This window comes from Oncorhynchus masou, chromosome 12 (assembly GCF_036934945.1).
Source record: "Oncorhynchus masou masou isolate Uvic2021 chromosome 12, UVic_Omas_1.1, whole genome shotgun sequence".
Lineage (NCBI taxonomy): Eukaryota > Metazoa > Chordata > Actinopteri > Salmoniformes > Salmonidae > Oncorhynchus > Oncorhynchus masou.
In genome coordinates, this window is record NC_088223.1 from 44809056 (window position 1) to 44881144 (window position 72089).

Below are 72089 nucleotides of genomic sequence, written 5' to 3' on the forward strand. Positions count from 1 at the left end.
TGTATTGTCACAGCCATGTATATCCCCCCTCTCAAGCTGATACCACAACGCCCCTCAAGGAAATTCACTCGACTTTGTTTCACTGGAAACCATATATCCGGAGGCTGCATTTATTGTAGCTGGGGATTTTAACAAAGCAAATTTGAGAGCAAGGCTACCTAAATTCTATCAGCATATTGATTGTAGTACTCGTGCTGGAAAAACTCCGGGATGCCCTACAATGCCCTCCCCCGCCCTCCTTTCGGCAAATCTGACCATGGCTCTATTTTGCTCCTCCCTTCCCACTATAGGCAGAAACTTAAACAGGACATACCCGTGATGAGGATTATTCAACGCTGGTCTGACCAATCGGAATCCACGCTTCAAGATTGTTTGATCACGAGGACTGGGACTTCTGTCATCATGAAGTGCTTTGAAAGACTAGTCAAGGATCATATCTCCTCCACCTTACCTGTCACCCTACACCCACTTCAATTTGCGTACCGCCCCAATAGGTCCACAGACAATGAAATCGCCATGACACTGCACACTGCCCTATCCCACCTGGACAAGAGGAATACGTATGTAAGAATGCTGTTCATTGACTATAACTCAGCATTCAACACCATAGTACACTCCAAGCTCAACATTAAGCTTGAGGCCCTGGGTCTCAACCCCGTCCTTTACAATTGGGTCTTGGACTTCCTGACGGGCCGCCCCCCAGGTGGTGAAGGTAGGAAACAACATCTCCACTTCGCTGATCCTCAACACTGGGGCCCCACCTTCCCATACTCCCTGTTCACCCATGACTGCGTGACCGTGCACACCACCAGGTCAATCATCAAGTTTGCAGACGACACAACAGTAGTGGGCTTGATTACCAACAATGACGATACAGCCTATAGGGAGGAGGTAAGGGAACTCGGAGTGTGGTGCCAGGAAAATAACATCTTACTCAACGTCAACAACATAAAGGAGATGATCGTGGACTTCAGGAAACAGCAGAGGGAGCACCCCTCTATCCACATCGACGGGGCAGTAGTGGAGAAGGTGGGAAGTTAAGTTCCTCGGCTTACACATCACGGACAAACTGAAATGGTCCACCCACAGAGAGAGTGTACTGAACCCAGGGAGGCTGAAGAAATGTGGCTTGTCACCCGAATCCCTCACAAACTTTTACAGATGTACAATAGACAGATGCACCATTGGGCTGCATCACAACCTGGTGCGGCAACTACACCGCCCACAACCGCAGGGCTCTCCAGAGGGTGGGGCAGTCTGCACAGCGCATCACTGGGGGCAAACTACATGCCCTCCAGGACATCTACAACCACAATGTCACAGGAAGGCCAAAAAGATCACAAAGGACTGCCTGTTCACCCTGCTACCATCCAGAAGGCGAGGTCAGTACAGGTGCATCAAAGCTGGGAGCTGCTTTTCAGTCTTTATCTCAAGGCCATCAGACTGTTATTAAACAGCCATCACTAAGACAGTGAGGATGCTGCCTACATACAGACTTGAAATCATTGGCCACTTTAATAAATGGATCACTAGTCACTAGTCACTTCCAGGTAGAGGGTTCTACCTGGAACCCAATAGGGTTCTCATATGGGGACAGCGTCACTAAATTGTCAGCAAGATTGCTAGCCAGCTGAGGCTGGCTGAGAACCAACTAACCATAGCCGATTTATTCACATTCATCGTTGCTACCAACACACAAACAGAGAATGAGTTAGCTAGCTATATCGATAATTCTATTTTTAGTAACAGAATGTTTTCCAGACAAGGGTGGAATAGATGACTACCAAATTGAGATACCAAATAAGAGTAACATTTGCTAGCTTACTTTAGCTAACGTCAGTCAAATATAGAACGAACAAACAAACATGTTTACTCTGCTGAAGGTAGCTACCAGTCTAGCAGTGACTACCATGGCATAAGCCAAATTTATTGACAGTGTGTATACCAAAAGATAGCCATATGATTTAGCTGATGGCTTTCAGAGTTCAATACAGGACTGTAACGTTAACTATCTCGCTAACTTATCCAGCTAGGCTAGCAAGCTTGCTAATGTTAGATTACCTCTAATTGAGAATCATCCGTTTTGTAGTGAAAGAAAAAAATCACTTCTCAGCTGTCATTGAAATGGATTCTTGATCAGTTCAGCCTGAAAATCCCTCTGATAATCTTTGGTCACTGCATTATTCTTGATAGCCTCAAGCCACTTGCAGAGTCAGGGTGAATCTCTGGTCGATAGAACGGTAAAAGTTATAACATTTTCGCTCTTGTTTTGTAATTAGCACAGAACACTTCAGATTCATCGCCAAACCCCTTGGCTCCAGGTCATCTATAAGTCTCTGCTAGGTAAAGCCCCGCCTTATCTCAGCTCACTGGTCACTATAGCAGCACCCACCCGTAGCACACACTCCAGCAAATATATTTCACTGGTAACCCCCAAAGCCAATTCCTACTTTGGCTGCCTTTCCTTCCAGTTCCCTGTTGCCAATGACTGCAAAAATCACTGAAGCTGGAGACTCATATCTCCCTCACTAACTTTAAGCATCAGCTGTCAGAGCATCTTACAGATCATTGCACCTGTACATAGCCCACCTGTAAATAGCCAATCCGAAAACCTCATCCCCATATTGTTATTTATTTATTTTTTGCTCCTTTGCACCCCAGTATCTCTACTTGCACATTCATCTTCTGCACATCTATTACTCATCTATTACAGTGTTTAATTGCTAAATTGTAATTACTTTGACACTACGGCCTATTTATTGTCTTACCTCCCTAATCTTGCCTCATTTGCACACACTGTATGTAGAATTTTCTATTGTGTTGTTGACTGTACGTTTGTTTCTTCCATGTGTAACTCTGTGTTGTTGTTTGTGTCGCACTGCTTTGCTTTATCTTGGCCAGGTTGCAGTTGTAAATGAGAACTTGTTCTCAATTGGCCTACATGGTTAAATAAAGGTGAAAGAAAAGAAAAAAGAAAAAACACATGGGCATGATGACAAACATTAGTGAAAAACAAACGTTTTCAAAATAATCTTGCCTACAGAATTTCTGAGATTACTGTTGGTCGTTCAAAGGAAATAACGCCGTTACTCAAGTTTGTGGGAACGCCCCCTCTACCTAACGAGCAGTATCAGCATTTGCTAAGAATGCGAGACTTTGTGGTTCACTATGAGCAGAAGAAAACACAGGGAGAAGAAACTTCCTGATTCTAAAGTTGAAATGAAAATGTGCGAGTTCTAGCTTGTGGTTTGGATAATTGTGATGTTTATGATAAAAACGTAATGTTGTTAATATAGCAATAACTATATGCCGTGTGTCACGACTTCCACCGAAGTCGGTCACTCTCCTTGTTCGGGCGGCGTTCGGTGGTCAACGTCACCTGCTTTCTAGCCATAGCCGATCCACTTTTAATTTTCCATTTGTTTTGTCTTTGTTTTCTACACACCTGGTTTCTATTCCCCAATTACATGTTTATTATTTAACCCTCTGTTTCCCCCATGTTTGTGTGCGTGTTTGTATATAATGTTCAGGTCGTTACTTGTTGGCTGGTATTGTTTGCCGGGTTCGTTATTTATGCCCGTTATTTACGAGTGACCGGTATTTCACTCACCTTTTAGTATTTGTTTTATACTGGTGCTGTTCGTGGAATAAATTACCTTGTACACTCATCTCTGCTCTCCTGCGCCTGATTCCATGCACCAGTTACCCACAGCCTGACACGGTGGCAGATCCAGCAGGAAAATTATTTTGCAGCAACAGGAAATGTGAATTATTATGTGGACAATAATAAATGGACATTTTTTAGGGTTGATACATTTTTCATAAGGGAAAAATCTAAGTGCACATTAAAAACTTCAGAAGCCTTTTTAAAACTTAAATATACTGCAAGTTTAAAAGTTCCTGCATTGAAGGAAAGTTCTGCAACAGGGTGATAAAATAAATTTCTTACATCTGTACTTGTTCAAGTCATTTTTTCATTGTTGTCGGCCATGGGACTGGACAAAGAATCAAACAGGGACGGTTTTAGTCCCAGAGGCTTCCTGTGTATGGCCGTCGTCAGCTCTCTGCATCCCAAATGGTACCCTACTCCCTATTTATTTCACTACTTCTGGTCATAAGTAGCAAACTAAATAGTGAACATTGTGCCATTTGGGATGCAAACATTGTCAACTGCCCGCAAGGCATTCACATTGCAGTAGGTCATGCGAAACATCTAGGTCACTAGTTCTGATATGAAGTGGGTCAGGCCTTGGGCTTCTCCAAGTGTGTGTTATTAAGTGCTCTCATCGTTTTGATTGATATGATAGACAAAAGACTGTCCGACTATTTTCCAAGTCTGAGGAAGCTTGTTGCTCTGACTACGTTCAAACAGAGTCATCCAGTTGCTCAATCCCAGCATTTTCTGATTTACCAATGGGACGGCTATTGATATCTATTTCAATTGTGCTATTTAAGCAAACAGCCTGAAACCTTTTTCATTAACAATTTAGAATATGGAGCAACAATGTCTTATTAGATTACCATTATGTACTGGAAGCTTGTGTGTCACCCCTCCCCCCCCCCCGGCCTAGACCATCTTTATTGAACAGTTTAATATCAAGACTGTTATTACATTACATTTTCATGTTGATGATTCAGGAGAAACCATTATTCTCACCTTGATCCCTCCCTGTGTCATCACGTCTGGGATTCCATGAACTGGTGGTTACAGTGTATCTCTGTGGGGTCTGTGTCTCTCTCGTCTCTCTTCTCTTTATCTGTCTGCATGGCTCATAACCTCAGACAGTATCTGGACCATGTCCAAGACATCTGTGTGCTGTATCTTTCATTAAGTTACACAAATAACCCAAGGTAGAACACCGGGGCGGGCCTGCCCAACTGATTGCCTGACTAACTGCAACAAGCCCAGTGTGCGCTCGCTTTCTCTCTCCCACTCCATCTTTGATTTGATTTCATTAAATATTATGAGTAACAAGCCTCCTTGTCGTAACGAGTCAGGCGGAGCAGAGTTGATTAGCATTGTTTTCCAACATGAGTGGGACATCAGCAGAACATATCCCAGGAAGGAACTGTCTCTATTCTGGTGATTGCTCTTTCCATTGTACCAAAATGAGAGGCATAGAGAATGGATGGATCATATGTATTATATGGTAGTCATTTGTCTGTTTCATAGATTCAATACAGTGAGATATCATGGGTTTTCTCATTATTTTTGCAACATCCTATCGTCATTGTATTAGAATTTTTTTCACATTTCATTTAATCTAATTGAAATATTATCTCTGTTGCAACAGCACACAGCATACAGTAGACTGGACAGTATGTCTGTGTATGTAGTGCCAATCAAGTTCTGTCTCAGCAAATGCAAAAGGATTATCCCAATTCTCAGGGTTCTTTGACTCGTTCATCTGCCAAATGTCTTTGACCTAGAGAAAGAGGGCAATAAACCATGTGTATTTAGACGTCAACAGCAGCTCAAACTGTTCATGTCTTTTTGAAGTCATGTACAATGTGTGTCTTGGGTTAAATATTCAGTGTCATCGTGTTTTGATCCAGGGAACTCAACCCTATGGCGGGACTCAAAGGGCTTGATGAAAGATTGTTTCTCAGGTGCGTCTGTTCAGAGGACCAAGGAACAGGACACTGTCAAACACACGCCTACATCTCACCTTTCCCTTTGTGGGAACACTTTTACACGTGACATGAAATCAAGCTCTTTCAGGAGTGTTTACAAACCACACACCCATGATATCAATTGATTGAATTCCTTTACTCTGGATATCACCTTTTTCTCACCCACACAGTAACAGCCACCTGTAGGCGAAAACAAACCCTCACCAAAATAATAGCAACAGTGCAACTGAGTTTGCAAAAGATGCATTATAAGATTTGTTCTTCTGTTTCGTGTCCAATATAATAGCAACAGTGCAGCTTGTAGTTTGCAAATGCCTTGTGTTTGGGAAAAAGGGATTTGCCCTTTTGGTCCAAAATCAGGGCACCAACTTCAGATTGATAGTAGTGGTTTCTTTGCAAAAGTCAGGTTAGAGGTTAGGTTTATGAGTGTGTCCACTCCGGACTGGACTGAGGGTTTTCTGGTTGGCCTGCGGCCCCTGATAAATAGAAATACAAAATAAGAATAAAAAAATAAGAATAAAAATAAAAATTACAATGGCAATGAGCGGGTGCAAGTCACTGATGGACAGAGATTGATAGTAGTGGTTTCTTTGCAAAGGTCAGGTTAGAGGTTAGGTTTATGAGTGTGTCCACTCCGGACTGGACTGAGGGTTTTCTGGCTGGCCTGCTCCCCTGATAAATATAAATACAAAATAAGAATAAAAAAATAAGAATAAAAAAAAAAATTACAATGGCAATGAGCGGGTGCAAGTCACTGATGGACAGAGTCACTGTCCAAGCTCTTGGAAAACCCCCATTGACAGATAAGTACAGTGTGTAATCTCCGGGAGAGTGTTTTTCCATTGATTTCACTAGTGCTAGCTCTTTCCATACGGGCTGTTGCATTTTTTTGTATATTCTTTGTAATGTCAATATAGTTTTAAGCGGTCTGATACCCACTTATGTTCCGGGGGTCACAGGGCAACTGAGTGGGAAAAAAAAGAAGAAAAAAGACAGTAAATGCATTCTGGGAAATATTTGAATTGATATGTCATCCATGTAAATGCATGTTTTCCATGGGGTTGATCATTTGAAACATATTGATCTCTTTTCTAAGAAAGCACCATCTGAAATGTCAACCCCATTTGAATGTATTGATATGACAACAGAGAGGTAGGTGGTTTGCGGTTCGAGCTTCACTGTGACCTCTGTGTCCATGTTGTACAGATACAGAATAAACACCACAATTATGTCTACAGTGATTCTGTTATTTAGATAAGTTGGTTTTCCTGGTGTCTTTTCTGTTGGTATCTCAGCGAGCTGTTTAGTTTTAGCATTTTGTCATGTGGTCAGCACTCACACGAGAAGCATGTTGGACAAAGAACGAGAAGTCACTCCGAAAATCTGAACATAAACGTTTTTGGGGGGAAGTGAATAGACTGAGAATGAATGAAAATGTCTATGTTGGTCTGTTTGTGTCTGTGTGAATGTATGTGTCTATCCATTTCTAGGAAGCAATCTTAACTCCGGCATTTGCGTGTGTGTGTGTGTGTGTGTGTGTGTGTGTGTGTGTGTGTGTGTGTGTGTGTGTGTGTATTTGTATTGGGAGAGACCTGGGACTGGCCCGAAAAGTCTGGACAGACAGACGACCGATAGACTCACAGACATGCCAAGACCAGACCGGGGGAAAGGGAGTGGGAGGCCGAGAAAACGAGGGTGGAGAAGAAAAGGAAAGATAGAGAAAATGAGTGGTGTAGAGAGAAAGGGAAGGGAAGGAGAGCGAGACAGGGCCCCTGACCTGACCACACTGACACACTCTGGTCTCTCTCTCCTTGCCAGCTGTGCACTGTGGTTAGGTCTGAGAGGACACACTCACACACACATATACTTATCTATGCATGTTACAGATGAGGACATACTTGGCCTGTGTGTGTGTGCTTGTGTGTGTGTGACCATATCCGCATATGTGCAAGCATAAAACAGGTTGCTAATGAGAACAAATAAGTAAGCGTTGTATATTTGTTTTCATCACAGCGTGTGTTTGTCTATGACCATGAATTTTACACAGACATACACAAACATGTATGTCCATGTGTAGTTGCATTTAAACATCTACAGCTCATGTGAGCTCATTTCAATGTGTTAAACTTGCTGTGCTGTCTGAGTGGGACAGGATATCAATGGCCGTTTCCTGAACACCCATATTAACGTATTAAATAGTATGAGTAAAAATAATGTTTTATAGTAAGTGACATTTTTAAATAGTACTCCGCATTCGTAATCTAATGCATGATTGTGTTGACTCCCGTCATTCCTTCATTTTGATACAGCTCGTCAATTCACCTGATTATCAGTTGAGTCGGAAAAGACAAGTAAATTCTACTAGATCAAATGCTAAAATTAGTATGCAGTTTAAGTATGTATTACGCTAGTATGGATATTTGGACATGGCCAGTGTGTAGAATGTCCCCACACGGCACTCCATCATCCCTGGTGCTCCTTCTCCACGTGTGACATGTCTGTGAGCCATTAGTGCGAAGTAATTACAATATAGCAATTAAACACTGGAATAGTAGATGTGCAGAAGATGAATGTGCAAGTAGAGATACTGGGGTGCAAAGGAGCAAGATAAATAAATCTATAAATAAATTCAGTATGGGGATGAGGTAGTTGGATGGGCTATGTACAGGTGCAGTGATCTGTGAGCTGCTCAGACAACTGGTGCTTAAAGCTAGTGAGGGAGATATGAGTCTCCAGCTTCATTGATTTTTGCAGTTAGTTCCAGTCATTGGCAGCAGAGAACGGCCAAAGGGGGAATTGGCTTTGGGGGTGACCAGTGAGTTATACCTGCTGGAGCGCGTGCAACGAGTGGGTGTTGCTATGGTGACCAGTGAGCTGAGATAAGGCGGGGCTTTACCTACAAGCAGAAACTTGTAGATGACCTGGAGCCAGTGGGTATGGCGATGAGTATGAAGCAAGGGTCAGCCTACACAGGTAGGGTCAGAGTACAGGTCGCAGTGGTGGGTAGTATATGGGGCTTTGGTGACAAAACAGATGGCACTGTGATAGACTGCATCCAATTTGTTGAGTAGAGTGTTGGAGGCTATTTTGTAAATGACATAGAAACCTTGCTGCTAACAGGCAGTGTGGGCACCCTGTGATTTCAGAACGGAGCTTTGCTTACTGCTTTCCAGGGGTTATTTTTACCGTGTGTGGAGTTCCATTCAACTGGGAGCGAGCTGCAGGAAACGCAAATGGTCAAGGAGTCAAGGAAATGTACTGTACATAGGTGTTTGTGTGGGATGGTGTGTGTGTGTGTGTGTGTGTGTGTGTGTGTGTGTGTGTGTGTGTGTGTGTGTGTGTGTGTGTGTGTGTGTGTGTGTGTGTGTGTGTGTGTACGACTATGTGTGTTTGGGTGTATGACTGTGTATAAGTGTGGGTGGGCATTTACATGTGCACAATGGTGTCTCTTTTTATGCAAAGGCAACTGTCTATTTGTTGTGTTTGTCTCTCCATTTCTAGGAAACAGGCTTTCCTTGGCACACAAAGCAGCCCGCAATCTGTATAACCTTCACAACCTCCACCCACCACCAGCACCACCTCCATCCTGAAAGAGAGGCACAACACTGGGATTCAATACTCCACAATCTGGGGGAGCGAGCATGCCAACATCCGTGAGATTAGGTTTGGGCACAGAACCTCTCTCTCTCTCTCTCTCTCTGTCTCTCTGTCTCTCTGTCTCTCTGTCTCTCTCTCTGTCTCTCTGTCTCTGTCTCTCACACACGTATAGTACCAGTCAAAAGTTTGGACACACCCACTCATTCAAGGATTTTTCTTTACTTTTTTCCATTTTTGACATTGTAGAATAATAGTGAAGACATCAAAACTATGAAATAACACATATGGAATCATGTAGTAAACAAAAAAGTGTTAAACAAATGTAAATATATTGTATATTTGAGATTCTTCAAAGTAGCCACCCTTTGCTTTAATGACAGCTTTGCACACACATTCTTTCAACCAGCTTCACCTGGAATGCTTTTCCAACAGTCTTGAAGGAGATCCCACATATGCTGAGCACTTGTTTGCTGCTATTCCTTCACTCTGCGGTCACACTCATCCCAAACCATCTCAATTGGGTTGAGGTCGGGTAATTGTGGAGACCAAAGGACAGATTTCCACCGGTCTAATGTCCATTGCTTGTGTTTCTTGGCCCACCTTTATTTAACCAGGTAGGCTAGTTGAGAACAAGTTCTCATTTGTAACTGCGACCTGGCCAAGATAAAGCAAAGTAGTGTGACACAGACAACAACACAGAGTTACACATGAAGTAAACAATAAACAAGCCAATAACACAATAAGCAAATCAATGACACAGTAGAAAAAAGATAGTCTATATACAGTGTGTGCAAAATGCATGAGGAGGGAGGCAATAAATAGGCCATAGGAGCGAATAGTTACAATTTAGCAGATTGACACTGGAGTGATAAATGAGCAGATGATGATGTGCAAGTAGAGATATTGGTGTGCAAAAGAGCAGAAAAGTAAATAAAAACAGTATGGGGATGAGGTAGGTAGATTGGGTGGGCTATTTACAGATGGACTATATACAGCTGCAGCGATCGGTTAGCTGCTCAGATAGTCTATGTTTAAAGTTGGTGAGGGAAAAAAAGTCTCCAACCAGTGATTTTTGCAATTTGTTCAGGTCACTGGCAGCAGAGAACTGGAAGGAAAGGCGGCCGAATGAGGTGTTGGCTTTGGGGATGATTAGTGAGGATGATCTGGGAGGATGATATGGGGATGATCAGTATACCTGCTGGAACGTGTGCTACGGGTGGGTGTTATCGTGACCAGTGAACTGAGATAAGGCGGAGCTTTACCTAGCATAGACTTATAGATGAGCTGGAGCCAGTGGGTCTGCCGATGAATATGTAGCGAGGGCCAGCCGACTAGAGCATACATGTCGCAGTAGTGGGTGGTATAAGGTGATTTGGTAACAAAACGGATGGCACTGTGTTAGACTGCATCCAGTTTGCTGAGTAGAGTGTTGGAAGCTATTTTGTAGATGACATCGCCGAAGTCGAGGATCGGTAGGGTAGTCAGTTTTACTAGGGTATGTTTGGCGGCATGAGTGAAGGAGGTTTTGTTGCGAAATAGAAAGCTGATTCTAAGATTTGATTTTTGATTGGAGATGTTTAATATCAGTCTGGAAGGAGAGTTTACAGTCTAGCCAGACACCTAGGTATTTATAGTTGTCCACATATCCTAGGTCGGAACCGTCCAGGGTGGTGATGCTAGTCGGGCGGGCGGGTGCAGGCAGCGAGTCGTTGAAAAGCATGCATTTGGTTTAACTCTCGTTTAAGAGCCGTTGGAGGCCACGGAAGGAGTGTTGTATGGCATTGAAGCTCATTTGGAGGTTAGTTAGCACAGTGTCCAAGGTAGGGCCAGAAGTATACCGAATGGTGTCGTCTGCGTAGAGGTGGATCAGGGAAGAGCAACAGCATTGATATGTACAGAGAAAAGAGTAGGCCCGAGAATTGAACCCTGTGGTACCGCCATAGAGACTGTCAGAGGTCCGGACAACATATGCCCTCCGATTTGACGCACTGAACTCTGTCTGTAAGTAGTTGGTGAAAACCAATGCTATTGAGTCTGCCGATAAGAATCAATCAATCAAGTCTCTTCTTATTATTGGTGTCCTTTAGTAGAGGTTTCTTTGCAGAAATTCAACCATGAAGGCATGATTCACGCAGCCTCCTCTGAACAGTTGATGTTGGGATGTGTCTGTTACTTGAACTCTGTGAAGCATTTATGGGTGTTCCTTTCCTGTGGCGGTCCTTATGAAAGTCAGTTTCATCATAGTGCTTGATGTATTTTGTGACTGCACTTGAAGAAACTTTCAAAGTTCTTGACATTCCAGATTGACTGACCTTCATGTCTTAAAGTAATGATGGACTGTTGTTTCTCTTTGCTTATTTGAGCTGTTGTCACGTTCTGACCTTTATTTCCTTTGTTTTGTCATTATTTACTATGGTCAGGGCGTGAGTTGGGGTGGGCAGTCTATGTTTGTTTTTCTATGATTTGGGTATTTCTATGTTTCGGCCTAGTATGGTTCTCAATCAGAGGCAGGTGTCATTAGTTATCTCTGATTGAGAATCATACTTAGGTAGCCTGGGTTTCACTATGTGTTTGTGGGTGATTGTTCCTGTCTCTGTGTTTGTTTTCACCTGTTTACATTTTCTCACGTTTATTGTTTTGTTAGTTGGTTCATGTGTAGAGTTTTTATAAATTAAACATGAATAGAAACCACGCTGCATTTTGGTCCGCCTCTCCTTCAAGTCAAGAAAACCGTTACAGAATCACCCACCACAACAGGCAGCGGCAGCAGGAGCAGCGAAAGGAGGAATGGACATGGGAAGACGTTTTGGACGGCAAGGGTTGTTACACTTGGGAGGAAATACTGGCTGGAAGAGATCGCCTCCCATGGGAACAAGTGGAGGCACTTAGGAGAGCAGAGGCAGCCGGAGAGAGGAGCCGGCGATACGAGGGAACACTCTTGACAAGGAAGCCCGGGAGTCAGCCCCAAAAATGTATTGGGGGGGGCTCACAGGGAGTATGGCGACGCCAGGTAGGAGACCTACGCCAACTTCCTGTGCTTACCGGGGGGCTAGAGAGACCGGGCAGGCACAGTGTTATGCTGTGGTGCGCAAGGTGTCTCCAGTGCGGGTGCATAGCCCGGTGCGGTACATACCAGCTCCGCGTATCGGCCGGGCTAGAGTGAGCATCGAGCCAAGTGCCATGAAGCCGGCTCTACGCATCTGGTCCACAGTGCGTCTCCTTGGGCCGGCTTATATGGCACCAGCCTTGCGCACGATGTCCCCGGTTCGCCTGCATAGCCCAGTGCGGGCTATTCCACCTCGCCGCACTGGCAGGGCGACCGGGAGCATTCAACCGGGTACGGTTGGGCAGGCTCGGTGCTCAAGAGCTCCAGTGCACCTGCACGGTCCGGTCTATCCAGTACCACCTCCACACACCAGCCCTCCGGTGGCAGCTCCCCGCACCAGGCTTCCTGTGCGTGTCCTCGGCCCAGTACCACCAGTGCCAGCACCACGCATCAGGCCTACAGTGCGCCTCGCCTGTCCAGCGCTGCCAGAGCCTTCCTCCTCTCCAGCACTGCCGGAATCTCCCGCCTGTTCAACGCTGCCGGAGCCTTCCTCCTCTACAGCGCTGCCGGAGTCTCCCGCCTGTCCAGCGCTGCCGGAGCCTTCCTCCTCTACAGCGCTGCCGGAGTCTCCCGCCTGTCCAGCGCTGCCGGAGCCTTCCTCCTCTACAGCGCTGCCGGAGTCTCCCGCCTGTTCGGCGCTGCCAGAGCCTTCCTCTCCAGCGTTGCCGGAGCTTCCCGTCTGACCAGTGCCATCAGAGTCGCCAGTCTGCAAGGAGCCGCCAGTCAGCCAGGGGCCGCCAGTGCCGCCAGTCAGCCAGGGGCCGCCAGTCAGCCAGGGGCCGCCAGTCAGCCAGGGGCCGCCAGTGCCGCCAGGGGCCGCCAGTGCCGCCAGTCAGCCAGGGGCCGCCAGTGCCGCCAGTCAGCCAGGGGCCGCCAGTGCCGCCAGTCAGCCAGGGGCCGCCAGTTCCGCCAATCAGCCAGGGGCCGCCAGTGCCACCAGTCAGCCCAGAGCTGCCAGAGCCCCTCAGCCCAGAGCTGCCAGAGCCCCTCAGCCCAGAGGCGCCAGAGCCCCTCAGTCCAGAGCTTCCGCCCCTCTGTCCAGAGCTTCCGCCCCTCTGTCCAGAGCTTCCGCCCCTCTGTCCAGAGCTTCCGCCCCTCTGTCCAGAGCTTCCGCCCCTCTGTCCAGAGCTTCCGCCCCTCTGTCCCGAGCTTCCGCCACTCTGTCCCGAGCTTCCGCCCCTCTGTCCCGAGCCTGAGTTTTTATAAATTAAACATGAATAGAAACCACGCTGCATTTTGGTCCGCCTCTCCTTCAAATCAAGAAAACCGTTACAGCTGTTCTTGCCATAATATTGACTTGGTCTTTTACCAAATTGGGCTATCTTCTGTATACCACCCCTACGTTGTCACAACACAACTGATTGGCTCAATGCGTATTAAGGAAAGAAATTCCACAAATTAACTTTCAAGGCATACCTGTTAATTGAAATGCATTTCAGGTGATTACCTCATGAAGCTGTTTGTGAGAATGCCAAGAGTGTGAAAAGCTGTCATCAAGGCAAAGGGTGGCTACTTTGAAGAATCTCAAATATGAAACATATTTTGATTAGTTTAACACTTTTTTGGTTACTACATGATTCCATATGTGTTATTTCATAGTGTTGATGTCTTCACTATTATTCTGCAATGTAGAAAACAGTAAAAAATAGAAAAACCCTTGAATGAGTAGGTGTGTCCAAACTTTTGACCGGTACTGTACACACAAGAAAGACTATCATTCATACACACACACACACACAGACACACACACACCCCGTACAAGCATACCCAAATCTGTGTGGCTATGGACATGGGGACTTCCCACACAAACACATGACATCTTAATTCAGCAGGCCCCGACGAGGCGAGGCAGTACCCTGGGGAGGGAAAAACAGACAGAATGGAAAACTGCAGAACTTTGGCTGAGGTCTGCCCTGGAGAAAAAGCCAAAATATGTGCCTTAATCACTGTCCTTACATTGCCCTCTGGGAAGACGTGACATTCTCCAGTGAGATTCAGATAGAAGAGAGAAGCAGGGACATGAACATTTACATACACAGTACCACCATCAAACACACATGAATGAATGAAATCAATATACACACATGCCTAATCAATTATTCATACATACAAATCTATCCTGGTATGCATGCACTTTACGAAAATAACACACAAGCGCACACACACTGAGGCACTGCGTGCCACCATAAATTACAGTCAACCCATCTGGGAGCATTAAGAATCTGTTAATGAATAGGGTGCTGAACAGCCACCACAAGTGGAGCGAAGGGGGAGGAAGAGAGGAGGAGGGAGGAGGGGGAGAAGAAGGTGGGGAGGGGTGAGTAGCATCTGGGATGCAGATACACTGTATGTATAGCAATGTACGAGAGGTTGTGGTAACAATGTACTTCTGGGGGAGGAGAAGATTCAAAATAACTGTGTCATAACTAGTGCTCAATGACCCATTTGAGCACAGACTGTCTTTGTTGTGCAATGTCAGCTCACATGGAGGCTGCATTCTGTTGTATTCTTTGAAAGAACACTTTCTGTGTAAGGTTGAATATGTGAGCTTTTAAAGGTTGATTATATCCATGTAACATTACTTTTACATATTGGAAGACCAGGGCCCATATTCACAAAGCATCTTAGAATAGATTTAGGATCAGATTCTCCCTGTTCATATGATTATATTAATTATTATTATTATTATCTACAATGCTAAACTGATGCTTAACCAGTACTCCTACTCTGAAACACTTTATGAATACAGGCCGAGGAGGAATAGATCAATGCTGACCCCATAACCATGTGGCCTACTGAGTGAGATTACAGGAAAAAAAGATGTGTCCAATACCAGGCAGCAGAGGGAATGACAGTACCTTATCTGAGGAGGTGTTGGAGGGAGTGCGGCAACAGAAGAGCCAGTTATCTTCAGTGACCTTTTAATACCCTCTATCACTCACAATGCGCTCAAAGTGGACACATGGGCATCGCAGAGCAGAAGTGTGCCTGGGTGGGGGGGACAAAGGTTGCCACCTGTATGCTAATGAAAATAAGGGCCCCTCCGAGAGAGGGAGGAAGCAGCAGTGCAGGGGTGAAGAAGAAGTGTGCCACTCTTTAGGAGTGTGAAGGGGCCATAAACTGGGTGATAGAGCAATAAATGGATTTTCCCCTCTTTTTAAAGTAAAATGCGCCAGAAACAAGAAATGCGAAGTGTGCCACTTCTTTACGAGGGATGGAGGGGTGCTGTGAAATCCATTTTCTCCCTCCTTAGGATTGTGAGGGAAAGAAACAATGGAGCCAGTGTGGAATAGGTGGAGAAATGGTGGAGAGCAGAGCAGAGGAAGAAAAGGCAGTAAAATTAATTTCCAATCTTTCGGTTAAGTAATGAGAAGGGGGGGGGGGACTGGTGGAGTGTGCCATGTCAAATAAGAGGGAGGGGGGCTGAGTGGGTGGGAGGTGAAGTGACTGATAGGCGCCCGGAGCTGTACAATTAATTTTCTATTCCATTCGTTTAAGTAATGAGGAAGAAGGAGAATGGTGGAGTGTGTCGCTTTGCATATGAGCCCTTGTCAATAATAGGGATACGAAGGGAGAGGGGCAATACAATTAATTTCCTCGCTCATTCCTTTTCCTTATTTTCTTAAGAGGAGGAAAGAGGGAGTAGTGGAGTGTGCAGTGGCAGAGGGGGTGATGGAGGTAGATATGTACAGTCGTGGCCAAAGGTTTTGAGAATGACACAAATATCGATGTTTTGAGCCACAATATCTATGTTTTGTTCCCCGAGCCACTTAGTTATCACTTTTGCCTTATTGCAAGATGCTCCATCATGCTGGAAAATGTATTGTTCGTCACCAAACTGTTCCTGGATGGTTGGGAGAAGTTGCTCTTGGAGGATGCGTTGGTACCATTCTTTATTCATGGCTGTGTTCTTAGGCAAAATTGTGAGTGAGCCCACTCCCTTGGCTGATAAGCAACCCCACACATGAATGGTCTCAGGATGCTTTACTGTTGGCATGACACAGAACTGATGGTAGTGCTCACCTTGTCTTCTCCGGACAAGATTTTTTCCGGATGCTACAAACAATCAGAAATGGGATTCATCAGAGAAAATTACTTTACCCCAGTCCTCAGCAGTCCAAACCCTGTACCTTTTGCAGAATATCAGTCTGTCCCTGGTGTTTTTCCTGGAGAGAATTGGCTTCTTTGCTGCCCTTCTTGACACCAGGCCATCCTCCAAAAGTCTTCCCTCACTGTGTGTAGATGCACTCACACCTGCCTGCTGCCATTCCCGAGCAAGTCCTGTACTGGTGATGCCCCGATCCCGCAGCTGAATCAACTTTAGGAGATGCTCCTGGCGCTTGCTGGACTTTCTTGGGCGCCCTGAAGCCTTCTTCACAACAATTGAACCACTCTCTTTGAAGTTCTTGATGATCCGACAAATGGTTGATTTAGGTGCAATCTTACTGGCAGCAATATCCTTGCCTGTGAAGCCCTTTTTGTGCAAAGCAATGATGACGGTACGTGTTTCCTTGCAGGTAACCAGGGTTGACAGAGGAAGAACAATGATTCCAAGCACCACCCTCCTTTTGAAGTTTCCAGTCTGTTATTCAAACTCAATCAGCAGGACAGAGTGATCTCCAGCCTTGTCCTCGTCAACACTGTGTTAACGAGAGAATCACTGACATGATGTCAGCTGGTCCTTTAATGGCAGGGCTGAAATGCAGTGGAAATGTTTTTTGGAGGATTCAGTTCATTTGCATGGGAAAGAGGGACTAATCGCAATTCATCTGATCACTCTTCATAACATTCTGGAGTATATGCAAATTGCCATCATATAAACTGAGGCAACATACTTTGTGGAAATTCATATTTGTGTCATTCTCAACACTTTTGGCCATGACTGTATATGGGTAAGGTGACTGGGCATCAGGATATAAGATAAACAGAGTAGCAGCAGCTTGTATGTGAGTGGGTGTGCGTGTGTGTAGAGTGAGTGAGTGAGTGAGTGAGTGAGTGAGTGAGTGAGTGAGTGAGTGAGTGAGTGAGTGAGTGAGTGAGTGAGTGAGTGAGTGAGTGAGTGAGTGAGTGAGTGAGTGAGTGAGTGAGTGAGTGAGTGAGTGGGGCAGTGGTGGAAAAAGTACTCAATTGTCATACTTCAGTAAAGGTAAAGATACCTTAATAGAAAATTACTCAAGTAAAAGTGAGTCACCCAGTAAAATACTACTTGAGTTAAAGCCTAAAAGTATTTGGTTTTAAATATACTTAAGTATCAAAAGTAAATAGAATTGCTAGAATGTACTTAAGTTTTAAAAGTAAAAGTATAAATCATTTCAAATTCCTTATATTAAGCAAACACTTAGACATAATTTACAAACAAAACATTTGTTTTTAGTGAGGTAGTAGGGATGACCAGGGAATTGGACCATTTTCCTGTCAAAATGTAATGAGCACTTTTGGGTGTCAGGGAAAATGTATGGAGTAAAAAGTACATTATTTTCTTTAGGAAGGAAGCGAAGTAAAAGTAGCCATAAATATAAACAGTAAAGTACAGATACCCCCTCAAAACAACGTATAAAATATTTTTACTAAAGTACTTTACACCACTGGTGCAAGGCCCTGTGAGTATGCACAGAGAAAGTGCAAAGATAAAGACACAAGGTAAACTGGACCAGACACATGCTGTACAGTATACTCATAAACAAACACGTGTCCTTAAATAGACTAACACATGCTATCGTTCTTTACACTTTTATTTACCGGTTGTACACTCTAAGAAAAAATGTTTCAAAAACGGTTCTTCGGCTGTCCCCATAGGAGAAACATTTTTGGTTCCAGGTAAAACCCTTTTGGGTTCCATGTAGAATCTTCTGTGGAAAGGGTTCTACATGGAACCCAAAATGGTTCTACTTGGAACCAAAAGGTTTCTTCCTGGAACCAGAAAGGGTTCTTCAAAGGATTCTCCTATGGGAACAGCCGAAGAACCCTTTTAGGTTCGAGATAGCACCTTTTTTTCGAAGAGTATATATTCCAAACTTTTCGATGCCACAATTACACAGAGTATCTATTTCCATTCATATTTCAATCTCAACTTGAAGGCTTTAATCAGTAGGCTTATATCATATCATTCCTAATTGATGGCTGTTTACTCTGAATTCTCTGTTATGCAGCACAATAAGCTGCAAGTTGCAACTTTTCGTAGTTGGAGCATGACTTCACATCACATCTGTCAGAGGAAGTGAACAACAATGTCATGGAATTGGAATGTAAATATTCTCTCTTGTTAGCACCGGTGTCAGTCACTGTCCCCATCAATATGACAGGCTGGATCGCTCTGTTCCGGAAGTGACAGAGACCATAGTCTCTTCTCTCCCATAGGGTTCTGAGAGGATGTCAATGTCACGCAGGTCTGGGTGCTTTGGACAGATCACTTTTCTATTGGGAAGAGAGCTGCTGTGGCTTATGTTTCAACAATTTTAGGAGGTAATGTGCGATTGCAGGGCTGGGACTGGTCCTAAATGGCACCCTATTCCCTATGGCCTATCGGCCATTTTCAAGCATTGTGGTGGTTTCGTTGACTATGTACTTTTGCATATGTGTAATGCGGTAATGTGTAATGTGTTATCATTTGGTTTTCCTTACACTCTGGTTGGGATGTAATGGTGTAATTGTGTTGTTGGCAACAGTGTAGTGCTGTAATTTGGTGGGCAGGTTGTTTGAGTTGGGCTTCTGCACTCAGAGTTTGTTGTTTTGTTGTGTCAGGGAAATGCAGGGGGATTGTTAACAAGGCTTCTGGGTGGTCTCTTGTTCCTGCTTGTATCTCTTGGACATGCAGAAACGTCTTGTCACTGCAATGGCGTTAAGAGTCCCTTTTCGTGAACATTTTAATTCCTCCTTCTCCCTCTCTTTCTTCTCTCTCTCTTTTATCGCTATAGTATCGTCTCTACATGCACAGAAAACCTTCTCATACATTTGAAGTAGCTATTGAGGACTACCGGCAGTATGCTCTGGGCAATTTATTCTCTCTTTCTTCCTCCTTACTTTCTTGCTTTGTTTACTTGTGTTTGTGTCTCCCTCTTTTCGACAGTCCTTTCACTTCCTTTATCTGTTTACAGTCTATTTGTGTCACAAACTCTCTCTCTCACTCCGTACCTTTCTGTCTCTTGGTATCCCTCCCTCAATCCGTCTCTCTTCGTCACTCCTTTTTGCATCTTTTCTTTCGGCTTCTCAACCTGCTCCATCTCTTGACCCTGACTCTTCCTCACCCACTTTCTCTCTAAATATCTGTATCTGTGTTCTCTGTCAGAGAACCGTCTGGTTATCTAACACTGTGATTGCATTTTGCCTCATTCCTCCTCCTCTCCTCTTCCTCTCCTCCATTCTCTTTTGTTCCTCTGCCCGGTTTGATTCTGTGCTCTTAAGCCTGAGAGCACACCGAGTGCTGAGCTCACCGTGAGACCTCTGACTGAGATGTGTTGTCTTAATACAGTAGGTTTACCTGAACACAACACTCCGCTGGCAGCACACTGATCATTTACTTCCAATCATTATAATGAACCACCACGCTCATCCCACCCACTCACAATTGACCAGGTTATTTACAACTTAACTGTGGCAATAGTATATAGGTGCTCAGTCACTGATTAATTACTAAGGCTATATTGCATGACTTGCTGCCACTAATCATTTACCACTTGTTTACTTTCTGCTGACTTACACGGAACCCAAACCGGCTTAAAATATCAAAACAAACTCTGAACAAATGACATTAATTTGTGGACAGATCGAAAAGCATTAAACATGTATGGCAATTTAGCTAGTTAGCTTGCACTTGCTAGCTAATTTGTCCTATTTAGCTAGCTTGCTGTTGCAAGCTAATTTGTCCTGGGATATAAACATTCAGTTGTTATTTTACCTGAAATGCACAAGGTCTTCTACTCCGACAATTAATCAACTAAATTGTTTCTAGTCATCTCTCCTCCTTCCAGACTTTCTCATCTTTCAACTTGTATGGTGATTGGCATCTACACTTTCATAGTATTACCACGACAACCGGCAAAACAGTTCGTCTTTCAATCACCCACATGGGTATAAGCAATGAGATGGCACGTGGGTACCTGCTTCTATAAACCAATGAGGAGATGGGAGAGGCAGGACTTGCAGCACAATCTGCATCAGAAATAGGAATGACTTCTATTTTAGCCCTTGGCAACGCAGACGCTCGTTGGCGCACGCGAGCAGTTTGGGTGCAATAATTGAGTTACATATATTCCTAAATTTATTTCACAACGCGAGCGGTGTAGTCAGGGTATTAGCCTTGATGCTAGAACAAGGGCAAACATAGCAGGAACAAACTTGTTCCCATTGATACAGAGGCAGGACTTGCAGCACAATCTGCATCAGAAATAGGAATGACTTCTATTTTAGCCCTTGGCAACGCAGACGCTCGTTGGCGCACGCGAGCAGTTTGGGTGCAATAATTGAGTTACATATATTCCTAAATTTATTTCACAACGCGAGCGGTGTAGTCAGGGTATTAGCCTTGATGCTAGAACAAGGGCAAACATAGCAGGAACAAACTTGTTCCCATTGATACATATTGTCTATGCTGGTCCTCTCTAACCCCATTCTGTTTGTGAAGGTACAGATCTATATTTAAAACAAAAATAAGCTGACTTGTAGATTCTAAATTCCAAACACTTCCTTTTCTGGAAGCAAGAAAGTGAACTCAAGATACAGATAAATCCAGGATAAGCAATGGGAAACATTGCCCTACTGTTACTCTAACTACCCATTAGAGTAACAACAGGGCAGTCATAGAAATATAATCTTGTCGTTGTGTTTCTATGCTAGCAGCAGCATCCCAGGGAGGCCCATAATAGGACATCCACTGGACACACTGGACTGTGTGCCGCTCACACCTTCACTCCTTTCTATTATATTAATGCCATTGTTTAATGGCAGAGCCATAACATTCCAGGCTAAAAACCATTGTTATTCACAGTACAGGGAGGGAGGCAGCAAGCCGGTAACATCCCCAGAATGAGACACAAAACCCCAAGGCACTGTAGACCTCACCTTCTAACTTCATTCATTGCATTCTGCCCGATGTGCCATGGTGGCAGTAGTGCCTTGGGGTCGGAGACCGAGCAATTGCCGTACCAGGCAGTGATGCAACCAGTGATGCAGTGATGCTCTCGATGTTGCAGCTGTAGAACCTTTTTAGGATCTCAGGACCCATGCCAAATCTTTTTAGTTTCCTGAGGGGGAATAGGCTTTGTCGTGCCCTATTCACGACTGTCTTGGTGTGTCTGGACCATTCTAGTTTGATGGTGATGTGGACACCAAGGTACTTGAAGCTCTTAACCTGCTCCACTACAGCCCCGTCGATGAGAATGGGGGCGTGCTCAGTCCTCCTTTTCCTGTAGTCCACAATAATCTCCTTAGTCTTGGTTACGTTGAGGGATAGGTTGTTATTCTGGCACCTCCCTATAGGCTATCTCATCGTTGTCAGTGATCAGGTGTTGTGTCGTCTGCAAACTTAATGATGGTTTTGGAGTCATGCCAGGCCATGCAGTTATGGGTGAACAGGGAGTACAGAAGGGGACTGAGCACGCACCCCTGGGGGGCTCCAGTGTTGAGGATCAGCGTGGCAGATGTGTTGCTACCTACCCTCACCACCTGGGGGCGGCCCGTCAGGAGTCAATCACCACCTTCCGGAGACACCTGAAACCCCACCTCTTCAAGGAATACCTAGGATAGGATAAAGTAATCCTTCTCACCCCCCCTTAAATGATTTAGATGCACTATTGTAAAGTGGCTGTTCCACTGGATGTCAGAAGGTGAATTCACCAATTTGTAAGTCGCTCTGGATAAGAGCGTCTGCTAAATGACTTAAATGTAAATGTAAATGTAAAAGTCCAGGATCCAGTTGCAGAGGGAGGTGTTTAGCCCCAGGATCTTCAGCTTAGTGATGAGCTTTGAGGGTACTATGGTGTTGAACGCTGAGCTGTAGTCAATGAATAGCATTCTCACATACAGTGGGACAAGTATTTGATACACTGCCGATTTTGCAGGTTTTCCTACTTACAAAGCATGTAGAGATCTGTAATTTTTATCATAGGTACACTTCAACTGTGAGAGACGGAATCTAAAACAAAAATCCAGAAAATCACATTGTATGATTTTTAAGTAATTAATTAGAATTTTATTGCATGACATAAGTATTTGATCACCTACCAACCAGTAAGAATTCCGGCTCTCACAGACCTGTTAGTTTTTCTTTAAGAAGCCCTCCTGTTCTCCACTCATTACCTGTATTAACTGCACCTGTTTGAACTTGTTACCTGTATAAAATACACCTGTCCACACACTCAATCAAACAGACTCCAACCTCTCCACAATGGCCAAGACCTGAGAGCGCTGTAAGGACATCAGGGATAAAATTGTAGACCTACACAATGCTGGGATGGGCTACAGGGCAATAGGTAAGCAGCTTGGTGAGAAGGCAACAACTGTTGGCACAAATATTAGAAAATGGAAGAAGTTCAAGATGACGGTCAATCATCCTCGGTCTGGGGCAACATGCAAGATCTCACCTCATGGGACATCAATGATCATGAGGAAGGTGAGGGATCAGCCCAGAACTACATGGCAGGACCTGGTCAATGACCCGAAGAGAGCTGGGACCACAGTCTCAAAGAAAACCATTAGTAACACACTACGCCGTCATGGAATAAAATCCTGCAGCGCACGCAAGGTCCCCCTGCTCAAACCAGCGCATGCCCAGGCTCGTCTGAAGTTTGCCAATGACCATCTTGATGATCCAGAGGAGGAATGGGAGAAGGTCATGTGGTCTGATGAGACAAAAATAGAGCTTTTTGGTCTAAACTCCACTAGCCGTGTTTGGAGTAAGAAGAAGGATGAGTACAACCCCAAGAACACCATCCCAACCGTGAAGAATGGAGGTGGAAACATCATTCTTGGGGATGCTTTTCTGCAAAGGGGACAGTACGACTGCACCGTATTGAGGGGAGAATGGATGGGGCCATGTATCACGAGATCTTGGCCAACAACCTCCTTCCCTCAGTAAGAGCATTGAAGATGGGTCGTGGCTGGGTCTTCCAGCATGACAACAACCCGAAACACACAGCCAGGGCAACTAAGGAGTTGCTCCGTAGGAAGCATCTCAAAGTCCTGGAGTGGCCTAGCCAGTCTCCAGACCTGAACCCAATAGAACATCTTTTGAGGGAGCTGAAAGTCCGTATTGCCCAGCGACAGCCCCGAAACCTGAAGGTCTGTATGGAGGAGTGGGCCAAAATCCCTGCTGCAGTCTGTGCAAACCTGTTCAAGAACTACAGGAAACAGATGATCTCTGTAATTGCAAATAAAGGTTTCTGTACCAAATATTAAATTCAGCTTTTCTGATGTATCAAATACTTATGTCATGCAATAAAATGCAAACTAATTACTTAGAAATCATACAATGTGATTTACAGACCACTACATGCTTTATAAAGTAGGAAAACCTGCAAAATCGGCAGTGTATCAAATACTTGTTCTCCCCACTGTAAGTGTTCCTTTTGTACAGGTGGGAAAGGGCAGTGTGGAGTGCAATAGAGATTGCATCATATGTGGATCTGTTTGGGAGGTATTCAAATTAGAGTGGGTCTATGGCTTCTGGGATAATGGTGTTGATGTGAACCATTACCAGTCTTTCAAAGCACTTCATGGCTACGGACATGAGTGCTACGGGTCTGTCATCATTTAGGCCTTTGTGTTCTAGGGCACAGGGACTATGGTGGTCTGCTTGAAGCATGTTGGTATTACAGACTCAATCAGGGACATGTTGAAAATGTCAGTGAAGACACCTGCCAGTTGGTCAGCAAATGCCCGGAGCACACATCCTGGTAATCCGTCTGGCCCCGCAGCCTTGTGTATGTTGACCTGTTTAAAGGTCTTATTCACGGCGGGTACGGAGAGCGTGATCACACAGTCGTCCGGAACAGCTGATGCTCTCATGCATGCCTCAGTGTTGCTTGCCTCGAAGCGTGCATAGAAGTGATTTAGCTCGTCTGGTCGGCTCGTGTCACTGGGCAGCTCGTGGCTGTGCTTCCCTTTGTAGTCTGTAATAGTTTGCAAGCCCTGCCACATAAGACGAGTGTCGGAGCCGGTGTAGTATGATTTAATCTTAGCCCTGTATTGACGCTTTGCCTGTTTGATGGTTCATTGCAGGGCATAGCAGGATTTCTTGTAAGCTTCCGGGTTAGAGTCCCGCACCTTGAAAGCGGCAGCTCCACCCTTTAGCTCAGTGCGAATGTTGTCTGTAATCCATGGCTTCTGGTTGGGGTATGTACGTACAGTCACTCTGGGGACGATGTCCTCAATGCACTTATTGATAAAGCCAGTGACTGATGTGGTGTACTCCTCAATGCCATCGGAAGAATCCCGAAACATGTTCCAGTCTGACCACTTTTTTATAGACTGAGTCCCTGGTGCTTCCTGCTTTCATTTTTGCTTGTAAGCAATCAGGAGGATAGAGTTGTGGTCGGATTTGCCAAATGAAGGGTGAGGGAGAGCTTTGTACACATCTCTGTGTGTGGAGTACAGGTGATCTATATTTTTCTTTCCTCTGGTTGCACGTTTAACATGTTGATAGAAATTTGGTAAAACTGATTTAAGTTTCCCTGCATTAAAGTCTCTGACCACTAGGAGCGACGCCTCTGGGTGAGTGGTTTCCTGTTTGCTTATTTCCTTATACAGCTGGCTGAATGCAGTCTTAGTGCCAGCATCTGTCTGTGGTGGTAAATAAACAGCCATGAAAAGTATAGCTGAAAACTCTAGGCAAGTAGTGTGGCCTGCAATTTATCACAATATACTCTACTTTAGGTGTGCAAAATCTAGAGACTTCCTTAGAATTCGTGCACCAGCTGTTGTTTACAAATATGCACAGACTGCCTCCCCTCGTCTTACCGGAGTGTGCTGTTCTATCTTGCTGGTGCAACATATATCCCGCTAGCTGAATATCCATGTCGTCATTCTGCCACGTTTCCGTGAAACATAGGATATTACAGTTTTTGGTGTCCCGTTAGTAGGATATTTGTGATCGTACCTTGTCTAATTTATTGTCCAATGATTGCACGTTGGCGAGTAATATTGACGGTAATGACAGCTTTCCTACTCGCCTTCTGCGGGCCCTCACGAGGCATCCGGCTCTGTGTCCTCTGTATCTGCATCTCTTCCTCTTGCAAATAACGGGGATGTCGGCCCTGTGGGGTGCTTGGAGAATGTCTTGTGCGTCCTGCTTGTTGAAGAAAAAATCTTTGTGATCACTGTCCTGATATCCAGCAGCTTTTTTTGCCGTAAGATACGGTTGCAGAAACATTATGTACAAAACAATTTACAAATAACGTGAACAAAACCCACATAATAGCATAATTGGTTGCACAATTGGTTGGGCGCTTGTAAAACTGCTGCCATTTCTTCCGGTTCCATGTCAAATACTGCAACGGTAAATGCTCCCTAGTTAAATGTTATGTCTATGGGCCTATGTCATGTTGGCAATGTCACCAGACCTACACAAAACCAATCACTGAAATTGAGGAATGAGATTTTATTTTATTTAACCAGGCAAGTCCGTTAAGAGCTAATTCTTATTTACAATGACCCGGCCGATGCTGGGCCAATTGTGCGTCGGACTCCAAATCACGGCCGGATGTGATACAACCTGGATTCAAACCACCACTGAGATGCAGTGCCTTAGACTGCTGCGGCACTCGGGAATCAAGAATATAATGTTTTTTACATCCCAAATGGCACTCTATTCCCTATATAGTGCACTACTTTTGACCAGCGCACTTTGTAGGGAATCTGGTGTCATTTGGGAAGTAAAATAGCCTAAAGGTCTGTTAATTAACTGACCACTATAAAGTGGTTGTCGTGGAAAGCTATTATACAACTTACTTACTTCCTTCAGATTGGGTCGTTTGATTCTGTTATTCGTGTTATTTCTTAATTGATATATCTATCTTTCTGCGAATAAGTCTGGAAAAAGAAATCGTCAATAGAATAGGTCCTAATACTTCTTAGAAATTCCCCTCCTCGTCCTGTACCCCAGAGGGCGTGCATCCCGCATCTGACAAACAAAATGCGGAGAAGGGGGGAGCGGCGAGGCGCTATGTCCTCCCATTGGTTCTCATTCATTATGAGGCGTGTTTAACGATAGTAGGCGTTCCACAAAACTAGAAACCAAGCAAATTGTTGTTCATTCATTACGGACTGTGCTTGACTGAAACAGGCTCGTCTTATTTTGCCGAGTGCTTCGTATTTTTGATTTCTGTTTAGAGGCTGTTGCGTGCATAAGTACATTTGTTGAGTAAATAACCTACTCGAACGCATAGATATTTTCCTACATTTGTTTTGACTGCAAGACTCGCCGGTTTTCCTCTGAACGCAACCTCTCCACTCAAATAATGGATTTGGTCTGGAGCCTGTGCTTCGTTGGGAGTCTCGGCGCTTGGTTTGCTTCTGCAGAAAGACACAGTATATATTGGAATAACACAAACAGCAAGTAAGTTAAACTATTTGTGATCGCTTACGTGTTTGTTTTTTTGTTGTCATTCTATTTCATTACTGTTCATTTGTAAAAAGATTTGCAATTCAGATTCGCAAGTGCAACAAAGTAATACCATGTATCAGAAGCTGTGATTGTGACTTGCATGATTTGCTGACTAGAATTGTCGGCAAACTAGTCAATGCTCAATAATGCTACAGTAACTCTTTATCTGTGCATATCAATGACTATGCAATAGCTTTCCCTTCAATTACCACATGAATGTGATTGTTAGGGTATTTTAAATAGATTATGTTGTTGTAGCCTACTACTTTAATTGGTTTACATTCTGAGTCTACTGAATATGCAGCTGGCCACTGTTGTCATGATAATGCAAGGCAGTTACAGTATCTTCTTGTTCACTGGCTTCACTACTGCCTGAGGGGAAACTTTTTTTAAAATCTGTAATTCCTTGTATAACCTGGTCAATTTATCTGTCACAATCTCTCTGTCTACCTTTTCGGTGAATTGGTAGTTACACATAGTTATACCATAAATCTGATTTATTGATAGGCTACCATCTAAATTACCCCACTTTCAAGGACATATGGCATGGATTGGGTGTTGCATTATTATTAGCACCACTGTTAGCAACCGAGTTTAAGGTTGTGCAATATCTATTTAATAATAATAAAATGTCCTATTTTAAAAGACCCAACCACACTAACAGTAAATGTAATTCCACATTCCATTTGTATCAACAGATATCATTTTTTTTTTAAATGGGTTTGCCTATCTTTACCCAAGGCTTTATAACAGTCAACCAGAGACGTGACCGTGGTAGTAAATATCTGTTGCAAACCCATCCCCACTGATGGCGTTGATATCTCCATCTTACATTTTCATTACGCGTGTCTCTGTCCACTAAATCACTGGATATATATGATGGGCTGACTGGACAGGACAGGAAGACATATGAGGGTTCATATTTCAGATGGAAATATGAGGAATAATGGTCAATGACAGAGATGGAGGATGTAACTTGAAGCCTGCCTAGTAGGTCATATTGCGGGAGTGCGATGGATAGCTTGGGAATTGGAGCCCAAATTGTTGGGGTTTGGAGCCCACTCTGAATAAGTGGAGATCAATTAGAGTTATGGTGGTTGGGTTGGGGTGAAAAGTTGGGAGGGTGAGACTGAAACACACACACTCACTCACTCATACACTGAAACACTCTGGCACAAACTCACTCAATCACACACAAACAAACAAGACAAACAGCCATTCAATCACAGCAGGGCATACACTCTCACTTGAATGCAAACACATTTTTAAAAACCTATTTAACATGTCCTGTCTTGTAGACACACACATACATATATATTCAAATTCACACAGTACTAAACTCAGTTCAGTTTCTTGCTGCGATCCCTAGAGATTTCCCATAAAGCCATGCCACTGCAGTCATTGTTCTCAGAAACACATCCATTTCATAATCTTAGAGAATTAAGTTACGAGTCCCAGATGTGAGCATGCTACGTCAATGCAGTGACAACAATGATCATAATTTCTGAAAATAAATGCATAATCCCCACGCTTGCTATTTTTACTGGATATCTGCACTAAATCTCTCCCTCTGGCTGCACTTAATCCCACACTCGCAGAAATAAAGGAGAGTTCGGGAGAGATGTTTTTTTTTTCATTTATTCTCATTTTCTTGGTTTTCTCTAAATCTGTTTTCCCCCCTCAAACTCAATGCTTGATAAACCTACTGTTGTTTTGTTCATGGCTCTCTCTGTCCTTTTTGGGTCGACGCCCTCCCCATCTCCCCCAGTTTGTGTGGCAGATCAATCAATGGTCTTGATTAGAAAGCTATAGCTAATCTACTTGACAACAGACTAATCATTTTGGTCAGTTAGGTGGTAACGATTTACCCTGTCTGCTTCCCTACGGAATAAACAGTGTGTGTGTGTCAGTTACAGATGCCCTACTATGCATTGGTGTGTACTATGTTTGTGCCTTGGGGCATGTTGACGCTGCCTGTGAGCGAGCTGCCGCTGTGTTTCAGTCCAACAGAGATCTGTTTCTGGCTGGGTTGTTATGTGTGTGCGCCCGGGGCTCTGAAGTGCGACCAATTTTGTTGGTTGCGACAAAATTATTTTGCTGTGGGACCAGGAATTTTATTTTAGGAGCACCGTGTGACTATAAAAACAAAATCTCCCAGATATCAATTGTTGTAATGATAAGGCTTCCCTGTACCGTTGCTTCCGAGTGCCCTAGAGAAACAAGCGAGTGCAGATTTGTTAGGGTCATGGTTGTACCATAACTACAACGAAAAGGCTTTGCTTTCAGACAAACCAGGTCAAAAGATCTGACCCATATTACCAGCGCCACATTTTTATCTTCCTATACCGGAACGTTGTGGGTAGTTCTAAAACAGATTGTGCGTCGTTAAACATTAGTTTACACTTTTTCAGCCATGTTACCTCATTGGCTGGCTAGCTAACAACCTGGTAACTTTACCACTATATCTAAACATTTGGGGCCACAGAAAGAAAGGAAAAGTGATAGCTTCTTCAGAAAATCAATGAGCATGGTGATGCATGAATGACAGTCATCACAAACCTGACTTTTTTTTTAAAGAGACCGTGTACACTTTTAAATGTAATGCATCTAAATAAGAAATGTGTGCTTTTACACAATGTAGGATCCTAATGTTCCACAACTTTCATATCAACATTTGAGCTTTTATAATAAACTAATGTATTTACAGTGTTACATATTTGTTTCTAGGGTGCAACGTAGGCTCAATATAGGCTGTATTTCAATCAATTAATAATTTTTTGGCGGTTCTCCTAACATTCTCTAATTTAGAGCTGTGTGCCTACATGTGTCAATCTGCAAGCTTGCATCATAGGTTAAGAAGGGCTTTATCATTCACACTGGTTCCCAGAAGTTGATCTATCAGTATGCTTTGCTCAGTGTATGTGTGTGTCCGTACGTACGTGTCTGTGTGAAAGGTGGGTCCAATTAAAGCACCAGCTCCTAAATCACTGACTTGTTCGCTCACACAAACATGAACCCAAACGTTTACCCTCACACACTGCTGGGCAACGGGCACACTGCACTGCATTGCTGTGATTTTGATATTAACATTCATAACCCAAAAGTAAAGTAATACTGTAGCCTACTCATTCAGCTTGCTCTTTCTCTCTCTTTTACCCATTATTTTTTTCCTGACAGAGCATGAGTAAACCTCCCTCCTCCTCCCCGTACCTGTTTCTTCCTCTCTCCATCGCCCCCTCACTCATTTTGGCTCTGTTCCTTGTTTCAAGCTGGTTGTGGCAGAAAGTTCAATATTAACGTGTTCCTCACTCCTTACTTTGATTTTTTTTTTCTATTTTATTTGCCTCTTTTCCATCTTAATGGCTTTTTTTATTATCACATAATTCCAACCATCCCTTTTTCTCGCTGCACATTTTATCTTTTTGGGGGTTTAATCTTCTTCACTAATGTATAGCATTATTTTTTTTTTTTTTTACCTCAATAAGCTTTGTGATATTTTCACTCAACAGGCTTATCGTTCTATAGTGTATTTCATCAAAATAAGTGACCTTTACGGTGCATTTGCCTCAAATTAGTGATTTTTTTTTAATGGTAAGTTTCACCCATATAAGTGATTTTTGCAAGTTTTATCCAGCCAATTTGGAGGTTTTTATAGTGCTTCCTATACAAATTGGGGGTATTCTATTCACGGAGTGCCACAGAAGATAATAGTAACTGGTGTGACTGATTGGGGGTCAGAGTGCACACGGTGATGAAGTGCCATTGCCTCTATCAGTCTGTCAGTCATTCTGTCACTGAGGTGGCCTTTGAATGCTGTCTGCCGCTCAGGCCTCCCCTCTTCACATGGGTTTGGAAATGCCTCGGAGAGATTTATTCTTCCTCATGTCTCTGGTTCTCTCTCTGCTCCCTCTCCACCTTTTATCTCATCTTAACATGCTGCCCCCAGTCCATTATTTCCTCACCTCCTAGTCTCCCTCTCTAAAGGGAGGAAGGAGAAAAGAATGGTAAGAGGTGTGGATTTAAAAAAAAAATGGCTCCCTTAGCCATTCGTCACTAGGCACTTTGCCATCTTTTTCTCTTTCTACCGGCTTTACCTTTCCCTCAAGCAAAACCCTACCCACCTCTCCTTCCAGCCGCCATGGGTTATTCAATGAACTCAAGCAATTTCGACCCCTCTTTCAGTTGTTGGCTCACTCTGTATGCTTTTCTCTTCTTGTTTTTTTCACGAGGCAGTGGAAGTGGTCGAACCAGTCTGAGAACTCTGCTCTGCCACTGAAAGGAGTAAAATTGAGAATAACAAAGGTGTGTGTGTAGAGAGGGTTGGATAGCCACGTCTTCTGGTATAAGTAGGCGGTGTGTGAGAAGGGATTTCTACATTGCTTAGACAATCTAAATTGTATCTCCCTCATCTCCTATTTTCTGCAAAAAGGGGCAGTTTTTCCTCTTCTCGCTAATCTCATATTATTCCTTTCTTTTTCACCCCCTTTCTAGTAATTTCTGTGAATGACTCTTCCACGCCCCACTCATTCTCTGTTTCTCAACCTCCCCCAAATCCCATAAACTGCTCCCTAATCTCTGTCTAGTGAATTGGAATCAGAGAAAACACACTGAGATTGAGGACTACCAGTAGTCTGATGTGATAGCCTCAATTAGATTTTTATTTCATTTTATTAGGATCCCCATTATCTGTCGCAAAAGCAGCAGTTACTCTTCCTGGGGTCCACACAAAACATGAAACATGACATAATACAGAACATTAATAGACAAACCACTCAAGGGCAGAACAACATACTTTAAAAAAAACTTTTTATATATTTTTTTTATATATTTTTTTTTTTACAAAAGGCACACACAGCCTGTATATCAATACACACAAACTATAAACTGTTGAAGTCAGAAGTTGACATACACTTAGGTTGCAGTCATTAAAACTCATTTTTCAACCACTACACAAATTTCTTGTTAACAATCTATAGTTTTGGCACGTCGGTTAGGACCTCTACTTTGTGCATGACACAAGTAATTCTTCCAGCAATTGTTAAAACAGATTATTTCACTTATAATTTACTGTATCACAATTCCAGTGGGTCAGAAGTTTACATACACTAAGTTGACTGTGCCTTTAAACTGCTTGGAAAATTCCAGAAAATTATGGCATGGCTTTAGAAGCTTCTGATAGGCTAATGTACATCATTTGAGTCAATTGGAGGTGTGCCTGTGGATGTATTTCAAGGCCTGTCTTCAAACTCAGTCTGGTTCATCCTTGGGAGCAATTTCCAAACTCCTGAAGGTACCATGTTTTTCTGAACAAACAATAGTACACAAGTATAAACACCATGGGACCACGTAGGCATCATACCACTCAGGAAGGAGACACATTTTGTCTCCTAGAGATGACCGTACTTTGGTGCGAAATGTGCAAATCAATTCCAGAACAACAGCAAAGGACCTTGTGAAGATGCTGGATGAAACCGGTACAAAAGTATCTATATCCACAGGAAAACGAGTCTATATCGACATAATCTGAAAGGCAGCTCAGCAAGGAAGAAGCCACTCCTCCAAAACCGCCATAAAAAAGCCAGACTACCGTTTGCAACTGCACATGGGGACAAAGATCATACTTTTTGGAGAAATGTCCTCTGGTCTGACGAAACAAAAATAGAACTGTTTGGCCATAATGACCACCGTTATGTTTGGAGGAACAAGGGGGAGGCTTGCAAGCCGCAGAACACCATCCCAACCGTGAAGCACGGGGGTGTTGTGGGGGGTGCTTTGCTGCAGGAGAGACTGGTGCACTTCACAAAATAGATGGCATCTTGAGGAAGGAAAATTATGTGGATATATTGAAGCAACATCCCAAGACATCAGTCGGGAAGTTAAAGCTTGGTCGCAAATGGGTCTTCCAAATGGACAATGACCCCAAACATACTTCCAAAGTTGTGGCAAATTGGCTTAAGGACAATAAATTCAAACTATTGGAGTGGCCATCACAAAGCGCTGACTTCAATCCTATAGAACGTTTGTGGGCAGAACTGAAAAAGCATGTCTGAGAAAGTAGGCCTAGAAACCTGACACCAGTTACACCAGCTCTGTCAGGAGGATTGGGCCAAAATTCACCCATCTTATTATGGAAAGCTTGAGGATGGCTACCTGAAATGTTTGAACCAAGTTTAACAATTTAACCTCTAGCGTCGAGCAATCCCGTATCCGGGAGCGTAATCATAGCCTCAAGCTCATTAGCATAACGCAACGTTAACTATTCATGAAAATCGCAAATGAAATAAATATTGTCTCACAAGCTTAGCCTTTCGTTAACAACACTGTCATCTCAGATTTTCAAAATATGCTTTTCAACCATAGCTACACAAGCATTTGTGTAAGAGTATTGATAGCTAGCATAGCATTAAGCCTCGCATTCAGCAGGCAACATTTTCACGAAAACAAGAAAAGCATTCAAATAAAATCATTTACCTTTGAAGAACTTCGGATGTTTTCAATGAGGAGACTCTCAGTTAGATAGCAAATGTTCAGTTTTTCCAAAAAGATTATTTGTGTAGGAGAAATCGCTCCGTTTTGTTCATCACGTTTGGCTAAGAAAAAACCCCGAAAATTCAGTCATTACAACGCCAAACTTTTTTCCAAATTAACTCCATAATATCGACAAACATGGCAAACGTTGTTTAGAATCAATCCTCAAGGTGTTTTTCACATTTGATGATAAATCATTCGTGGCAGTTGCCTTTCTCCTCTGAACCTAATGGAAAATGCGCAATAATTTCAACGGAGGACCCCAAGCGGACACCTGGTAAATGTAGTCTCTTATGGTCAATCTTCCAATGATATGCCTACAAATACGTCACAATGCTGCAGACACCTTGGGGAAACGACAGAAAGTGTAGGATCATTCCTGGCGCATTCACAGCCATATAAGGAGACATTGGAACACAGCGCATTCAAAATCTGGGGCATTTCCTGTAATTTCATCTTGGTTTTGCCTGTAGCATTAGTTCTGGGGCACTCACAGACAATATCTTTGCAGTTTTGGAAACGTCAGTGTTTTCTTTCCAAAGCTGTCAATTATATGCATAGTCGAGCATCTTTTCATGACAAAATATCTTGTTTAAAACGGGAATGTTTTTTTTATCCAAAAATTAAAAGTGCCCCCCCCACATATCAAAGAAGTTAAAGGCAATTCTACCAAATACTAATTGAGTGTATGTAATCTTCTGACCCACTGGGAATGTGATGAAAGAAATAAAAGCTGAAATAAATCATTCTCTCCACTATTGTTCTGACATTTCACATTCTTAAAATAAAGTAGTGTTCCTAAGACAGGCAATTTTTACTAGGATTAAATGTCAGGAATTGTGAAACTGTGTTTTAAATGTATTTGGATAAGTTTTATTTAAACCTCTGACTTCAACTGTAGGTCAATGATCATTGGCGTGTGAGAAGGGATGACGGGGTGTGTTCTAGGGTTGGGCGGTATCCAGATGTTGATACCGTCATAATGTTTCTGTACAATACAGGGGTATATGGTATTATCGAGTGGTGCACTATTAATTTTTTAAAATGTTATTACAAAAAATAAACTCAATGCAATTTAGGCAACAAAGGCTCTTGATCCATTAGGGGATGTAATGTCTCTGCTGTAACCAAGTAGCTTGATCTTGACATCTAGCCACTTAGCTAGTAAAGTTAGCAAACCAAATGCATAGCTGGAGTGGAGCCCTGAGCTGAATATAATTTATTTGATACATCTTAGATTTCTTATAGTTAGTTGTAAGCAGTGGCTTACCACAGCCCCCACAAAGACATACACTATATGACCAAAAGTATGTGGACACCTGCTCGTCGAACATCCCATTCCAAAATCATGGGCATCAATGTGTAGGTGGTCCCCCCCCCCCGCCTGCTATAACAATCTCCACTCTTCTGGGAAGGCTTTCCACTAGACATTCCTGCAGGAACTCTCTTCCATTCAGCCACGAGCATTAGTGGGGTCCGTTACTGATGTTGGGCGATTAGGCCTGGCTCACAATCAGTGTTCCAATTCATTCCAAAGGTGTTTGATGGGGTTGAGGTCAGGGCTCTGTGCAGGCCAGTCAAGTTCTTCCTCACCGATCTTGACCAACCATTTCTGTATGGACCTCGCTTTATAACCCCGTGCATAGTCATGCTGAAACAGGAAAGGACCTTCACCAAACGGTTGCCACAAAGTTGGAAGCACAGGATCGTCTACATTGTCATTGTATGCTGTAGCGTTAAGATTTCCCTTCATTGAAACTAAGGGGCCATGTTCGAACCATGAAGAAAAAAAAGAAAAAAAATCCCTGGACCATTATGCCTCCTCCACCAAACCCTACAGTTGTCACTATGCTTTCGGGCAGGTAGCGTTCTCCTGGCACCTGCCAAACCCTGTCCGACTGCCAAATGGTGCATGGTGATCTTAGGCTAGTGTGCGGCCACAAACTAATTTTATAAAGCTCCCGACAAACAGTTAATGTGTTGCTTCTGGAGGCAGTTTGGAACTCTGTAGTGAGTAATGCAAACGAGGACAGATGATTTTTATACGCTTCAGCAATCGACAGTCTCATTCTGTGAGCTTGTGCTCCTAGACGTTTCCACTTCCCAATAACAGCACTTACAGTTGACCGTGGCAGCTATAGCAGGGCAGAAATTTGACGAATAGACTTGTTGGAAACGTGGCATCCTATGACGGTGCCACGTTGAACCTCTCTTTCATATCGTCTGAGATCCCCAAGGATTGGAAAGCTGCCGCAGTCATCCCCTTCTTCAAAGGGGGAGACACCCTGGACCCAAACTGCTACAGACCTATATCCATCCTGCCCATCTAAGGTCTTTGAAAGCCAAGTCAACAACAGGTCACTGACCATCTCGAATCCCACCGTACCTTCTTCGCTGTGCAATCTGGTTTCCGAGACGGTCACGGGTGAACCTCAGCCACGCTCAAGGTACTAAACGATATCATAACCGCCATCGATAAAAGACTACTGTGCAGCCGTCTTCATCGACCTTGCCAAGGCTTTCGACTCTGTCAATCACCATATTCTTATCGGTAGACTCGGTTTTTCTGATGACTGCCTTGCCTGGTTCACCAACTACTTTGCAGACAGAGTTCCGTGTGTCAAATCGGAGGGCATGCTGTCCGGTCCTCTGGCAGTCTCTATGGGGGTGCCACAGGGTTCAATTCTCGGGCCGACTCTTTTCTCTGTATATATCAATGATGTTGCTCTTGCTGCGGGCGATTCCCTGATCCACCTCTACGCAGACGACACCATTCTATATACTTCCGGCCCGTCCTTGGACACTGAGCTATCTAACCTCCAAACAAGCTTCAATGCCATACAACACTCCTTCCGTGGCGTCCAACTGCTCTTAAACGCTAGTAAAACCAAATGCATGCTTTTCAACCGTTCGCTGCCTGCACCTGCACCCGCAAGCCTGACTAGCATCACCACCTTGGATGGTTCCGACCTTGAATATGTGGACATCTATAAGTACCTAGGTGTCTGGCTAGACTGTAAACTCTCCTTCCAGACTCATATCAAACATCTCCAATCCAAAATCAAATCTAGAATCGGCTTTCTATTCCGCAACAAAGCCTCCTTCACTCACGCCGCCAAACTTACCCTAGTAAAACTGACTATCCTACCGATCCTCGACTTCGGCAACGTCATCTACAAAATAGCTTCCAACACGCTACTCAGCAAACTGGATGCAGTATATCACAGTGCCATCCGTTTTGTCACTAAAGCACCTTAAACCACCCACCACTGCGACCTGTATGCTCTAGTCGGCTGGCCCTCGCTACATATTCGTCGCCAGACCCACTGGCTCCAGGTCATCTACAAGTCCATGCTAGGTAAAGCTCCGCCTTATCTCAGTTCATTGGTCACGATGGCAACACCCACCTGTAACGCGCTCCAGCAGGTGTATCTCACTGATCATCCCTAAAGCCAACACCTCATTTGGCCGCCTTTCGTTCCAGTTCTCTGCTGCATGTGACTGGAACGAATTGCAAAAATCGCTGAAGTTGGAGACTTATATCTCCCGCACCAACTTCAAACATCTGCTATCTGAGCAGCTAACCGATCGCTGCAGCTGTACATAGTCTTATCGGTAAATAGCCCACCCAATTTTACCTACCTCATCCCCACACTGTTTTTATTGATTTACTTTTCTGCTCTTTTGCACACCAATATCTCTACCTGTACCTCTACCATCTGATCATTTATCACTCCAGTGTTAATCTGCAAAATTGTAATTGTACGCCTACCTCCTCATGCCTTTTGCACACAATGTATATTGACTCCCTTTTTTTCTACTGTGTTATTGACTTGTTAATTGTTTACTCCATGTGAGGTTGGATGGAGAGCATTTGTGAACAGCAGTTTTCAGTTCTTTCCACAGATTCTCGATTGGATTCAGGTCTGGACTTTGACTTGGCCATTCTAACACCTGGATATGTTTATTTCTGAACCATTCCATTGTAGATTTTGCTTTATGTTTTGGATCATTGTCTTGTTGGAAGACAAATCTCCATCCCAGTTTCAGGTCTTTTGCAGACTCCATCAGGTTTTCTTCCAGAATGGTCCTGTATTTGGCTCCATCCATCTTCCCATCAATTTTAACCATCTTCCCTGTCCCTGCTGAAGAAAAGCAGGCCCAAACCATGATGCTGCCACCACCATGTTTGACAGTGGGTATGATTTGTTCAGGGTGATGAGCTGTGTTGCTTTTACGCCAAACATAACGTTTTGCATTGTTGCCAAAAAGTTCAATTTTGGTTTCATCTGACCAGAGCACCTTCTTCCACATGTTTGGTGTGTCTCCCAGGTGGCTTGTGGCAAACTTTAAACGACACTTTTTATGGATATCTTTAAGAAATGGCTTTCTTCTTGCCACTCTTCCATAAAGGCCAGATTTGTGCAATATATGACTGATTGTTGTCCTATGGACAGAATCTCCCACCTCAGCTGTAGATCTCTGCAGTTCATCCAGAGTGATCATGGGCCTCTTGGGTGCATCTCTGATCAGTCTTCTCCTTGTATGAGCTGAAAGTTTAGAGGGACGGCCAGGTCTTGGTAGATTTGCAGTGGTCTGATACTCCTTCCATTTCAATATTATCGATTGCACAGTGCTCCTTGGGATGTTTAAAGCTTGGGAAATCTTTATGTATCCAAATCCGGCTTTAAACTTCTTCACAACAGTATCTCGGACCTGCCTGGTGTGTTCCTTGTTCTTCATGATGCTCTCTGCGCTTTTAACGGACCTCTGAGACTATCACAGTGCAGGTGCATTTATACGGAGACTTGATTACACACCGGTGGATTGTATTTATCCTCATTAGTCATTTAGGTCAATATTGGATCATTCAGAGATCCTCACTGAACTTCTGGAGAGTTTGCTGCACTGAAAGTAAAGGGGCTGAATAATTTTACATGCCCAATTTTTCAGTTTGAAATATCCAATAAATGTCGTTCCACTTCATGATTGTGTCCCACTTGTTGTTGATTCTTCAAAAAATACAGTTTTATATCTTTGTTTGAAGCCTGAAATGTGGCAAAAGGTCGCAAAGTTCAAGGGGGCCGAATACTTTCGCAAGGCACTGTATGTATGTGTGTTATATATCACACACACAGGACCTGTCAAATGTTTGGACATCATTACATGGTTTTTCTTTATTTTTACTATTTTCTACATTGTAGAATAATAGTGAAGACCTCAAAACTATGAAATGACGCATATGTAATCATGTAGTAACCAAAAACTGTTAAACAAATCAAAATATAATTTGAGATTCTTCAAAGTAGCCACCCTTTGCCTTGATGACAACTTTGCACACTCTTGGCATAAGTTCAACCAGCTCCATGAGGTAGTCACCTTGAATACATTTCAATTAACGGATGTACCTTGTTAAGTTCATTTGTGGAATTTCTTACCTCAATGCGTTTGAGCTAATCAGTTGTGTTGTGACAAGGTAGGGGTAGTATACAGAAGATAGCCCAATTTGGTAAAAGATCAAGTCCATATTATGGCAAGAATAGCTCAAATAAGCAAAGAGAAATGACAGTTCATTACTTTAAGACATGAAGGTCAGTCAATACTGAACATTTCAGGAACTTGTTTCAAGTGCAGTCGCAAAAACCCTGAGCACTATTATGAAACTGGCTCTCATGAGGACCGCCACAGGAAAGGAAACTCAGGGTTTCCTCTGCCGCAGAGGATAAGTTCATTAGAGTTAACTGCACCTCAGATTGCAGCCCAAATAAATGCTTCATAGAGTTCAAGTAACACACATCTCAACATCAACTGTTCAGAGGAGACTGCATGAATCAGGCATTCATGGTTGAATTGCTGCAAAGAAACCACTACTAAAGGACACCAATTAGAAGAAGAGTCTTGCTTGGGCCAATGGACATTAGACTGGTGGAAATCTGTCCTTTTGGTCTGATGAGTCCAAATTTGAGATGTTTGGTTCCAACTGCTTTGTCTTTGTGGGGAGCAGAGTAGGTGAACGGATGATCTCTGCATATGTGGTTCCCTCCGTGAAGCATGGAGGAGGTGTGGGGGTGCTTTGCTGGCGACACTGTCTGTGATTTATTTAGAATTCAAGGCACACTTAACCAGCATGGGTACCACAGCATTCTGCAGCGATACACCATCCCATCTGGTTTCGGCTTAGTCCCACTATCATTTGTTTTTCAACAGGACAATGACCCAACACAGGGCTATTTGACCAAGAAGGAGAGAGTGATGGAGTGCTGCTGCATCAGATGACCTGGCCTCCACAATCACCCAACCTCAACCCAATTGAGACGGTTTGGGATGAGTTGGACCGCAGAGTGAAGGAAAATCAGCCAACAAGTGCTCCGCATATGTGGGAACACTTTCAAGACTGTTGGAAAAGCATTCCAGCTGATGATCGTTGAGAGAACGCCAAGAGTATGCAAAGCTGTCATCAAGGCAAAGGGTGGCTACTTTGAAGAATCTAAAATATATTTTGATTTGTTTAACACTTCTTTTGGTTACTACATGATTCCATATGTGTTATTTCATAGGGTTGATGTCTTCACTATTATTCTACAATATAAAGAACCCTTGAATGAGTCGGTGTGTCCAAACTTTTGACTGGTACTGTATACACACAAAAAAATGGCTGTTTTGAAAGTCATACCATTAGTATTTTGAAATACTACTGTATAAACAGTATCACCCAAGTGACAGTTATAGTTGACAATCATCGGTTAAGCAGACTAACTACCTTGACGACCATAATGACAAAGCCAATTTCCTGTATGTCTGGGTGGGAGAAGGAAGGTTGCTAAGTTTTGAGTAAAGTAAGATAGTGATTCAGGCCAAAGGTTTTCAGAGGCAGTGTTACAAGAGCGTGTATGTGCGTGTTTCCCTACGAATGTGAGCTTCCTGGACTAGTCTTTTCCCGGAAAACGGCATATCCTGCCGACACAATAAACAATACCGTTCTCACACACTGGCACACGCAATCACCAAACCCTGTACTTATTACTTAAGGGGGTTTATGAAATGATCCTTTTTAAGAACATTTTTATCAAAATTAACACAACGCATTTCCTGTCAGTGAGTAATTGGGTGAATAGTGATTGGTTGTTTGATTGTGTGTGTGTTCCACTGTCTCTCCTCAAGATTTTCCTTCTGATCATTTTCACCTCAATCAACCCCATGGGTGTTTTTCTGCCCCTGTCTCTGCCTCTTCCTTATCTACGCGCCAGACTTCCTCCTCCTCAATGTTTTACAACCTCTCAACCCCAAATACGGTGTATGAAAGACTTTCCTGGTAAACAGGCGTAGGAATATGATAAACATGGAATTGTGTGTCCAGACTTGTCCAACTACATAGTCTTTGCACGTATCCATGCATTTGTATTGAAGTGTGTGTGAGTATGGGGTCGATTATTGTCTCTGAAAATGAGCCATTATGTGTGTTCTGTAAATAAGGGTAGTTTTGATGCGTTTGTCCTGTTTTTGAAATGGCTGGACTCTGGTGGTAACTTGTTCCCACAGCAATTGCATGCATATTGTCGTTAATCTACAGCAGTGGTACTCATTGTGCGGCCCACAGGCCAAAGCCCTTTAATATGCGGCTTGCAGTGATTTTTCATATTTTCCATTCATTGTACATAACAATGATGATTCAATTCAATGTGTCTAATGCAGGCCCGAAACACTTGATTAAATATATATATATACATACATACATGCATACACACACACACACACAGTTGGAGTCATTAAACCTTGTTTTTCAACCACTCCACAAATTTCTTAACAAACTATAGTTTTGGCAAGTCGGTTAGGACATCTACTTTGTGCATGACACAAGTAATTTTTCCAATAATTGTTTAGACAGATTATTTCACTTATAATTCACTGTATCACAATTCCAGTGGGTCAGAAGTTTACATACACCAAGTTGACTGTGTCTTTAAACAGCTTGGACAATTCCAGAAAATTATGTCATGGCTTTAGAAGCTTCTGATAAGCTAATTGACATTTCAGTCAATTGGAGGTGTACCTGTGGATGTATTATAAGGCCTACCTTCAAACTCAGTGCCTCTTTGCTTGACATCATGAGACTTACAGAAGACTTACAGAATGTGATGCAGCAAGTTGTGTGGTGAACATTTTTATGAGCGGCAGGTAGCCCAGTGGTTAGAGCGTTGGACTAGTAACCGAAAGGTTGATAGCTCGAATCCCCGAACAGACAAGGTAAAAATCTGTTGTTCTGCCAAGAACAAACAAGAATTTGATCTTAACCTGTTACATCTATGGGGGCGCTATTTCATTATTGGATAAAAAAACGTGCCCGTTTTAAGCGCAATATTTTGTCACAAAAAGATGCTCAACTATGCATATAATTGATAGCTTTGGAAAGAGAACACTGACATTTCCAAAAATGCAAAGATATTGTCTGTGAGTGCCCCAGAACTGATGCTACAGGCGAAACCAAGCTGAAACTTCAAACAGGAAATGAGCAGGATTTTTGAGGCTCTGTTTTTCATTGTCTCCTTATTACGTATTTGTAGGCATATCATTGGAAGATTGACCATAAGAGACTACATTTGCCAGGTGTCCGCCCGGTGTCCTCCGTCAAAATTGGTGAGTCATCTTCAGCTCCACGTCTTTTTCCAAGCGATTGAAAGTAGACTTCCACGAACGATATATCAATGAAGAGATATGTGAAAAACACCTTGAGGATTGATTCTAAACTGCGTTTGCCGTGTTTCAGTCGATATTATGGAGTTAATTTGGAAAACAGTTCGCCGTTTTGATAACTGAATTATCAGGTTTTTTTGGTACCCAAACGTGATGTACAAAACGGAGCAATTTCTCCTACACAAAGAATCTTTCAGGAAAAACTGAACATTTGCTATGTAACTGAGTCTCCTCATTGAAAACATCCGAAGTTCTTCAAAGGTAAATTATTTTATTTGAATCCTTTTCTGGTTTTTGTGCAAATGTTGCCCGCTAAATGCTACACTAAATGCTACGCTAGCTATCAATACTCTTACACAAATGCTTGTTTTGCTATGGTTCAAAAGCATATTTTGAAAATCTGAGATGACAGTGTTGTTAAGAAAAGGCTAAGCTTGAGAGCTAGCACATTCATTTCATTTCATTTGCGATTTTCATAAATAGTTAACGTTACGTTATGCTAATGAGCTTGAGGCTATAACTGGATACAGGTTTTTTTCATAGCCAAACGTGAACAAAACGGAGCGATTTGTCCTACACAAATAATATTTTTTGAAAAACTGAACATTTGCTATCTGAGAGTCTCCTCATTGAAAACATATGAAGTTCTTCAAAGGTAAATTATTTTATTTGAATGCTTTTCTTGTTTTTGTGAAAATGTTGCTGGCTGAATTCTAGGCTTATAGCTATGCTAGCTATCAATACTCTTACACAAATGCTTGTTTAGCTATGGTTGAAAAGCATATTTTGAAAATCTGAGATGGCAGTGTTGTTAACAGAAGTCTAAGCTTGAGAGCAAATATATTTATTTCATTTCATTTGCGATTTTCATGAATAGTTAACATTGCGTTATGCTAATGAGCTTGAGGCTATAAATAGGATCCCGGATCCGGTATTGCTCGACGCGAGAAGTTAACTGACTTGCCTAGTTAAATAAAAATAATTATTGTGAGGGCACTGAATCACCGGAAATTCCGCAAGTTGCTGGGGGAATACCAGACAGAATACGGCGACTTGATATTTCACAATGGCTGTCTCGTGACAGAGTTTTGGAAAGATTTCTCTCCTCCCTCAAATCTGTGAAGGAGGATATTATAAAGCTGGCTTTTTAAAATGACATCAACTGCCACCTGAACACGGTGAATCTCCAGCTCCAAGGGAGTTTGAGTCAAGATTCAAGGATATCAGTTCATTGCAATGTGAATTAAGATCAGGTGTTACCCATTTCTGGAGCCTTGTGTGTAGTATCCACTTCTGAAGCAATGTGTGCAAAGAGGTTGACCATTGTATATCGGCACTTAATCGTGTGAAGCAACATTTTCAACAATGAACATTGTGAAGCAAAAACAGAGACTGACCAATGCACACCTGGATTGCCTCACAAGGATAGCAACAACACTATACATTTTAGAATGAATTCAGTCAAGGAGCAGAGGAGACATTTTCTCTCATCCAACTACTGAGGTAACCCTTAATATGGGTCTTTATACATGTGATGTAGCCTATTTGATGTGTGTATGTATATATTTGATGTGCTGTACATCAAATCAATTGCATGTGCTCTCTTGCTCCGAATTTGTTTAATTGATAATATTGGAAGATAAAGTACAACCAATGTAAAGATCTGTGCGGCCCTCTGAATGATTGTCTCAACCCAAAGTGGCCCTCTTACAAAAAATAGTGAGTAACACTGATCTACGGTATGGGTCTCACACATACACATACCCCCTGGAGGTCAAGATGTGTAAAGATTACCTCTTTGCATTGAATAGATTATCTCAGCCAAACCTCCTTGTACAGTTTCAAAGCCACGGGCAGGCAAACAATGGTGAATGCTCACAGACTATTATACTCTGACGATTGGGGAAATAATGATGAAAAACAAGGTTTATCTTATGGAAATCAATTCTGCAAAAAATTGCGTCTTGAGTAATGTAATTTCAGTGGTGACATTTTTGGTCAGGCTCTCACACAAGTACAAATGACTCTGGGACCGTGTTAGACCGTTAGAAAGAGCACACATATTCATATCCCTGTGGTTGTCCAAAATAAGGCAATTATGTTGCTGGTGGATTCTGGGGTTACTTTGTGGGAGGGAAGGCGTTGAAGTCTTTGGCCAAGGGCGCTGTCAGAATGAACAATGGACAAAGGTAAAGTAACAGATATAGAACGGAGAAAGATTGATGACAGAAGTCAACACAACCCAAGTATGAACCTGCCTCTGAATATTATGTTAAGTGGGAGGGTCTAATAGTTGGCCCATTCTTGTTTCTATTAACTGTGTTAGCCAATACAAACAGTGGGTCACAAACTCACATATTTGGCATTCCAACAAGGCCGGGTCTGATTGGTTCGGCAAGTGCTAGGGGAGAGTTCGGAATTAAATGGGGATCTATTGGGCTTATTGAGTGATGCAAGATGGACTGGGAGAGGGTGGGGAGACCTGACAGAGATGGATAGATGAAACAAAAGAAATTTAGCTGCGTAGAAAAATGTGAACCGATCCCTCAAGCACAGCCAGACTTATATTTCAGAGTGGCTCTCTTCTCTCACGCTCCTCAATTAAAAAAAAACAAAAAAAACATCTTAATTGTTTTTTTTTCTTTTTCCAGGGGATAAATTCAGAAAGAAATGCCAGCCCTGTAACCCATGTCTTTCATCTCTCTTCTTTAACACCCCTCACTTTCCCATTTTCCCTCCATGGTCCTATGGACACATACACAGGACACACACACACAGGACACACACTGTGTTCAGTCCTTTTTGAAGTCCCAAAGTCCAGAGTAATACCCCCTCTCTGTTTGGGAACAATGGACCCAGGGCCCCACCCTGCCCCACTCTCCCCCACTACCGTCCTCCCTCTCTGGGCCTCAGTGTCGGCTCTAAGCCCTTGTATTAGGCAGAGTCTGGTGCCGCTGAATGGACCCAAACTCAGCCGCTGCTCCACCTGATAATCCGTGCTCGGACGAGCAGATTAGACGCCCCCGCGGCATTCCGATCCACTCAGCCGTAACTCCGACCAGTCACCTCTTAGGCTGTATTAGTGTGGCATTATGACCCGATGTGGAAAAAAAGATTCTGAGGTTAGTGTAATTGCTCTAGGTTTGAGTGATGGGTGATGGCTCTAGACTATGGCACTGATGGTAATTGCTGTGGAGTTTCACAGTGGTCAGGTGTTGCGAGCTTGTCAGCTGGTGTAACCTCATGTGCTTTTAAATAAACAACAACCTCAAAGCAGGTGATTCTCCACACAACATTCATCTCAGGTCTTTTAAATGCACGGGAGCAGCACATAACTTGCTGACCGTGTGTGTGCTTGTATGTGTGTGTGCTTGTATGTGTGTGTCCAAGGACCCTCTGGTGCCGACTTTGTGATTGTCCGACCTTTGATCCCGAGTGAGCCCTCCCTCCCCTCAGATGTCCAACATTCCACAGGGCGATAGAGTGCAGAGATGAGAGAAGGAGATGGAGGGAGGGGGTAGAGGTAAAGAAAAAAGAAAAGCGCTGGCCAGAGAGATTAAAGTAGATAGATCAGGCTCCTGACCCTGAAGAGGCTCTAATAAATCAAGAATTCACTCGAGACGAGAAGAGGTTGAAACAGTCTGGAGTCTATTTTGCACATGACACAATACACACAAACAGACACAAAACCACTTGACGTTCGTTCGCTGGCTGTCTATCGTCGTCATTCATTATCCCCCTTATCATCTCACACACACACACACACACAGATTCCTCAGTAAAACCTAATACACGCACACGCACACACACACGCACACACAATCGTAGTTGCATATCTGTCATCGTTCCACAAATCCTCCATAAGCAGAGAATGCAGTCACCCCTCCCGTCTGTAAATGTTGCTGTCATTAAAACTGAGCATCCGAGGAACAACAGAGGCCATAAATGAGCTCTAACCATAGTGAGAAGCAATTCAGGTGCCATTTTCAATATGGAGTCTGAAATCAAGAGAGAGCTGTTTAGAGTCTGCCAGTGATGGTGACAACGTTTGACATTGAAAAGTTTTTAACAATCAGGCATTCTTTGAAGTGCCTTTAATCAGTCGTGCTGCAAAAGCCCCCGGGATAAATAAACTATTTACAATTAATAAAGGGGCCCCTCGTGGGAGTGTATTCAGCCCCCTGTTCATTTGGGTTAGTAAGATATTCCATCAGAGGAGGGTGCGAATAGTACCACTGTATGAAACTGTGGCATTGATGAAGTAACTGCAATACTCACACACACACACACACACACAAAGTTTTACCACAGAGGAAAAGCCATTCGCAGCGAGAGGCCCCTGACCCTCTCATTCACATGGCTCCCTCACTCCCAGCCTGAGGGTGGCTTTATTACCCTTTTTTTGTGTTTTAATTGCACTGCCCCCCCCCCCCCCCTTTTTGATGAATACTTTGGAACCATACCACAAACAACTTTTAAATCAGGGGGAGAGCGAGCGTGCGTGCGTGCTCGGTCGTGTGGTTACTGTTTGAGGAGGATACTAGGTCAAATGCAGCATACGAACATGTTTGCTCAATAGTAGTATCGATTTAGCTGGAATTGTGAGTGTCAGGCAAAATGACCACTCTACAGTGGAACTTGTAAACAGTGTGTGGCAGCTAGGCAAACTGTAGATAAGCACTAAGCTGTCCTAGCACACAGTCAATGGAATAATAATTACTGGCCCCGTGTTTGCTTAATATGCCACTATTATGCAGCTAGATGGATGTTGACTCGCTTAATTAGTATACAGAGAGAAACAGTTGCTCTTTTTACCGGCCACAACACTACTCTTGCCACGGTGCTGTTAATCTGGTCATCTGCATTGAGGGAAAGCAATGAAGCGGGGAGGCAGAGGGGGTTGTGCTAGAGGGGTGTGGGAAGGGTAGTGGGCAGAAGGAGTTTGGAGCCACAGCGTCTGTCCTTTTAACCAGGGGGTCCACCGGTAACAAACAACACCAGCTAATGAGCGACAAGGGCCTCTCTCCGCTTGTGCACTTTGATCGTTACTCACACATATGGACCTTGTCACCCCCACCACCACCCCGGAAACACATCCCAAATGTCACTTCTTGTGTTCATTGCTTTCATGGGGTGAAGCTGGAATTCTCAACAAGAAAAAACAGATACCCAAGAGCAAAAATGGCTCCAATGTGGAGTTTTCATTGGAAGATGTGCAAATACCCAACCCAGGACTATGGACCAACCCATCTCTCACAGAGCTGCGTGGCGCAAAGGCGTCAGCATGCTTCAGTTCGACTTTGACTAGCCAAAATGAACGAGTATGATCCCATGCTCCCTGAAAAGATATTCACTTGAAAAGCTGAAGAAGAAAGCGGCAATATTACCCCAGGACATTAGAGGCGGATGAGCTGGTAATGGGCCATCTACAGCCAAACAAGGAAGAAACGACACACCTAAACAAGGAATACACACGCAGGAGAATAAAATTGTGTATATAGAGAGACACTTGACTGGCGAGAAATGCATTTTTCGAATTGCCCGGGATTTACTAGATTTGATGTGCCTAGTAACACACATAATAGGCGAGATATGGAGACAGAGAAGATGCCCGCTACAGGTCCACAATGGTGGATGTAGGGGCATATGGCCGAAAGAGCTAGGGTGTAGTGTTTCAGGAGTTCTTTTGGGTCCAAACTGCTGCAGAAGACCCTCGATTTACCACCGCCAGCTGTCCTGCCAGGTACCACAACGTCCTCATGTTTTCACGGGAGATGCGCCTTTCCCCCTACATGAGAACCTCATGCACCCTTATCCAGGTATGTTGAAAATAGAATGTTGCAATCAATTTCACTTTTTCTGTTTCTAATTTCCCTTGTTACTGCATACATGTATGCACCTCTATATGAAAGTGCCATTTTATCAAGGCTTTTGGAATATGGTTCCTGGAAACTTTGTTTTTGTTTACCAAATACATATATCTGACATTTATCTTGTTAGACTCCCGTGAGAGGTATCTCAATAAACCTGGGTGTACCTGGAACTAGCACCACTCTTGTTGTCGGAGAGTCAGAAATTGCATTCGGCATCATGGCTGCAAGGAGGATTCTCGATGGACGCGCACACACTGTTCTTTGTGTGCACTGTGAACCAGTGGAGTTCTAATCTTTTTAATAAAATTAAACCTGATTCTGGAAAGTCTGTGTACAGTTATTTGTGTGTTGGTCCCATGTTACATGAGTGTTGGTCCCATGTTACATGAGCTGAAATAAAAGGTCCCAGAAATATTCGATAAGCACAAAACACTTATTTCTCTCAAATTTCGTGCACATATTTAGTGTTAGTGAGCATTTCTCCGTTGCCAAGATAATCCATCCCCTGACGGGTGTGGCATATCAAGGGGCTGATTAAACAGCATGACTATTACAGAGGTGCACCTTGTGCTGGGGGACAAAAGGCCACTGTAAAATATGCAGGTTTGTCACACAACACCACAGATGTCTAACGTTTTGAGGGAGCATGCAATTGGCATGCTGACTCCAGGATTGTCCCAGAGCTGTTGCCAGAGTATTGAATGTTAATTTCTCTACCATAAGTCGCCTTCAATGTCGTTTTAGAAAATTTGGCAGGACGTCCAATGGTGTTGTGTGGGCGAATGGTTTGCTGATGTCAACGTTGTGAACAGCATGCCCCATGGTGGGGTTATGGTATGGGCAGGCATGACAACAAAAACAATTGCAATTTGAATGCACGGAGATACCGTGATGAGACATTGTCGTGCCATTCATTCGCCGCCATCACCTCATGTTTCAGCATGATAATGCATGTCCCCATGTCGCAAGGATCTGTACACAATTCCAGGAAACTGGATATATCCCATTTCTCCCATGGCCTGCATACTCACCAGACGTGTCACCCATGTTTGGGATGCTCTGGGTCGAAGTGTAAGACAGCATGTTACAGTTCCCGCCAATATCCAGCAACTTCGCACAGCCATTGAAGAGCAGTGGGACAACATTCCACAAGGCAAATGTTAGTCACACCAGATACTGACTGGTTTTCTGATCCACGCCCCTACCTTTTTTAAAGGTACAGTATCTGTAGCCAACCGACGAATATCTGTATTTCCAGTCGTAAAATCCATAGATTAGGGCCTAAAAAATTTATTTCAATTGACTGATTTCCTTATGAACTGTAACTCTGTTGTATTGACATGAAGAAATACAAACAGAGCTTTTTCAGTAAACAAATAAACCTTTTATTCTTGCTTCTGAAATGAAGCCACAATACAAAATTGTCTGCTGAGAACAGACGCGTAAACAAGTGCCTATGGAGTCAAATAAGTGTCGGGGTGTAGTTGCACATCTTTCTGAATATAAATATTTCTGAAAAATAGTGCAACCGTGTCTGCTATGAACAGACAAGTAAAACCAAAAAAAGTGTTGATAGAATAAAATGAACGTGTCTGACTCCTGAGATGTCTGAACAACAACAGAACAAGTTGTTAATTTCATTGCGGTCCCAGTCGTTTGGTCTTGAAGTCATGCACAAACTCATGCAGCTGGTGGTCAAATTCCTCCTGGAGTTTTGGCGAGAAATCAGCTATAGGTGCCAGGACTCTGTGGAGCGGATGGGATGAGGGGGGAAATAAGGAGTGTCCGGAGAGCAGAGGAGGAAAAGAGACCACAGAACAGAGGAAAGGGGATCAAAGTAAAGTCTGAAATTATTATTATTGTTATTTTTTTACTTCTGGGACAAGCTGGTGGCTCTATGCATGACGTTTTCCAGATCTTGAGATATGTTTTCAATTATTTGCAATGCCTTTGTGTCAAGGACTGAGTCTGCAGCTCTTTTTCCTCCCTTTACCAGACTTTGCTACCAAACTTTGACTTTGCTAACACCAATGTGAGTAGCTTATGTTTTTCTTTCTCTGACAAAATTGTTTGATCAAAAGTTACGACAATCTTTAGTTTAGTTGGTTGTCTTTCTTTCCATGCATGAGTATGCTGCTAGGCTAGCTAGCCAATAGCCAGCCAAGAAGCTTGCGCTAGCTATTGTTAGCCAAACATGACTACTCTTCGTTGACTACAATAGAAAATACAATAACATACCCCATCCTTTGGTGAAGACAGCATGTTCCTTTCTGGCTTCCCATGCTTCGTGTACCGAACAAGCCAGCAGCAACACTTCTGGAGTAGCCTTTCTACCGGGATCTCCACTGCGGCCCATGTTTTTCTTTTTCTTTGACAAACTTGTTGCCCCACTTTTTTGAATGAATTGGCATTTACATGCTGGTCTTTATGTAATGCATAGGTAGAATCGTACTGGGGAAGGTACTTTTTACTTACACGGTAAAATGATGCTCGAAATTGTCGTTCGCCCCGTTGAATCCACACAAGTTTCGGGCTGAATCGACAAGCAAAAACTTGCGCCAACCCGACAGTTGACCAATCATGGATGAAGGGATGTCCATTTCAGCTTCTGAACTTCAGCTTGCACTTGAGAAAAAAATGGTTGTGTGCCCAAACAGCCGACAAACCCTAACCAAACTCCAAAACGAACAAAAACGGCACAAAATGTCAGCATAATACATATATATATTACACACACACACAAACTGTACCAAACTATTTTGGTTGGGAAGCATGCGGCCGCCTTAATAGGGGGTGGATATAACACACTAGCTGGCTTTGTGAGAGTCCCCCAAATGCAGAGTTGCACATGTATTCATTGCAAAAGCAATAAAACTCTATCTAAGACACACATTTGGGGCGCGTGTTGTGAAAACATTTAAGCTGGGTGAGTTTACTCCATTTCTCCTTTACTTTGGGCACCCTGGTGATGCAGACCGATTCAGGCAGGAGGAGTTGGTAATGGATAAGCACAGCCTAAGTAACTGAACACTGGGTGAGGGGGTGGTGGTTGTTTTGCTAGAGGCTAGAGCCAGCTACTGCTCTCTCCAGTTTGGTGTGTGTGGTGATGGATGGGGATGAACGCATATCTCTGTGAGAAAGAATGACGGGGAAGAAAGAAAGGTAGAGAAGGAGAGCAAAAAGAGAGGAGGAGGGTGGGAGTGTAGGTGATTATTATTTATTTTTTACTGGGTGGAACTAGGGGCCTCTTTACACTACGCTACTTTGACGACACAAATCAGGTCCAGGAGAGGTGCTTGTGTAGTTTAGAGAGACAGATATACAGTTGAAGTCAGAAGTTTACATACACTTAGGTTGGAGTCATTAAAACTTGTTTTTCAACCACTCCACAAATTTCTTGTTAACAAACTATAGATTTGTGCATGACACAAGTAATTTTTCCAGCGATTGTTTACAGACAGATTATTTCACGTATAATTCACTATCACAATTCCAGCGGGTCAGAAGTTTACGCTAAGTTGACTGTGCCTTTTAAACAGCTTGGAAAATTCCAGAAAATTGTCCATTTCCAAACGCCTGAAGGTACCATGTTCATCTGTAGAAACAATAATTCGCAAGTATAAAAACCATGGGACCACGCAGCCTGCGTACCGTTCAGGAAGGAGACATGTTCTGTTTCCTAGAGATGAACGTACTTTGGTGCGAAATGTGCAAATCAATCCCAGAACAATAGCAAAGGACCTTGTGAAGATACTTTTGTACCCGTTTCCTCTAGTATCTATATCCACAGTAAAACGAGTCCTATTTCGACATAACCTGAAAGACCGCTCAGCAAGGAAGAAGCCATTGCACTGCCATTGAAAAGCCAGTCTATGGTTTGCAACTGCACATGGGGACAAAGATCGTACTGGAGAAATGTCCTCTGGTCTGATGAAACAAAAATAGAACTGTTTGGCCATAATGACCATCGTTATGTTTGGAGGAAAAAGGGGGAGGCTTGCAAGCTGAAGAACACCATCCCAACCATGAAGCACGGGGGTGGCAGCATCATGTTGTGGGGGTGCTTTGCTGCAGGAGGGACTGGTGCACTTCACAAAATAGAGGGCATCACGAGGAAGAAAATTTATGTGGATATATTGAAGCAACATCTCAAGACATCAGTCAGGAAGTTGAAGCTTGGTCACAAATGGATCTTCCAAATGGACAATGACCCCAAGCATACTTCCAAAGTTGCGGCAAAATGGCTTAAGGACAACAAAGTCAAGGTGGCCATCACAAAGCCCTGATCTCAATCCTATAGAAAATGTGTGGGCAGAACTGAAAAAGTGTGTGCGAACAAGGAGGCCTAGAAACCTGACTCAGTTACACCAGCTCTGTCAGGAGGAATGGGCCACAATTCACCCAACTTATTGTGGGAAGCTTGTGTATGGCTACCTGAAACGTTTGACCCAATTTGAAAAAATTTAAAGGCAATGCTACCAAATACTAGTTGAGTGTATGTAAACTTTTTACCCACTGAGAATGTGATGAAATAAATATATCATTCTCTCTACTATTATTCTGAAATTTCACATTCTTAAAATAAACTGGTGATCCTAAAGGGAATTTTGCGAGGATTTAAATGTCAGGAATTGTGAAACACCTTAGCCAAATACATTTAAACTCTGTTTATGTAAACTTCCGACTTCAACTGTAGATGGAAATCTCTCTTTAAGAGAACGTAGTTTGAAAGACATCTACACCACATACACTGTTCCACTCAGATGGGGGTAAGACAACCTCTCTCACACCACATGTCTACTGGTATTAAGGTAATTATTTAGGGGACAACATTTTTGCTCTGTTAGCCACATAGAAAATATCCACACATTTGTGTATCATTGCATTAATCAAGTTTGCAAACGTATGTGCAATATGGTTTAGATGAAGCTCCTGTATAGTTTGAATTGCTATCCTTATTTTGTTTGTCTACATACCATGGCATTTACGGTATGCTAAAAGCTGCACTCACACATGAAGCAGGAATCACATCCCAAGGCTAGTGTAAACCGAGAAGTTGCAAATCTGATGTTGAAGAGACATACTGTTGATCTCACTAGACATGTTTGACAAATGTAAATCCGCCCAAGGACTGCTGGTGTAAAAAGCTTAGAGGACTGGAGGGAGGAGAGGCAGGCAGATAGTCTGACTGTATCTGCTCCCTGTGTGTGTAGCTGCCATGAGGGGGAGTGTGGCTGGAGACAGAAACAGACAGGGACCAGACGTGTGTGTGTGTGTGTGTGGTCTGTTTGTCCTTAATGAAAGGGGTAAATGCTCAGGAGAGACCTGGCCTCCTCATATTCATGCCTCTCACTCTTTCGGGCAGCGGTGGTGCGTGTTTATGATTAGGCACCCCTTGTCTGTGCATGCCTGGTGTCTAGCTCTGTCTGCAGTTTAGTATCGATACTCATCTCCTGGCCCGGTGTCCAGAATGACTACTAATGTTTCCCTGTAAACATCGCTGGGTGCCAGGGGGAGCCGGGATCAATGTGCACTCAGGACTAGCTCCCAGCACAGACGGCACTGCTGTCCACAATCATCCATATTTCTATACATCCACTTTCCCACTTATTGTGTTTTCTCCATGCCTGCTGCTCATGCCTCTCCATCTCCTCCATGATTTCCCCTGTTGAATACGTGGCACACGCCACCGGCCGATACATACTTCAAAATTTGATTGTTTTTTTGTTTTTTTTTACCACCCTGAAGCCATCGCCATACTTATTAATCCCTATGACACTTGTGACTCGACTAACCCCCTCCTTCCCCCTTTGATCTTTGTCCTCAGGTTCCTAAGGGACAGCTATGCGGTGGAGGTGCGTCTGAACGACTACCTGGACATCGTGTGCCCCCACTACCCGTTGGGCGAGGTGGCATCGCAGGATGCCGAGCGCTACGTGCTCTACATGGTGGAGCGGGAGGACTACGACGCTTGCAAGCCTCAGTCCTACGACCAGATGCGTTGGGAGTGTGGCCACCCCTTCGCCCCCCACGCTGCTGAGAAGTTCTCCGAGAAGTTCCAGCGTTTCACCCCCTTCACCCTGGGCAAGGAGTTCCGTCAGGGAGAGAGCTACTACTATATCTGTAAGTGTCTAGCGATTTTTTTTTATTTTATTTTTTTATCCATGTAAGTCAATTATTTCTAGAGAATTTGTAAGAGAACCCAAAAGTCAACGTTTTTTTGGACGTTTTCAGACCTCAAAAGTAGTCGTGTTAAAATGAGAGTGAGGTGTAATGTTCCTTTTAAGTCGGGAAAAAATGTGAGGGAAAAGCACTGCCGATGACATAGATGTGTATGACCCTTGGTAAAGCACCCAGACAAACAAGTCGCCACCTTGAAGGCTTATGTTAACATTCAGTGAATGTTGGCATGCTACGTTGTGTTGTTGGCATGCTATGTTGTGCACTCACATGGTAGCTAGCAGATAGCTGGTGGCCCAATCACCCAGAGAGGCGATGCTGTGACCCTGAGTGTGTTGTAATTAGATGAGCGATAGGACGGGACACCCTCCCCCTGTTCACAGATGGCTGCAGGTCGTGTGTGTGTGTGTGCGTGCGTCTCTGTCTGTGGAGGTAGATTAAGGTGACACGGGAGGATAAGTGCATTTGCTTTTCTGTAATTAACGCTAGTCTTTGTCCCTTCCCCTCTCTAGCCAAACCTCTGCACCACCATGGACAGGAGTGCCTCAGGCTCAGGGTAAACGTCGTAGCTACTGATGGTAAGTTTCACTGCCCAAGTGGTTGGTTGGTCAAAAGTAGTGCACTATATAGGGAATAGGGTGCCATTTGGAATGTAACCTTTGTCTGACAATAATGATGATTTTAGCTCCAGGCTGCAGTATGGCAGAGGAATTGATTGTTATTTTTCTCATCCAGGTTCTCAAGAGGCCAGGGTTGCAACTGGAGGAGCTGCAGCTGTACCTGGAGCTGAGGGTGGAGCACACAACCCCTCCAACAGGCTGCCTGCAGGTATGTTAATGAACAAACCATTGGGCCAATTGTATTCTCTATGGGCCAGTTGTACCTAGGACTGAACGTTTTGGGCTGATTTGAAAGATGTGATGGGGGGTGTGATGTGATGCTTTATTTAATCCAAGACTAGGATTAATCTGTGTCCGGGAAACCGGCCCTTGAAGTTAATATTAAGGATGAGTAAACATGGACTTATATTCTATATTTTCACCATACAGATGACCCAGTGGTAATCCTGCCAGAGGTCCAGAAAAGCGTGCGGACAAATTCGTCGGTGTCAAAGGCGTCCTTCTCCATCCTGTCATTGTTTGTCCCAGTCTTATTATTGTTGCTGTTACAGTGAGACTACAAATCTCATAGACTTGGAGGACATGTAATGAAGTTGGGTCTGTGGGGAACCGCAGGCACAAAAGACAGTTCTCAAAGCCCAAGTGCTGGTCACTGGGAGAGGGACAAATTTGAGTCTCGTAAGTACGGATGGACACATGCACTAAGTGTGCCGAGTGAGAATTTGGTTTGAGTTTTGTGGGAAGGCACTGAGCTTTCTCAAGATGTCATTATTTCCTGGAGAGATTTTGCTCTCTTTTAAGGTTAGTGTTTTGCTCTTCCCCTCCAAAAAAAAACATAATTCATTTTGGAAAGAGGAACATAAATGGACGAAGAACAATCACTGACGACAAAAGCTAAATGACTTTCTTATATGGACAACTATTTGGATTTGATATGAATTTGTGTTAGAAAAAAAACTGCATTTAGTGTTACATCTTCTCTAAGCTTTTGAGCCAAAGAATACAGTGATCATCTCTTCAGTATTTAACTATTCTATTCCAACCTTGACTATTGTGTTCTGTTTGTGTTATTGTACTGTAATTGAATGGTGCTAAATGTCCTAGTGATTCTTTCTCAATGTAGCATCGACAAAAGCAGGGGATGTGTTAGCGAACTATCAATGTTCCTGTGCAGACTCGACCATGTGCTTTCACAGCACTAACCATACAGCACAACAACAGACAGACAGACTGACTGATGCACAGATTGACTGACATCACAATACAGACCCATGACATAGTAGACACTGCATGGAAAGGAAAGGTATTGTGTACATTCTGTGAAAAATCATTTGTAAAGGTTTGCAGCTGAAAGATTTACTGTATACAATACTGTATGTTTAACAAATGTTATGCTTACTGTTGGTGAGCTCTCTCTGAGGGGGGGGAGTATTAGAATTAGTGTTTCGGTGAGAGAGAAAGTGTGCGAGGGAGAGCTAGAGGTCAAACAAAATGTTCAAACTGCCAAAAGCAAACACGGATACAGTACATTGTGTAAGGCAGGCCTTTTCTGTATGTCAGATCATGCACCCGTACCGTTTAAACTGACAAACAAAATAAACCAGACTGAACTATGTTCATCACAGTACTTGCCAGAGCAGTGTTTCACTATGCAACACTTCTCTACCTCTACTTACACTAAAAAGTCAACCAAGTAAAAATGTTTATATTCAAAAACAGTTGAAATTTGGTTGATAATACACTATATACACACAAAGTATGTGGATTTGGCTATTACAGTTGCTGAGAGGTTTATAAAATTGAGAACACAGTCATGCTCTATAGATAAACATTGGCAGTAGAATGGCCTTACTGAAGAGCTCAGTGACTTTTAACGTGGCACCATCATAGAATGCCACCTTCCCAACAAGTCTGTTTGTCAAATTTCTGCCCTGCTAGAGCTGCCCCAGTCAGCTGAACAGAACCGCTGTATCGTGCAAATATCATCTGTCCTCTGTTGCAACACTCACTACAGAGTTCCAAACTGCCCCTAGAAGCAACGTCAGCACAATAACTGTTTGTCGGGAACTTCATGAAATGGGTTTCCATGGCTGAGCAGCCGCACACAAGTCTAAGACCACCGTGTACAATGCCAAATGTTGGCTAGAGTGGTGTAAAGCTCTCCACAATTGGAGCAATGGAAATGCTTTCTCTCTGATGAATCACGCATCACCATCTGGGTTTGGCGGATGCCAGGAGAATGCTACCTGCCCCAATGCATAGTGCCCTGACCTCAACCCCATCAAACACCGAACCAGGCCTAATCGCCCAACATCAGTGCCCGACCTCACTAATGCTCTTGTGGCTGAAAGGAAGCAAATCCAGGGCAGCAATGTTCACACGTCTAGTGGAAAGCCTTCCAAGAATAGTAGAGGTTGTTATAGCAGCAAAGGGGGGACCAACTCCATATTAATGCCCATGATTTTGGAATGAGATGTTTGACGAGCAGGTATCCACATACTTTTGGTCATGTAGTGTAATTTACAATTTGGTTGTATTATAATGTAATTTGCCAGTCAGGGTTATACTGCTATGGTAAGATTTTAGGCCTACACACCCAGTCAGGCACACAGAACTCACTGAAACCACAAGACACCGTATCAATCACAGCTGCCAAGCCCAACTTCACAGGGTGGTTTGAACAACAGACAACATTATATGACTATCATTGAGTCAATCCTTTTTGTTACCTTATTTTGTATATGTGTATTATATGTATATAGAAGATTATATAAAGAACCCATTTGATAATTATGATAAATGTGAAATTCTCATGTGAAATAAAATATATTTTTGTGAAAACAAGAACAATTAGTGGTTTCCCTTCCTCTGACTTTATAATTTCCCCTTTCTTTTTTATTCCCTCATAACAGATTTCTGTTATATTACAGTGGAAAGAACATCAGAGATTTTTGTTTTATTTTACCTTTATTTAACTAGGCAAGTCAGTTAAGAACAAATTCTTATTTTCAATGACGGCCTAGGACCAGTGGGTTAACTGACTGTTCAGGGGCAGAACAACAGATTTGTACCTTGTCAGCTCGGGGGTTAGAACTTGCAACCTTCCGGTTACTAGACCAACGCTCTAACCACTAGGCTACCCTGCCGCCCCAGATAATTTGATAGCTATAATAATGATCACTCCGATTAATATGGAGTTAAATACAGATGTTCACGCCACTTTTTCCAAGGCCAATTTCTCCCCCCTGCCCTCATTTCTCCTTCATATCGCCATCTTAGTCATCCTCTCCTGCTCTGTTTGTATTTCCATCCATTGTTCTCTTCCTTTCTCTCTTCCCAGAGGAGCTTTATGGCTGTGACAGTAAAAACAGCTGTGGCACCAAAGTGTGGTGCCACAGCACTCCCCTGTGTTTTCAAAGTGGTTGTCATAAATTAGGTCCAGCAGACGGTTGACCCTTCAGAGAGCGAGAGAGAACATAATGGGAGCCTGTTGAGGAGAACTGCTCCTCTGTTGACTTGCTCCTCCACTGCCCTGACATCAGTAAACGTGAAGAGTGTTGAGTAACAGGTGCAAAATCGTTATCGCCCATACTGAACGTAAGGGCAGTCTAGACAAATCAAAGGCAAGAAAAGCCAGGCTGAGAACAACGTCTTCAACTGTTAAAAAAAAAAGAAAAAAAAGGGCAAGGCATGGTCGGTAGTGCACATTTCTGTAAATAATAAAACAAAACCTTTTCAGCTGTAAACATCAATCGTCAGTGCAGTTAGACATGTAGCCATATAAAATGGATTAGGAAAGTATTCAGAACACCTTCCCCTTTTCCACATTTTGTTAAATTACATCCTTATTCTAAAATAGATTAAATTAAATGTTTTCCTCATCAATCTACACAATAAAGCAAAAACTGTTTTTTAGAAATACCTTATTTACATAAGTATTCAGACACTCGAAATTGAGCTCCGGTGAGTCCTGCTTCCATTAATCATCCTTGAGATGTTTCTGCACATTGATTGGACATGATTTGGAAAGGAACACACCGGTCTATCTAAGGTCCCACAGTTGACAGTTTGTCAGTGCAAAAACCAAGCTATGAGGTTGAAGAAATTGTCTGTAGAGCTCCGAGAAAAGAGTGAGAATCCAAGCGGCACGTCTGGTGGAAACCTGGCACCATCCCTACGGTGAGGCATGGTGGTGGCAGCATCATGCTGTGGGGATGTTCTTCAGCGGCAGGGACTGGGAGACTAGTCAGGATCGAGGGAAAGATGAACAGAGCAAAGTACAGAGAGAACCTTTGAAAACCTGATCCAGAGTGCTCAGGACCTCAGACTGGTGCGAAGGTTCACCTTCCAACAGGACAATGAACCTAAGCACACAGCCAGACAACGCAGGAGTGGCTTCGGGACAAGTCTCTGAATGTCCTTGAGTGGGCCAGCCAGAGGCCGGACTTGAACCCCATCGAACATCTCTGAAGAGACCTGAAAATAGCTGTGCAGCAACGCTCCACATCCAACCTGACAGAGCTTGAGAGGATCTGCAGAGCAGAATGGGAGAAACTCCGCAAATACAGGTGTTCCAAGCTTGTAGCGTCATACTCTCGAGGCTGTAATCGCTGCCAAAGGGGCTTCAACAAAGTACTGAGTAAAAAGTTTTCTTTCTTCATAATTTTGCAAATTTACAAAAAAAAACTGTTTTGCTTTGTCATTATGGGGTGTTGATTGATGAGGAAAAAATACAATTGAATTAATTTTAGAATAAGGCTGCAACGTAACTAATTGTGTAACAAAGTTGAGGGGTCTGAATACTTTCGAATGCACTGTACGACATAACCATTTCCAAAAACTGTGAGCCAATCTCATAGGTCAGGACAAAAGCATTTTACATCAGCAGTCCATAGGCATAGTTGAACTGAACAAGAGCTGCATGTACAACATAAAAGCAGGACTGACGTCAGAGACACAGGGAGAGGACCACATTAGGATTACAACAGAGGGGGTTTGGTACAGCCAGCTGGTCTAGCCCTGTGGACCGAGTCAACCAACCAATCAGCAGGACACAGCATGGGTCGTCGCCAGTGGACGTTTAACCCAATCACAGAGTTGGGAGGATACAATAATCTGGAGTTTCCAGAGCCTAGGGGGGTGTTATCTAAAGTTATGGTCATTGTATGCGTCCAAAATTGCACACAAATCTTTTTTTTTTGTGCACTACTATTGATCAGCCCTATGTGCCCTGGTCAAATGTAGTGCACTATATAGGGAATAAGGTGACATTTATGGCGCACCCATGTTGTAGCATCTGTAACCTTGCTGGGGGTTACTGTGGTTGTGGATACAGAACCGCGTGATCACAATTGGCTAACCTGTGGCTGACTTTATAATCTCATTGTAGTTATTTATTATGCAGTGGTGTGTGCAGATTACATTTACATCAATATCAAATGAACACAAATAGAACATAGCTCGCCAAAGTATTCGGAAGGAGAGCCCCCTGAGTGGTTGCCTAGCCCACTGGCTAGAAATGACAGATAGAGTAGGTCTACGGGTCAGGGTCACAGAGGGCTGAAGGAAAGGAACACAGACTGGTCACTGTCAACAACACAGCCAGGCAGCTCGGCTCAGGCTCTCTCTCCAATCAGGGAGCATCCTGGCACCCTGCCATCGGGGTGTGGTCTGCTCTTCCCAGCAAATAGTCCTGTCACACGCTCTTCTCACCCATCATGCCTCTGCCAGGGTCATCTATCTTGTTTTCCAGCTCCAGCTCAGCTTTCCTGACCTTGTCACTTACCCAGGCTTTCTCTTTCTCTCTGCCTGACCCTGTCTCTTGCTCTCTTTTCAGCCCAGTTCATCCCTTTCTTTCTGTCTTTTTGTCCTCCTTCTACCTCTCTGACTTCGCCATATTCCTATCTTTTTGAAGGTTCTTAGGTTTACTGTGAAGTGTATAGGAGAGGAAAGGGTTTTTCTGTAAACTAGAAGGATTAGCTATACTTTAAACTTGTCTGTGTTGATGACTCTAATCTTAGTGCTGTCAATGTCTCTGGATCCCTGTAGGACTGGCGAGGACCTAAGTGTGACCCTCTATCCTTCCCTTCTTGCTCGATCTCTGGTTTGTTTGTTCCCAGTTTTTCGGCACTCCTTTCACACTGTTGTAGCCTATGCCTCTCACCAGCTCAGCAAGCAGAGGGAGTGCCGAAAAACAGGGGGAACATTCTGCGTGAATAAGTCATCTCTTTTTCTCTCTTGCTGCCTCTCTGTCAGATCCTCCCATGCCAAAACCAATCCTCTCATGAAATTGTTAGGCGAAATTTCAAAACAAAAAAAAGTCTACAGAAAGAACACGCAACACCACTAGGGAGTGTCTGCAACAAAAATTATTATTAAGTAACACTGAGCGTGTCTTTCTGTGAGAGAACTCAGATGAGTTTGACTTGTACAGAACGTATCACTTTATGTTTCAAAACAAATGAATCATTCAAAATGAACCATCCTTTTACCAGCAATGTAGAAACAATGGTGTGTCAACTCCAAATATATCAAACATATTTTATGCCATTTAGCAGATGCTTTAATCCAAAGCAATTTACAGTCATGCATGCATTTAACGTACAGGTGGTCCCAGGAATCGAATCCACTGAGCTGGCATTGCAAGTGCCTTGCTCGATCAACTGAGCCACAGAGGACCACAAGGAGCATATCTCATACAAACATCTATTCAGAAGATTTGTTCAAGGTAATTCACGATTTGACGTTGATGTTACGAGTTAACGTTTGGCTTCCAGACTAACTCATGGTTCCGAGAAAGGGGAGTATTTGATAGTTGGGCATGTTAGTGAATAACAGATAATTGATCGATCTATCTTGGTATCAGATAATGACTCAACCTACTCATGACACAGATTCATACAATTCCACATAAAATCAGACAAAAATATGAAAATAATCTTTCTTTGAATTTAACAGTGTCGATTGAATCGGTTGAATATTCTATACAAAGAATTCAATCTGTTGACTATACTATTCAAATAGTTCAAGTGGTAGGCATTATCTGATAATAATGAAGCAGTCATTTATGAATATACACTATTTTCATTACTAACATTCCCAACTACACTGTCAAAATGAAGTGCTTTATAACACTAAATCTAGTGGCAAATGAGGCCTATACCATAGGACCAGGAGCTATTGGCCTGGAGGTCAAAGGTTAATTCATAACATCAACATCAATTCAAATTTTATTAGTCACATGCGCCGAATACAACAGGTGTAGATCTTACAATGAAATGCTTACTTTCGAAACCCTATCCAACAATGCAGTTTAAAAAAAACACAAGAATAAGTGATAAAAGTAACAAGTAATTAAAGAGCAGCAGTAAAATAACAATACCGAGACTATATACAGGGGGATACCGGTACAGAGTCAATGTGTAGGGGCACCGGTTAGTTGAGGTAGTACGTACATGTAGGTAGAGTTACTAAAATTACTATGTATAAATGACAACAGAGAGCAGCAGTGGTGTAAAGGGGGAGGAGGTCTGGGTAGCCATTTGATGAGATATTCAGGAGTCTTATGGCTTGGGGGTAGAAGCTGTTTAGAGCCTCTTGGACCTAGACTTGGTGCTTCTGTACATAAGAGACGGTAGCGGCAACATTATGTACAAAATAAGTAAAAAATACGTTTTTTAAAAAGTTGCAAATAAACTAACAAAAAAACAATCGGCACGTAAAACGTCTGCCTTCTTCTCTGGCGCAATCTTACGTATCACATCATGAATGAATATACTCTGTACAATGCAAGTCAACACATGCTTTTCACCTGAGAAACTGTATGGATGGTAGCTGTGAGTTTTACTTGTCTGTCCTGGCCAGGGCTCACTTGAAAAAGAGATGTCAATCTCAATGTTACTTTCCTGATCTTCTCACTTCAGCAGTGAGAAGATGTTTAGACTGATTCTCAGAATATCAGATGAATTAACCTATTTGAATGTCCCACTATTTGGGGAACAAAACATGACACATTTTCGATTTAACTTTTTAACATTATTCTTCTTCTCTGGCTTATTACTTATCACAGAACACATCTAACAAAGACATAATGCTTGGGCCCATAAGGCATACAAAATTGGGTCTCAAGGTCTATCATAACTGCCTCTCTTCCAAACATCACATTGAGTTATAACAGTCTTCAAAGTTGATATCACAGAATCTGTCAGTGGTACATTGAAATGCAATGGTAGCATTATACTGCCTTTGCTGTTGGAATCACAACTCATAGTGCTGCAAGTCCCGCCTCTCCCATCTCCTGGTTTTTAGGAGCATATACCCACAAAGGTTATTGAAAAATGAACTGAGGTTTCACACTCCAGTCCAGTTGGTGGTGGTAATGCACCTTAAAGTTGGTTGCAAACCGTCATATAAAGTCCAAAGAAGAAAAAGCCTGAAGGAGGAGTGATGACTAGAAACTAAATCGGTTAACCTTTTAATCTGTGGATTAATTGTCGGAGTAGACGACTTTGTGCATTTCAGGTAAAATAACTACCCAATGTTTATATCCCAGGACAAATTAGCTAGCAACAGCAAGCAAGCTAAATTGCCATAAATGTTTAATGCTTTTCGACCTGTCCCCAAATTAATATAAACTCAGCAAAAAAAAGAAACGTCCCATTTTCAGGACCCTGTCTTTCAAGGAAATTCGTAAAAATCCAAATAACTTCACAGATCTTCATTGCAAAGGGTTTAAATACTGTTTCCCATGCTTGTTCAATGAACCATAAACAATTAATGAACATGCACCTGTGGAACGGTCGTTAAGACACGAACAGCTTACAGACGGTAGGCAATTATGGTCACAGTTATGAAAACTTAGGACACTAAAGAGGCCTTTCTACTGACTCTGAAAAACACCAAAAGAAAGATGCCCAGGGTCCCTGCTCATCTGCGTGAATGTGCCTTAGGCATGCTGCAAGGAGGCATGAGGACTGCAGATGTGGCCAGGGAAATACATTGCAATGTCCGTACTGTGAGACGCCTAAGACAGCGCTACAAGGAGACAGGATGGACAGCTGATCGTCCTCACAATGGCAGACCACGTGCAACACCATCTGCACAGGACCGGTACATCCAAAGATCACATTTGCAGGACAGGTACAGGATGGCAACAACTGCCCGAATTACACCAGGAACGCACAATCCCTCCATCAGTGCTCAGACTGTCCGCAATAGGCTGAGAAAGGCTGGACTGAGGGCTTGTAGGCCTGTTGTAAAGGCAGGTCCTCACCAGACATCACCGGCAACAACATCCCCTATGGGCACAAACTCACCGTTGCTGGACCAGACAGGACTGGCAAAAAGTGCTCTTCACTGACGAGTAGCGGTTTTGTCTCACCAGGGGTGATGGTCGGATTCACATTTATCGTCGAAGGAATGAGTGCTACACTGAGGCCTGTACTCTGGAGCGGAATCAATTTGTAGGTGGAGGTCCGTCATAGTCTGGGGCGGTGTGTCACAGCATCATCGGACTGATATTGTTGTCATTGCAGGCAATCTCAACGCTGTGCGTTACAGGGAAGACATCCTCCTCCCTCATGTGGTACCCTTCCTGCAGGCTCATCCTGACATGACCCTCCAGCATGACAATGCCACCAGCCATACTGCTCGTTCTGTGCGTGATTTCTTGCAAGACAGGAATGTCAGTGTTCTGCCATGGCCAACGAAGAGCCCGGATCTTAATCCCATTGAGCACGTTTGGGACCTGTTGGATCGGAGGGTGAGGGCTAGGGCCATTCCCCCCAGAAATGTCCCGGAACTTGCAGGTGCCTTGGTGGAATAGTGGGGTAACATCTCACAGCAAGAACTGGTAAATCTGGTGCAGTACATGAGGAGATGCACTGCAGTACTTAAAGCAGCTGGTGGCCACACCAGATACTGACTGTTACTTTTGATTCTGATCCCCCCCCCCCCTTTGTTCATGGACACATTAGTCCATTTCTGTTAGTCACATGTATGTGGAACTTGTTCAGTTTATGTTTCAGTTGTTAAATCTTGTTATGTTCATACAAATAATTACACATGCTAAGTTTTCTGAAAATAAACGCAGTTGACAGTGAGAGGACGTTTCTTTTTTTTTTTGCTGAGTTTAGTTGGTTCAGAGTTCATTTTGATATTTCAACCTGCGTTGTTCTGATCACGTCTGGTGTGGGTGGACAACATCAACATGTGTGCGAGCGGTCTGGACAGCATGTCAGCCTCATCAGTGGGCCGGCTGGGAGAGACTTTGCATTATTATGCGATCATTATTATGGATTTGGCTCTGCGTTTCAAGTTACAGTACTGTACTAAATCAAAAGCTTCCCTCTTGCGAATAGCCTTTTGTCCAACACATAGCAATAACACTAATGGTAATCCTCTCACGTGCATGGTAAGCAAAATGCAAGGAGATTTAACAAAGAGCTCTAGTAGTGGAAAGGTCATTTCTAATGGGAGAGCTTTGTGTATTACTGGCTCTAGGTTACATTAGATTGCAGATTTATCGCTAAACCATAAACATACTCAAACTGTGTTGAAGGCAATGTCATTTTTGAAGATTTGGTGTTAAAGCCAAGATGGAAGTTAGTGCTTTAGTCTAGAGTTCTGTTGCCCTTTTTTGATTGTCTGATGCAAAACCTTGACATCAACAAGGATATTTTTATGTATTAGGCCAAGGTTAACTACAACACTATTTGTGTCAGCATACAAGCTAACAACCAAAGTTGGATCATCTTGGAGATAAAGACAAACAGATGAAAACAGATGAAGTCAGAGTTACGCATGCATGTGGTTATGAGTGGAAAGTGCAAATCTGCCAGACTAGAGGTCTGTTTTTCTGTGGTGTATCACAGGTTCCTTTTCATCATTGAGCCAGTCAGTGCTCAGTCAACAGCTTGCAACAGATCCATGGGGGGTGGCAAGGCAGAGCTTGATCCCGTGCCAAATCAGGCACATGGAACACGTTGGCCGAAAAACTGCCAGTTTGTTTGCATTCGTTCTGAAGTTATAAGAGGGCTTTAAACCCTTTAATGATGCCTTTGCTCAGATTGTGCTTTGTTTGTGCACAGCAGGGGTCACTGAAAATGAGCATAGGCAGCCATTTTAGCCTGACGAGAAAGAGACACTTGATGCCAAAATCATCCGATTAGTTCAGAGCTATATATTTTCACCTATTTATTTAGTCAAATCTTATGTCACATGCGCCGAATACAACAGGTGTAGACCTTACTGAAATGCTTACTAACAAGCTCTTCACCAACAATAAAGATTTAAGAAAAATATCTAAAAAAATATGAAATAAAGTAACAAATAATTAAAGAGCAGCAGTAAAATAACAATAGCCAGGCAATATACAGTGGGTACCGGTACAGAGTCAATGTGCGAGGACACTGGTTAGTCAAGGTAATTGAGGTAATATAGGTATCAAAGTGGCTATGCATAAATAATAACAGAGTAGCAACAGCATAAAAGAGGGGGAGAAGGGGGTGGCAATGCAAGTAGTCTGGTTAACCATTTGATGAAATGTTCAGGAGTCTTATGGCTTGGCGGTAGAATCTGTTTAGAAGCCTCTTGGAACTAGACTTGGTGCTCTGGTACCGCTTGCTGTGAGGTGGCAGAGAGAACAGTCTATGACTAGGGTGACTGGAGTCTTTGACAATTTTTTGGGGCTTCCTCTGCCACCGCCTGGTATAGAGGTCCTGGATGGCAGGAAGCTTGGCCCCAGTGATGTACTAGGCCGTACAGATTACCCTTAGTAGTGCCTTGCGGTTGGAGGCCGAGCAGTTGCCATACTAGGCAGTGATGCAACACGTCAGGATGCTCTCGATGGTGCAGCTGTAGAACCTTTTGAGGATCTGAGGACCCATGTCAAATCTTAGGGGGGAATAGGTTTTGTCGTGCCCTCTTCACGACTGTCTTGGTGGGCTTGGACCATGTTAGTTTGCTGGTGATGTGGACGCAAAGGAACTTGAAGTTCTCAACCTGCTCCACTACAGCCCTGTCGATGAGAAATGGGGGGCAGGCTCGGTCCTCTTTTTCCTGTATTCCACAATCATCTCATTTGTCTTGATCACATTGAGGGAGAGGTTGTTGTCCTGGCACCACACGGCCAGGTCTCTGACCTCCTCCCTGTAGGTGGTCTCGTCGCTGTCGGTGATCAGGCCTATCACGGTTTCTTCATCGGCAAACTTAATGATGGTGTTGGAGTCGTGCCTGGCCGTGCAGTCATGAGTGAACAGGGAGTACAGGAGGGGACTGAGCACGCACCCCTGAGGGGTCCCGTGTTAAGGATCAGCGTGGCAGATGTGTTATTAACTACCCTTACCACCTGGGGGCAGCCCGTCAGGAAGTCCAGGATCCAGTTGCAGAGGGAGGTGTTTAGTCCCAGGGTCCTCAGTTTAGTGATGAGCTTTGAGGGCACTATGGTGTTGAACGCTGAGTTGTAGTTAATGAATAGTATTCTCACATAGGGGTTCCTTTTGTCCAGGTGGGAAAAGGCAGTGTTGAGTGCAATAGAGATTGGATCTGTTGGGGCGGTATGCAAATTAGGTGGGTGTAGGGTTTCTGGGATAATGATTTTGATGTGAGCACTTCATGGCTACATACGTGATTGCTACATGTCGCTAGTCATTTAGGCAGGTTACCTTAGTGTTATTGGGCACAGGGACTATGGTGGTCTGCTTGAAACATGTTGGTATTACAGACTCGGAACAGGAGAGGTTGAAAATGTCAGTGAAGTCTCTTGCCAGTTGGTCAGCGCACACTCGGAGTGCACATCTTGGTAATCCGTTTGGCCCTGTGAATGTTGACCTGTTTTAAAGGTCTTACATCGGCTGTGGAGAGCGTGATCACACAGTCATTCGGTACTGCTGATGCTCTCATGCATGTTTCAGTGTTATTTGCCTCGAAGCGAGCATAGAAGTAGTTTGGCCTGTCTGGTAGGCTTGTGTCGCTGGGCAGCTGAAAGCAGTGCTTGACTTGGACTGAAAAAGGTTCCGGTACTCATTTTGGGTGCTGATACTGTTTATACACTACATGACCAAAAGTATGTGGACACCTGTTCATCGAACATCACATTACAAAATCATGGGCATTGATATGGAGTTTGTCCTCCGCCCCCCCCCTTGCTGCTTTAACAGCCTCCACTCTTCTGGGAAGGCTTTCCACTAGATGTTCTAACATTGCTGCTGGGGACTTGCTTCCATTCAAGCACAAGTGCAGAAGTGAGGTTGTACACTGATGTTGGGCGATTAGGCCTGGCTCGCAGTCAGCATTCCAATTCATCACAAAGGTGTTCAATGGGGTTGTCAGGGCATTGTGCAGGCCAGCCAAGCCAAGTTCTTCCACACTGATCTCAACCAACCATTTCTGTATGGACCTCGCTTTGTGCACGGGAGGCATTGTCATGCTGAAACAGGAAAGGGCCTTCCCCAAACTGTTGCCACAAAGTTGGAAGCACAGAATCGTCTAGAATGTCATTGTATGCTGTAGCATTAAGATATACCTTCACTGGAACTAAGGGACCTGGCCCAAACCATGAAAAACAGCCCCAGACCATTATTCCTCCTCCACCAAACCTTACAGTTGGCACTACGCATCGGGGCAGGTAACGTTCTGTGTGATTCATCACTCCTGAGAACAGATTTCCATTGCTCCAGAGTCCAATGGCGGCAAGCTTTACACCACTCCAGCCGACACTTGGCATTGCGCATGGCGATTTTAGGCTTGTCTGCGGCTGCTCCACCATTTCATGAAGCTCCTGACGAACAGTTCTTGTGCTGACCCTTGCCTCCAGAGGCAGTTTGGAACTCGGTAGTGAATGTTGCAACCAAGGACAGGCAATTTTTACATGCTACAAGCTTCTTATATACTTTTGTATATGTAGTGTATTTAAGTGCAGGAGCTCCACAATACTTTGTAGCAAGTATTTAGATTCCGGTACTCAGCTCCGGCAAGGTCCTGCCCAAATCAAGTACTGTCTGAAACCGAGTCTAAGGGGAAACAGTATGTATATTTGTGTTGCCAAATATATAAATATTATACAGAGCATTCATTCTGTGGTTGAAGTAAAGAAGCCCCTAAGCCATATGTTGAGAGTTCCTCAAACACACACGCACAGAGCTTTGGGAAAAATGTGTCCGTCTTTAAGTCACAACTGCCTCAGGACACAAGTCAGACATCTCAATGGAATGTGCACTTCTTGAACACAAAAAAAACTAGCTGGCGGAATCAACAGCTGAATCTCCAGACACACTACTCAATTTGCTAGAGGGTATACAAGTGTTTGACAATCCTTGGGCGGAAACTAATCCTCGTCCCGTTCTGTATCAGCATGACCCTCAAGTTTTATTAGTAGGCATTTCACAATTAACTACATTTGGCCACACAACAGTGTTTTGACTGTGCTGCATGTTACAGACTTCCCTAAAGGGTCTGGTCTATTACCTTAACGGTGTACAAAGTGCCCTTTATAGGGTTGACGTAATAGTACAAGCATTAGTGATGTAACAATACAAACAGTTGATGTGTTGTTGACGTGTTGTTGTGCACCGTTTCCCTTGATGTTATTGGTCAAAACTGGTACTGGATAGCGGTCGGTTTTGGATGATGTCAGCCGAGTGACTAGGCATCTGTATAGGGTGAATCATGAATACAGAATAGGGACAACAGCATTCAATTTATTTATTTTTATTTTTACCTTTATTTTACTAGGCAAGTCAGTTAAGAACAAATTCTTATTTTCAATGATGGCCTAGGAACAGTGGGTTAACTGCCTGTTCAGGGGCAGAACGACAGATTTTGTAACTTGTCAGCTCGGGGATTTGAACTTGCAACCTTTCAGTTACTAGTCCAATGCTCTACCCACTAGGCTACACTGGCGTATGTAACTAAGCAAGAACCACTTTGACTTTATCCACTATGGACATTGTACGAAATAAAATAACATGGTCCATGATAAGAACTTTGAGTTGTATATGAGTCCAAGTCTGTCATTGTGGTGTCTATCACATAGTCTCTCAAGAGTCTCTATAGTCTGTACTTTTCACATCTTCAACCCTTTTTTCCTCAGGTCCTCCTTGGCCTCCTTGATCTGATCCTGTAGTTCTTTGGATGCCTCCTCACAGTCGTTGAAGGTGGCCACCCTGTATCCCACAGTAGCCAGGGAGTAGCAGCCGAACACCACCAGCAGATACACAGGCATGGGCCAGGCCACCTCCTTGTAGGCCACTGGGAGCCTCAAGTTCAGAAGGTCAAAAGTCATGAGAGCCCATGCTGCACCTATTACCGAGACGCCAAACACCCACTCCAGGAGCTTGGTCATGGTGAGCAAGATGATGGGAAACTTCAGGGCCAGGAGACCAGACGCCAATAAGCCTGAGATAGGAAAAGAGTAACTTAAGGTTGAAAAGAAAACTTGAGCGTTTTACTAACTAATTTATTCAATGCAGTCCAGTGACTGCCATTATCATGATTTAATGGATATATCAGCAAGAAAAAAATACATGCACCTTAATCATATCAATCTCAAATTCTCCCTCGCTATCTACATCTTTAGATATTTTCTACAGTCACGTTCAGCAGTGTTGCTAAAACACTGTTACAAAACAACTGTAGCCAAAATTATATGTATGCTCTGGGCTAGGCTGAACAAGCATCTGAGCAAAGGCGGAGACGATGAATAGTCTCCTCTCTAGCCCAGTTAGCTACCATTACATTTTCCCATTAGACAGCTCTGCAAGCGTTATAATGTCAAAATACGTTCGTTACTCACAGAATATGGAGTTTTGCTGAGCAACTATTGTTATTTATTGCCGTCCCGCTCGGTATGTACTTCCAAAAAAGTTTTACAAGCAACTGAAAAAGTGTCGCATCTATGTATTGTTTAAAAAAAATGTTTTAACCAATTGTAGGGTGTTCACCCATAAAATGATTCATTCAAAGTTTATACAAATATGTCCATTCAATAGAGAATTGCGTCAGAAAAACAGTCCAAACCCCATGTCCTACTATATATGGTTCAAAAGTTTTAAGATGATTTACTCTGAGAATTTAGCATATTTAGAGTGAATAGAATGTCATCATTGGCATGATCAAAAAGTGGTCACTGCTCAGAACTCTGTGGCGCTGCTTCGCGGCACAACGTCACCAACTTCGAATGTCAACTGACTAGTGGCTACAGGTTTGTGTGAGAAAATGGGGGTTTTCAAAATTAAATCTGCTGAATACAAAACAAAAATATATATTTATTTACAAAGCTAACAGACTTAATTTCAATATTCGCAAAGACAATCTGTTCCTGTTTTCAAGGCCACTCTAAAATGTGCAGTTTTGTCACAACACAATGCCACAGATGTCTCAAGTTGAGGGAGCGTGCAATTGGCATGCTGACTGCAGGGATGTCCACCAGAGCTGTTTCCAGTGAATTGAATGTACCATAACCCGCCTTCAACGACGTTTTAGAAAATTTGGCAGCATGTCCTACCGGCCTGGCCTCACAAGCTGAGGTCACGTGTATGGCATCGTGTGGGTGAACGGTTTGTTAATGTCAATGTTGGCAACTCAAATCAAATTTGTCACATGCGCCGAATACAACTAGTGTAGACCTTACCGTGACATGCCAAGCCCTAACCAACGGATCAAGAAAGTTAAGAAAATATTTACTAAATAAATTACAGTAAAAAATAATAACACCAAAATTTAACAATAATGAGGCTATATACAGGGACCATTTGATTAATTGTTCAGCGGTCTTATGGCTTGGGGGTAGAAGCTGTTAATTAAGGAGCCTTTTGGTCCTAGACTTGGCTCTCCGGTACCGCTTGCCGTGCGGTAGCAGAGAGAACAGTCTATGACCTGGATGTCAGTGATGTACCGAGTGCCCTATAAATTACAGACAAACACAATGGCATTTTATCAATGTCTATTTGAATGCACAAAAATACCATGACAAGATCCTGAGGCCTATTTTGAGGCCCATTTTGTTTTTAAAGGTATGTGACCAACAGATGCATAGCTCCATTGACTGATTTGCTCATGAACTGTAACTCAGTAAAAATCTATGAAATTGTTGCGTTTATATTTTTGTTGGGTATAGATTCATTCCAGACAATACAGTTTAATTTCGAACTGTTATTGAAGTACATACTGGGCGGGACATCAGTAGATTCGGCCTCCTGAGTGACGCAGTGGTCTAAGACACTGCATCCCTGTGCAGTACCTGGTTCCGGTGCACAATTGGCCAAGCG

The 72089-nt window shown here is 43.4% G+C and overlaps 2 protein-coding genes across 2 annotated transcripts in view; one reads left to right on the forward strand and one right to left on the reverse strand.

Annotated features, from left to right (window-relative positions):
- Positions 1-26598: 26598 nt before the first annotated feature.
- Positions 26599-57669, forward strand: LOC135550165 (ephrin-A1-like). The gene is made up of 5 exons (XM_064980715.1): positions 26599-26885; positions 53853-54148; positions 54718-54783; positions 54941-55033; positions 55255-57669. The coding sequence occupies exons 1-5, from the start codon at positions 26788-26790 to the stop codon at positions 55377-55379; spliced, it is 678 nt and encodes a 225-aa protein (XP_064836787.1). The 5' UTR covers positions 26599-26787; the 3' UTR covers positions 55380-57669.
- Positions 57670-69511: 11842 nt separating this feature from the next.
- Positions 69512-72089, reverse strand: part of LOC135550166 (dolichol-phosphate mannosyltransferase subunit 3-like) — a 3460-nt gene continuing 882 nt past the window's right edge. The window contains exon 2 of the mRNA XM_064980716.1: positions 69512-70218. Coding sequence (XP_064836788.1) covers positions 69887-70165 — 279 coding nt within the window. The 5' untranslated portion in view covers positions 70166-70218 and the 3' untranslated portion in view covers positions 69512-69886. The remainder of the gene's footprint in view (positions 70219-72089) is intronic.

What these genes read in the sequence shown, in the direction of transcription:
- LOC135550165 (XM_064980715.1), top strand. Translation starts at nt 26,788, where the DNA reads ATGGATTTGGTCTGGAGCCTGTGCTTCGTTGGGAGTCTCGGCGCTTGG. An exon ending in AGAGAGCTACTACTATATCT is followed by an intron (nt 54,149 to 54,717) that starts GTAAGTGTCTAG and finishes TCCCCTCTCTAG; the next exon opens with CCAAACCTCTGCACCACCAT. An exon ending in CTCCAACAGGCTGCCTGCAG is followed by an intron (nt 55,034 to 55,254) that starts GTATGTTAATGA and finishes TTCACCATACAG; the next exon opens with ATGACCCAGTGGTAATCCTG.